This window comes from Sus scrofa, unplaced genomic scaffold (genome assembly GCF_000003025.6).
Source record: "Sus scrofa isolate TJ Tabasco breed Duroc unplaced genomic scaffold, Sscrofa11.1 Contig58, whole genome shotgun sequence".
In the NCBI taxonomy this organism is placed as follows: Eukaryota; Metazoa; Chordata; class Mammalia; order Artiodactyla; family Suidae; genus Sus; species Sus scrofa.
The window spans coordinates 56030-126808 of record NW_018085254.1 but is presented as its reverse complement, the minus strand read 5'-3'; the positions used below and the strand labels follow the sequence as shown (position 1 = coordinate 126808).

Sequence of the window (70779 nt, the reverse complement as noted above, 5' to 3'; positions counted from 1 at the left end):
AGCCCAAGCAGCCCCGGGGACTGCTGAGCCCGAGAGAGAAGGCCAGCCTGAGAGGGGCTGTTCGAGCCTATGTCCACACGAGGGCGCCAGGGCCCCTCCCGGCCCCAGGTGCAGCTCTGAGGCTCGAAGAGGTGGGAGTGGCAAGGCTCCAAAGGCGCAGGCTCCAGGTCGGGGGCGGGGGCGGATGGAGGCTTGAGCGGGACGCCCCACAGCAGGCACTCCGAGGATGTGCAGGGGTTTCCTGGGCACCAGGGACTGTCTCCTCCGAGACCCCTCCTGTCAGGCGCAGGGCGGAGGTGTGCCTTCCGGATTTGGAGGTGGGTTGGCCGCCTGGTTGGGTGGCAGTGGGTTTGGAAGGCTTGAAACAGGTCCTGGGCTTTGGCGTGCTTGGGGTTCCTTCGAGGCAGGTGCCCAGTCACACACAGCCTCAGGATTGGGCCGCCAGCTGGCCCTGGTCAAGCCCTCCGCATCAGGGCTTCAGGTAGGTGAGAAGGAGTGTGGTGCTGAGGAATCCATGGGGGGCTTCGGGGGCAAGAGTGTTGGTAGCTGGGCTCATCCGCCTCTTTCCCTCCTCTCTCTTCTCTCTCTCTCTCTCTCTCTCTCTCTCTCTCTCTCACACACACACACACACACACACACACACACACACTGAGGAGGCTGAGGGAAATGTCCTTGTGTCGTTTTGAGAAGAGCCTCTCTTGGCAGCAGGGTGCCAGGCTATGGAGGCCTGATTGAAACCAGGTCTGATGCGTTAAGGACTCTTGATTGGTCTCCTCCAGCAAGCTCTCAGGGGAGTTCCCACGTGGCTGCCAAGCTTCAGAGGCTCTCCTGGTCCCTGCTGTGGCTGGCTGGGGCAAGAGCTGCACTGGGCGATCCCCCTCTGGCTAGACCACATCTCCGTGTGGCACGGGGCACCCAAATCCATGGACAAGGAATAAGAGGCATTGAAATGAATGAGCTGAATGGATCCAGAAAGGAGTGAAGGTCCATCTCTCGTTCTCTCCCTCGTTCTCTCATTCTCCTCCTCTCTCTCTCTCTCTCTCTCTCTCTCTCTCTCTCTCTCTCTCCCAAACACACCCACACGCATACGCATGCAGATAGAGTAGGAAACAATAGCTAGGACGGGGATTGACAAATCCATCCTACGTCTCTCGTGAGCCAATAGCTTGGGTGGGAGTGGGTTGGAAGTGCCAGCCTGGGGATGGCCAGCCTGGGAGTGGATGCTTTTGCCGAGCAGAGTGGATCTGCATGCCGCACACGGGTGCAGGAGAACACCTGGGCAAGTCAATCCACTCCAGACGAAGCATGTCTTTATCCTCATCACTTCCTCCTCGCCAGGGAATTCGGTTGGGTCCGATGGGCTAGGCTCGGCAATCTGGACGGGATGCACGGAGTCCTTCGGCCCGTCTCTTTTCCCGAGGGGCAGCACTCCCGAGCGGGACACCTTCTGTGGGGAGCGCTGAGACGCTCCTGTGTTGGGGTGGAATGGTCAGGACTCCTTTTGGCTGGTCGCTGAGCGAAGTGGATCCATTGCAGTTTCCCAACAAAGGGATCCCATCGGCCATGGCTATCCATCCTGTTTGGCTCCCCTTCGCCTCCCTTGGGTTCCAAGAAGAGGGACTAGACCTCGTAGCATCTGCTCCATGGAAGGAGGGCTGTGGCACCCCCGTCCAGGGCAAGGGTTTGGATCTCGGACCTCCCCAATGCCAGGCATTCCCACAGCCTCACCCTCCCATTTGGCAAGCACCATCTGGATGGCAGTCCAGGGCTTGCTTTCCTGGAAGACCGTTCCTGGGTGTCCCTGGTGAGATGGGAGAGGGCAGGGGCTTCCCATGGGCTGTGTGTCTCCCTCCCAGACCTCTTTCATTTCGTGTGAGCATTTCTCTCCGCAACACTGTGGCTGCCCATGGCACCGTTTTCTGCGCCGTTTTCTTGCTCAGCCAAGCATCTGTCCATGGACATCGAATGTCTTTCCATGTGTTGCTCTCGGGAAGAGGGCTGCCTGAACGGAGTGGGCGTTTCGCGCTGGAAGACCCTTTGTCTGGTCTATGCCGTGAGTACGCTGGTCGGGTGGTTCCAGGGTTCTTTTGGGGAGGCCCTGGATCCTGTGGTCCATCGCGGTTGAACCAACGGACGTCCACGCCCAGCCGGTGGGAGGGCCCCTTCTTTTGCACAGCCTGCCCAGGGGTTGTCATGGAAAGGCGTCCTCAGGATGGCCATGGGGACAGGGCTGAGGAGGCCTGTCGAGCTGGTTGGGGTTTGGACTTCTCTAGGCATGCGTGATGGTGTTCCTTTGTCTGGTGCTGGCTGCCGGCTGGCTATGTGGATTTGGCAGTGTTTCTTCAGGCCCCCTCCCCACCTGTGGCCTGGGCGGGTGGGTTTCTGTTCTCGTGCCTGGGTTCCGTGCTGGAGCTGATCCGTGTGGAAGCCCAGGGTGAGCTGGGTTTTGGGATGCGCATCCAGGGGCTGTGAGGCTTCCCCGGGTGGTGCCCAAAGGGAGAGCGAATTGGGAGAGCAGCGGTGCCAGGTGCTGGGCCTTGTGTCTCAAGAGGGCTCAGGAACCTCCCTTCGTCTTTCCCAGGGAGGCTCGGCTCTTCTTTCTACGCACCTGGTGAGATGATGGGAGCTCGAGCCAGGCCGGGCCTATGCAGGCCGCTCTCTTGACGGATCCACCAAAGCTCTGCCTGAGCTTCCTTCCGGCCCCTGGGGAGAAGGGCTGATTGGGTCGGTTTTGTGTGGTTGGGAGACTCTGTGCCTTGGGAAGCACCAATGGGGATCCAGAGCAGGCACACTCCAGGTGGGGTCAAGAACGTTTGGAAACAAAGGGAGAAAGCGAGACCTGGCCAGATGAACCAAGCCAGAAGGAAAGAATCGAGGCAAGACCTCATGGCAAGGAGTGTGGAATCCCAGGGGCATGATGAAGGGGGAAAACGACTCGTTCCATCCTTCCACACCTGTCTTCCTAACTCCATATGGGCCAGGCTCTATCCACCCGGTAGCAGGCTGGCACACCCTGATGGATTGGGAGCTCAGGATTTCCAGGGCGAGGCATGGCCTAGGTGGGCATCGGCACGAAGAACGCCTTTGAGAGAGGGAGCTAGAGCCCAGGTGGAAGGGCCCTTCTTGGCGGGGGATGGAGCCCCCAGCCTCGTCTGGGCCCCAGCCCAAGCAGCCCCGGGGACTGCTGAGCCCGAGAGAGAAGGCCAGCCTGAGAGGGGCTGTTCGAGCCTATGTCCACACGAGGGCGCCAGGGCCCCTCCCGGCCCCAGGTGCAGCTCTGAGGCTCGAAGAGGTGGGAGTGGCAAGGCTCCAAAGGCGCAGGCTCCAGGTCGGGGGCGGGGGCGGATGGAGGCTTGAGCGGGACGCACCCACAGCAGGCACTCCGAGGATGTGCAGGGGTTTCCTGGGCACCAGGGACTGTCTCCTCCGAGACCCCTCCTGTCAGGCGCAGGGCGGAGGTGTGCCTTCCGGATTTGGAGGTGGGTTGGCCGCCTGGTTGGGTGGCAGTGGGTTTGGAAGGCTTGAAACAGGTCCTGGGCTTTGGCGTGCTTGGGGTTCCTTCGAGGCAGGTGCCCAGTCACACACAGCCTCAGGATTGGGCCGCCAGCTGGCCCTGGTCAAGCCCTCCGCATCAGGGCTTCAGGTAGGTGAGAAGGAGTGTGGTGCTGAGGAATCCATGGGGGGCTTCGGGGGCAAGAGTGTTGGTAGCTGGGCTCATCCGCCTGTTTCCCTCCCTCTCTCTCTCTCTCTCTCTCTCTCTCTCTCTCTCTCTCTCTCACACACACACACACACACACACACACACACACACACACTGAGGAGGCTGAGGGAAATGTCCTTGTGTCGTTTTGAGAAGAGCCTCTCTTGGCAGCAGGGTGCCAGGCTATGGAGGCCTGATTGAAACCAGGTCTGATGCGTTAAGGACTCTTGATTGGTCTCCTCCAGCAAGCTCTCAGGGGAGTTCCCACGTGGCTGCCAAGCTTCAGAGGCTCTCCTGGTCCCTGCTGTGGCTGGCTGGGGCAAGAGCTGCACTGGGCGATCCCCCTCTGGCTAGACCACATCTCCGTGTGGCACGGGGCACCCAAATCCATGGACAAGGAATAAGAGGCATTGAAATGAATGAGCTGAATGGATCCAGAAAGGAGTGAAGGTCCATCTCTCGTTCTCTCCCTCGTTCTCTCATTCTCCGTCCCTCTCTCTCTCTCTCTCTCTCTCTCTCTCTCTCTCTCTCTCTCCCAAACACACCCACACGCATACGCATGCAGATAGAGTAGGAAACAATAGCTAGGACGGGGATTGACAAATCCATCCTACGTCTCTCGTGAGCCAATAGCTTGGGTGGGAGTGGGTTGGAAGTGCCAGCCTGGGGATGGCCAGCCTGGGAGTGGATGCTTTTGCCGAGCAGAGTGGATCTGCATGCCGCACACGGGTGCAGGAGAACACCTGGGCAAGTCAATCCACTCCAGACGAAGCATGTCTTTATCCTCATCACTTCCTCCTCGCCAGGGAATTCGGTTGGGTCCGATGGGCTAGGCTCGGCAATCTGGACGGGATGCACGGAGTCCTTCGGCCCGTCTCTTTTCCCGAGGGGCAGCACTCCCGAGCGGGACACCTTCTGTGGGGAGCGCTGAGACGCTCCTGTGTTGGGGTGGAATGGTCAGGACTCCTTTTGGCTGGTCGCTGAGCGAAGTGGATCCATTGCAGTTTCCCAACAAAGGGATCCCATCGGCCATGGCTATCCATCCTGTTTGGCTCCCCTTCGCCTCCCTTGGGTTCCAAGAAGAGGGACTAGACCTCGTAGCATCTGCTCCATGGAAGGAGGGCTGTGGCACCCCCGTCCAGGGCAAGGGTTTGGATCTCGGACCTCCCCAATGCCAGGCATTCCCACAGCCTCACCCTCCCATTTGGCAAGCACCATCTGGATGGCAGTCCAGGGCTTGCTTTCCTGGAAGACCGTTCCTGGGTGTCCCTGGTGAGATGGGAGAGGGCAGGGGCTTCCCATGGGCTGTGTGTCTCCCTCCCAGACCTCTTTCATTTCGTGTGAGCATTTCTCTCCGCAACACTGTGGCTGCCCATGGCACCGTTTTCTGCGCAGGTTGATCGCTGAGTCCGCTTGTGTTGGGGCGAAGGACAGCTGCTTGCTCAGCCAAGCATCTGTCCATGGACATCGAATGTCTTTCCATGTGTTGCTCTCGGGAAGAGGGCTGCCTGAACGGAGTGGGGCGTTTCGCGCTGCGAAGAGCCCCTTTGTCTGGGTCTATGGCCGTGAGGGGTAGCGCTGGGTCTGACGGTGGTTCCAGGGTTCTTTTGGGGAGGCCCTGGATCCTGTGGTCCATCGCGGTTGAACCAACGGACGTCCACGCCCAGCCGGTGGGAGGGCCCCTTCTTTTGCACAGCCTGCCCAGGGGTTGTCATGGAAAGGCGTCCTCAGGATGGCCATGGGGACAGGGCTGAGGAGGCCTGTCGAGCTGGTTGGGGTTTGGACTTCTCTAGGCATGCGTGATGGTGTTCCTTTGTCTGGTGCTGGCTGCCGGCTGGCTATGTGGATTTGGCAGTGTTTCTTCAGGCCCCCTCCCCACCTGTGGCCTGGGCGGGTGGGTTTCTGTTCTCGTGCCTGGGTTCCGTGCTGGAGCTGATCCGTGTGGAAGCCCAGGGTGACCTGGGTTTTGGGATGCGCATCCAGGGGCTGTGAGGCTTCCCCGGGTGGTGCCCAAAGGGAGAGCGAATTGGGAGAGCAGCGGTGCCAGGTGCTGGGCCTTGTGTCTCAAGAGGGCTCAGGAACCTCCCTTTGTCTTTCCCAGGGAGGCTCGGCTCTTCTTTCTACGCACCTGGTGAGATGATGGGAGCTCGAGCCAGGCCGGGCCTATGCAGGCCGCTCTCTTGACGGATCCACCAAAGCTCTGCCTGAGCTTCCTTCCGGCCCCTGGGGAGAAGGGCTGATTGGGTCGGTTTTGTGTGGTTGGGAGACTCTGTGCCTTGGGAAGCACCAATGGGGATCCAGAGCAGGCACACTCCAGGTGGGGTCAAGAACGTTTGGAAACAAAGGGAGAAAGCGAGACCTGGCCAGATGAACCAAGCCAGAAGGAAAGAATCGAGGCAAGACCTCATGGCAAGGAGTGTGGAATCCCAGGGGCATGATGAAGGGGGAAAACGACTCGTTCCATCCTTCCACACCTGTCTTCCTAACTCCATATGGGCCAGGCTCTATCCACCCGGTAGCAGGCTGGCACACCCTGATGGATTGGGAGCTCAGGATTTCCAGGGCGAGGCATGGCCTAGGTGGGCATCGGCACGAAGAACGCCTTTGAGAGAGGGAGCTAGAGCCCAGGTGGAAGGGCCCTTCTTGGCGGGGGATGGAGCCCCCAGCCTCGTCTGGGCCCCAGCCCAAGCAGCCCCGGGGACTGCTGAGCCCGAGAGAGAAGGCCAGCCTGAGAGGGGCTGTTCGAGCCTATGTCCACACGAGGGCGCCAGGGCCCCTCCCGGCCCCAGGTGCAGCTCCGAGGCTCGAAGAGGTGGGAGTGGCAAGGCTCCAAAGGCGCAGGCTCCAGGTCGGGGGCGGGGGCGGATGGAGGCTTGAGCGGGACGCACCCACAGCAGGCACTCCGAGGATGTGCAGGGGTTTCCTGGGCACCAGGGACTGTCTCCTCCGAGACCCCTCCTGTCAGGCGCAGGGCGGAGGTGTGCCTTCCGGATTTGGAGGTGGGTTGGCCGCCTGGTTGGGTGGCAGTGGGTTTGGAAGGCTTGAAACAGGTCCTGGGCTTTGGCGTGCTTGGGGTTCCTTCGAGGCAGGTGCCCAGTCACACACAGCCTCAGGATTGGGCCGCCAGCTGGCCCTGGTCAAGCCCTCCGCATCAGGGCTTCAGGTAGGTGAGAAGGAGTGTGGTGCTGAGGAATCCATGGGGGGCTTCGGGGGCAAGAGTGTTGGTAGCTGGGCTCATCCGCCTGTTTCCCTCCCTCTCTCTCTCTCTCTCTCTCTCTCTCTCTCTCTCTCTCTCTCTCACACACACACACACACACACACACACACACACACACTGAGGAGGCTGAGGGAAATGTCCTTGTGTCGTTTTGAGAAGAGCCTCTCTTGGCAGCAGGGTGCCAGGCTATGGAGGCCTGATTGAAACCAGGTCTGATGCGTTAAGGACTCTTGATTGGTCTCCTCCAGCAAGCTCTCAGGGGAGTTCCCACGTGGCTGCCAAGCTTCAGAGGCTCTCCTGGTCCCTGCTGTGGCTGGCTGGGGCAAGAGCTGCACTGGGCGATCCCCCTCTGGCTAGACCACATCTCCGTGTGGCACGGGGCACCCAAATCCATGGACAAGGAATAAGAGGCATTGAAATGAATGAGCTGAATGGATCCAGAAATGAGTGAAGGTCCATCTCTCGTTCTCTACCTCTCTCTCTCTCTCTCTCTCTCTCTCTCTCTCTCTCTCTCTCTCTCTCTCTCCCAAACACACCCACACGCATACGCATGCAGATAGAGTAGGAAACAATAGCTAGGACGGGGATGACAAATCCATCCTACGTCTCTCGTGAGCCAATAGCTTGGGTGGGAGTGGGTTGGAAGTGCCAGCCTGGGGATGGCCAGCCTGGGAGTGGATGCTTTTGCCGAGCAGAGTGGATCTGCATGCCGCACACGGGTGCAGGAGAACACCTGGGCAAGTCAATCCACTCCAGACGAAGCATGTCTTTATCCTCATCACTTCCTCCTCGCCAGGGAATTCGGTTGGGTCCGATGGGCTAGGCTCGGCAATCTGGACGGGATGCACGGAGTCCTTCGGCCCGTCTCTTTTCCCGAGGGGCAGCACTCCCGAGCGGGACACCTTCTGTGGGGAGCGCTGAGACGCTCCTGTGTTGGGGTGGAATGGTCAGGACTCCTTTTGGCTGGTCGCTGAGCGAAGTGGATCCATTGCAGTTTCCCAACAAAGGGATCCCATCGGCCATGGCTATCCATCCTGTTTGGCTCCCCTTCGCCTCCCTTGGGTTCCAAGAAGAGGGACTAGACCTCGTAGCATCTGCTCCATGGAAGGAGGGCTGTGGCACCCCCGTCCAGGGCAAGGGTTTGGATCTCGGACCTCCCCAATGCCAGGCATTCCCACAGCCTCACCCTCCCATTTGGCAAGCACCATCTGGATGGCAGTCCAGGGCTTGCTTTCCTGGAAGACCGTTCCTGGGTGTCCCTGGTGAGATGGGAGAGGGCAGGGGCTTCCCATGGGCTGTGTGTCTCCCTCCCAGACCTCTTTCATTTCGTGTGAGCATTTCTCTCCGCAACACTGTGGCTGCCCATGGCACCGTTTTCTGCGCAGGTTGATCGCTGAGTCCGCTTGTGTTGGGGCGAAGGACAGCTGCTTGCTCAGCCAAGCATCTGTCCATGGACATCGAATGTCTTTCCATGTGTTGCTCTCGGGAAGAGGGCTGCCTGAACGGAGTGGGGCGTTTCGCGCTGCGAAGAGCCCCTTTGTCTGGGTCTATGGCCGTGAGGGGTAGCGCTGGGTCTGACGGTGGTTCCAGGGTTCTTTTGGGGAGGCCCTGGATCCTGTGGTCCATCGCGGTTGAACCAACGGACGTCCACGCCCAGCCGGTGGGAGGGCCCCTTCTTTTGCACAGCCTGCCCAGGGGTTGTCATGGAAAGGCGTCCTCAGGATGGCCATGGGGACAGGGCTGAGGAGGCCTGTCGAGCTGGTTGGGGTTTGGACTTCTCTAGGCATGCGTGATGGTGTTCCTTTGTCTGGTGCTGGCTGCCGGCTGGCTATGTGGATTTGGCAGTGTTTCTTCAGGCCCCCTCCCCACCTGTGGCCTGGGCGGGTGGGTTTCTGTTCTCGTGCCTGGGTTCCGTGCTGGAGCTGATCCGTGTGGAAGCCCAGGGTGAGCTGGGTTTTGGGATGCGCATCCAGGGGCTGTGAGGCTTCCCCGGGTGGTGCCCAAAGGGAGAGCGAATTGGGAGAGCAGCGGTGCCAGGTGCTGGGCCTTGTGTCTCAAGAGGGCTCAGGAACCTCCCTTTGTCTTTCCCAGGGAGGCTCGGCTCTTCTTTCTACGCACCTGGTGAGATGATGGGAGCTCGAGCCAGGCCGGGCCTATGCAGGCCGCTCTCTTGACGGATCCACCAAAGCTCTGCCTGAGCTTCCTTCCGGCCCCTGGGGAGAAGGGCTGATTGGGTCGGTTTGTGTGGTTGGGAGACTCTGTGCCTTGGGAAGCACCAATGGGGATCCAGAGCAGGCACACTCCAGGTGGGGTCAAGAACGTTTGGAAACAAAGGGAGAAAGCGAGACCTGGCCAGATGAACCAAGCCAGAAGGAAAGAATCGAGGCAAGACCTCATGGCAAGGAGTGTGGAATCCCAGGGGCATGATGAAGGGGGAAAACGACTCGTTCCATCCTTCCACACCTGTCTTCCTAACTCCATATGGGCCAGGCTCTATCCACCCGGTAGCAGGCTGGCACACCCTGATGGATTGGGAGCTCAGGATTTCCAGGGCGAGGCATGGCCTAGGTGGGCATCGGCACGAAGAACGCCTTTGAGAGAGGGAGCTAGAGCCCAGGTGGAAGGGCCCTTCTTGGCGGGGGATGGAGCCCCCAGCCTCGTCTGGGCCCCAGCCCAAGCAGCCCCGGGGACTGCTGAGCCCGAGAGAGAAGGCCAGCCTGAGAGGGGCTGTTCGAGCCTATGTCCACACGAGGGCGCCAGGGCCCCTCCCGGCCCCAGGTGCAGCTCCGAGGCTCGAAGAGGTGGGAGTGGCAAGGCTCCAAAGGCGCAGGCTCCAGGTCGGGGGCGGGGGCGGATGGAGGCTTGAGCGGGACGCACCCACAGCAGGCACTCCGAGGATGTGCAGGGGTTTCCTGGGCACCAGGGACTGTCTCCTCCGAGACCCCTCCTGTCAGGCGCAGGGCGGAGGTGTGCCTTCCGGATTTGGAGGTGGGTTGGCCGCCTGGTTGGGTGGCAGTGGGTTTGGAAGGCTTGAAACAGGTCCTGGGCTTTGGCGTGCTTGGGGTTCCTTCGAGGCAGGTGCCCAGTCACACACAGCCTCAGGATTGGGCCGCCAGCTGGCCCTGGTCAAGCCCTCCGCATCAGGGCTTCAGGTAGGTGAGAAGGAGTGTGGTGCTGAGGAATCCATGGGGGGCTTCGGGGGCAAGAGTGTTGGTAGCTGGGCTCATCCGCCTCTTTCCCTCCTCTCTCTCTCTCTCTCTCTCTCTCTCTCTCTCTCTCTCTCACACACACACACACACACACACACACACACACATGAGGAGGCTGAGGGAAATGTCCTTGTGTCGTTTTGAGAAGAGCCTCTCTTGGCAGCAGGGTGCCAGGCTATGGAGGCCTGATTGAAACCAGGTCTGATGCGTTAAGGACTCTTGATTGGTCTCCTCCAGCAAGCTCTCAGGGGAGTTCCCACGTGGCTGCCAAGCTTCAGAGGCTCTCCTGGTCCCTGCTGTGGCTGGCTGGGGCAAGAGCTGCACTGGGCGATCCCCCTCTGGCTAGACCACATCTCCGTGTGGCACGGGGCACCCAAATCCATGGACAAGGAATAAGAGGCATTGAAATGAATGAGCTGAATGGATCCAGAAATGAGTGAAGGTCCATCTCTCGTTCTCTCCCTCGTTCTCTCATTCTCCTCTCTCTCTCTCTCTCTCTCTCTCTCTCTCTCTCTCTCTCTCTCCAAACACACCCACACGCATACGCATGCAGATAGAGTAGGAAACAATAGCTAGGACGGGGATTGACAAATCCATCCTACGTCTCTCGTGAGCCAATAGCTTGGGTGGGAGTGGGTTGGAAGTGCCAGCCTGGGGATGGCCAGCCTGGGAGTGGATGCTTTTGCCGAGCAGAGTGGATCTGCATGCCGCACACGGGTGCAGGAGAACACCTGGGCAAGTCAATCCACTCCAGACGAAGCATGTCTTTATCCTCATCACTTCCTCCTCGCCAGGGAATTCGGTTGGGTCCGATGGGCTAGGCTCGGCAATCTGGACGGGATGCACGGAGTCCTTCGGCCCGTCTCTTTTCCCGAGGGGCAGCACTCCCGAGCGGGACACCTTCTGTGGGGAGCGCTGAGACGCTCCTGTGTTGGGGTGGAATGGTCAGGACTCCTTTTGGCTGGTCGCTGAGCGAAGTGGATCCATTGCAGTTTCCCAACAAAGGGATCCCATCGGCCATGGCTATCCATCCTGTTTGGCTCCCCTTCGCCTCCCTTGGGTTCCAAGAAGAGGGACTAGACCTCGTAGCATCTGCTCCATGGAAGGAGGGCTGTGGCACCCCCGTCCAGGGCAAGGGTTTGGATCTCGGACCTCCCCAATGCCAGGCATTCCCACAGCCTGGATGGCAGTCCAGGGCTTGCTTTCCTGGAAGACCGTTCCTGGGTGTCCCTGGTGAGATGGGAGAGGGCAGGGGCTTCCCATGGGCTGTGTGTCTCCCTCCCAGACCTCTTTCATTTCGTGTGAGCATTTCTCTCCGCAACACTGTGGCTGCCCATGGCACCGTTTTCTGCGCAGGTTGATGGCTGAGTCCGCTTGTGTTGGGGCGAAGGACAGCTGCTTGCTCAGCCAAGCATCTGTCCATGGACATCGAACGTCTTTCCATGTGTTGCTCTCGGGAAGAGGGCTGCCTGAACGGAGTGGGGCGTTTCGCGCTGAGAAGAGCCCTTTGTCTGGGTCTATGGCCGTGAGGGGTAGCGCTGGGTCTGACGGTGGTTCCAGGGTTCTTTTGGGGAGGCCCTGGATCCTGTGGTCCATCGCGGTTGAACCAACGGACGTCCACGCCCAGCCGGTGGGAGGGCCCCTTCTTTTGCACAGCCTGCCCAGGGGTTGTCATGGAAAGGCGTCCTCAGGATGGCCATGGGGACAGGGCTGAGGAGGCCTGTCGAGCTGGTTGGGGTTTGGACTTCTCTAGGCATGCGTGATGGTGTTCCTTTGTCTGGTGCTGGCTGCCGGCTGGCTATGTGGATTTGGCAGTGTTTCTTCAGGCCCCCTCCCCACCTGTGGCCTGGGCGGGTGGGTTTCTGTTCTCGTGCCTGGGTTCCGTGCTGGAGCTGATCCGTGTGGAAGCCCAGGGTGAGCTGGGTTTTGGGATGCGCATCCAGGGGCTGTGAGGCTTCCCCGGGTGGTGCCCAAAGGGAGAGCGAATTGGGAGAGCAGCGGTGCCAGGTGCTGGGCCTTGTGTCTCAAGAGGGCTCAGGAACCTCCCTTCGTCTTTCCCAGGGAGGCTCGGCTCTTCTTTCTACGCACCTGGTGAGATGATGGGAGCTCGAGCCAGGCCGGGCCTATGCAGGCCGCTCTCTTGACGGATCCACCAAAGCTCTGCCTGAGCTTCCTTCCGGCCCCTGGGGAGAAGGGCTGATTGGGTCGGTTTTGTGTGGTTGGGAGACTCTGTGCCTTGGGAAGCACCAATGGGGATCCAGAGCAGGCACACTCCAGGTGGGGTCAAGAACGTTTGGAAACAAAGGGAGAAAGCGAGACCTGGCCAGATGAACCAAGCCAGAAGGAAAGAATCGAGGCAAGACCTCATGGCAAGGAGTGTGGAATCCCAGGGGCATGATGAAGGGGGAAAACGACTCGTTCCATCCTTCCACACCTGTCTTCCTAACTCCATATGGGCCAGGCTCTATCCACCCGGTAGCAGGCTGGCACACCCTGATGGATTGGGAGCTCAGGATTTCCAGGCGAGGCATGGCCTAGGTGGGCATCGGCACGAAGAACGCCTTTGAGAGAGGGAGCTAGAGCCCAGGTGGAAGGGCCCTTCTTGGCGGGGGATGGAGCCCCCAGCCTCGTCTGGGCCCCAGCCCAAGCAGCCCCGGGGACTGCTGAGCCCGAGAGAGAAGGCCAGCCTGAGAGGGGCTGTTCGAGCCTATGTCCACACGAGGGCGCCAGGGCCCCTCCCGGCCCCAGGTGCAGCTCCGAGGCTCGAAGAGGTGGGAGTGGCAAGGCTCCAAAGGCGCAGGCTCCAGGTCGGGGGCGGGGGCGGATGGAGGCTTGAGCGGGACGCACCCACAGCAGGCACTCCGAGGATGTGCAGGGGTTTCCTGGGCACCAGGGACTGTCTCCTCCGAGACCCCTCCTGTCAGGCGCAGGGCGGAGGTGTGCCTTCCGGATTTGGAGGTGGGTTGGCCGCCTGGTTGGGTGGCAGTGGGTTTGGAAGGCTTGAAACAGGTCCTGGGCTTTGGCGTGCTTGGGGTTCCTTCGAGGCAGGTGCCCAGTCACACACAGCCTCAGGATTGGGCCGCCAGCTGGCCCTGGTCAAGCCCTCCGCATCAGGGCTTCAGGTAGGTGAGAAGGAGTGTGGTGCTGAGGAATCCATGGGGGGCTTCGGGGGCAAGAGTGTTGGTAGCTGGGCTCATCCGCCTGTTTCCCTCCTCTCTCTCTCTCTCTCTCTCTCTCTCTCTCTCTCTCTCTCTCTCACACACACACACACACACACACACACACACACACTGAGGAGGCTGAGGGAAATGTCCTTGTGTCGTTTTGAGAAGAGCCTCTCTTGGCAGCAGGGTGCCAGGCTATGGAGGCCTGATTGAAACCAGGTCTGATGCGTTAAGGACTCTTGATTGGTCTCCTCCAGCAAGCTCTCAGGGGAGTTCCCACGTGGCTGCCAAGCTTCAGAGGCTCTCCTGGTCACTGCTGTGGCTGGGGCAAGAGCTGCACTGGGCGATCCCCCTCTGGCTAGACCACATCTCCGTGTGGCACGGGGCACCCAAATCCATGGACAAGGAATAAGAGGCATTGAAATGAATGAGCTGAATGGATCCAGAAATGAGTGAAGGTCCATCTCTCGTTCTCTCCCTCGTTCTCTCATTCTCCGTCCCTCTCTCTCTCTCTCTCTCTCTCTCTCTCTCTCTCTCTCTCTCCCAAACACACCCACACGCATACGCATGCAGATAGAGTAGGAAACAATAGCTAGGACCGGGATGACAAATCCATCCTACGTCTCTCGTGAGCCAATAGCTTGGGTGGGAGTGGGTTGGAAGTGCCAGCCTGGGGATGGCCAGCCTGGGAGTGGATGCTTTTGCCGAGCAGAGTGGATCTGCATGCCGCACACGGGTGCAGGAGAACACCTGGGCAAGTCAATCCACTCCAGACGAAGCATGTCTTTATCCTCATCACTTCCTCCTCGCCAGGGAATTCGGTTGGGTCCGATGGGCTAGGCTCGGCAATCTGGACGGGATGCACGGAGTCCTTCGGCCCGTCTCTTTTCCCGAGGGGCAGCACTCCCGAGCGGGACACCTTCTGTGGGGAGCGCTGAGACGCTCCTGTGTTGGGGTGGAATGGTCAGGACTCCTTTTGGCTGGTCGCTGAGCGAAGTGGATCCATTGCAGTTTCCCAAGCAAGGGATCCCATCGGCCATGCCTATCCATCCTGTTTGGCTCCCCTTCGCCTCCCTTGGGTTCCAAGAAGAGGGACTAGACCTCGTAGCATCGCTCCATGGAAGGAGGGCTGTGGCACCCCCGTCCAGGGCAAGGGTTTGGATCTCGGACCTCCCCAATGCCAGGCATTCCCACAGCCTCCCCTCCCATTTGGCAAGCACCATCTGGATGGCAGTCCAGGGCTTGCTTTCCTGGAAGCCGTTCCTGGGTGTCCCTGGTGAGATGGGAGAGGGCAGGGGCTTCCCATGGGCTGTGTGTCTCCCTCCCAGACCTCTTTCATTTCGTGTGAGCATTTCTCTCCGCAACACTGTGGCTGCCCATGGCACCGTTTTCTGCGCAGGTTGATCGCTGAGTCCGCTTGTGTTGGGGCGAAGGACAGCTGCTTGCTCAGCCAAGCATCTGTCCATGGACATCGAAGTCTTTCCATGTGTTGCTCTCGGGAAGAGGGCTGCCTGAACGGAGTGGGGCGTTTCGCGCTGAGAAGAGCCCTTTGTCTGGGTCTATGGCCGTGAGGGGTAGCGCTGGGTCTGACGGTGGTTCCAGGGTTCTTTTGGGGAGGCCCTGGATCCTGTGGTCCATCGCGGTTGAACCAACGGACGTCCACGCCCAGCCGGTGGGAGGGCCCCTTCTTTTGCTACAGCCTGCCCAGGGGTTGTCTGGAAAGGCGTCCTCAGGGGCCATGGGGACAGGGCTGAGGAGGCCTGTCGAGCTGGTTGGGGTTTGGACTTCTCTAGGCATGCGTGATGGTGTTCCTTTGTCTGGTGCTGGCTGCCGGCTGGCTATGTGGATTTGGCAGTGTTTCTTCAGGCCCCCTCCCCACCTGTGGCCTGGGCGGGTGGGTTTCTGTTCTCGTCCTGGGTTCCGTGCTGGAGCTGATCCGTGTGGAATCCCAGGGTGGCCTGGGTTTTGGGATGCGCATCCAGGGGCTGTGAGGCTTCCCCGGGTGGTGCCCAAAGGGAGAGCGAATTGGGAGAGCAGCAGTGCCGGCGCTGGGCCTTGTCTCTCAGAGGGCTCAGGAACCTCCCTTTGTCTGTCCCAGGGAGGCTCGCTCTTCTTTCTCTGCACCTGGTGAGATGATGGGAGCTCGAGCCAGGCCGGGCCTATGCAGGCCGCTCTCTTGACGGATCCACCAAAGCTCTGCCGAGCTTCCTTCCGGCCCCTGGGGAGAAGGGCTGCTTGGGTTGGTTTTGTGTGGTTGGGAGACTCTGTGCCTTGGGAAGCACCAATGGGGCTCCAGAGAGGCACCTCCAGGTGGGGTCAAGAAGTTTGGAAACAAAGGGAGAAAGAGAGGCCTGGCAGATGAACCAAGCCAGAAGGAAAGAATCGAGGCAAGACCTCATGGCAAGGAGTATGGATCCCAGGGGATGAGAAGGGGGAAAACGACTCGTTCCATCCTTCCACACCTATCTTCCTCAGTCCATCTGGGCAAGGCTGCATCCACACGGTGCAGGCTGGCACACCCTGATGGATTTGGGAGCTAAGGATTTCCACGGCGAGGCATGGCCTAGGTGGCATGGGCACGAAGAACGCCTTTGAGAGAGGGAGCTAGAGCCCAGGTGGAAGGGCCCTTCTTGGCGGGGGATGGAGCCCCCACCCTCCTCTGGGCCCCAGCCCAAGCAGCCCCGGGGCCTGCTGAGCCAGAGTGAGAAGGCAAGCCTGAGAGGGGCTGTTCGAGCCTCTGTCCACACGAGGGCGCCAGAGCCCCTTCCCGGCCTCAGGTGCAGCTCCAGGCTCTAAGAGGTGGGAGTGGCAAGGCTCCAAAGGCACAGGCTCCAGGTCGGAGGGGCGGATGGAGGCTTGAGGGGACGCACTCACAGCAGGCACCCGAGGATATGTGGGTGTTTCCTGGGCACCAGGGACTCTCTCCTCCGAGACACCTCCTGTGAGGCGGAGGGCGGGGGTGTGCCTTCCGGATTTGGAAGGGGGGTTCGCCGCCTGGTTGGGTGGCAGTGGGTTTGGAAGGCTTGGAACAGGTCCTGGGCTTTGGCGTGCTTGGGGTCCCTAGAGGCAGGGCCCAGACACACACAGCCTCGGATTGGACCGCCAGCTGGCCCTGGTCAAGCCGTCCCCATCACGGCTTCAGGTAGGTGAGAAGGAGTGTGGTGCCGAGGAATACATGGGGGGCTTCGGGGGCTAGAGTGTTGGCAGCTGGGCTCATCCGCCTGTTCTCTCTCTCTCTCTCTCTCTCTCTCACACACACAGACACACCAGAGGAGGCTGAGGGAAATGTCCTTGTGTCCTTTGGAGAAGAGCCTCTCTTGGCAGCAGGGCGCCAGGCAATGGAGGCCTGATTGAAAGCAGGTGTGATGCGTTCAGGACGCTGGATTGGTCTCCTCCAGCAAGCTCTCAGGGGAGTTCCCACGCGGCTGCCAAGCTTCAGAGGCTCTCCTGGTCCCTGCTGTGGCTGGGGCAAGAGCTGCACTGGGCGATCCCCCTCTGGCGAGACCACATCTCCGTGTGGCAGGGGTCCCCAAATCCATGGACAAGGACTAAGAGGCATTGAACTGAATGAGCTGAATGGATCCAGAAAGGAGTGAAGGCCTCCTCTCTCCTTCTCTCCCTCGTTCTCTCCCTCTTTCTCTCATTCTGCCTCCCTCCCTCTCTCTCTCCAAACACACCCACACGCATACGCATGCAGATAGAGTAGGAAACAATAGCTAGGACCTGGATAGACAAATCCATCCCAAGTCTCTCCTGAGCCCATATCTTGGGTGGGAGTGGGTTGGAAGCGCCCGCCTGGGGATGCCCAGCCTGGGAGTGGATGCTTTTGCCGAGCAGAGTGGATCTGCATACCACACACGGGTGCAGGAGAATACCTGGGGAAGTCAATCCACTCCAAACGAAGCATGTCTTTGTCCTCATCACTTCGTCCTCACCAGGGAATTCGGTCGAGTCCGATGGGCTAGGCTAGGCCATCTGGACGGAATCCACGGAGTCCTTCGGCCCGTCTCTTTTCCCCAGGGGCAGCCCTCTCGAGCGTGACACCTTGTCTGGGGAGCGCTGAGACACTCATGTGTTGCGGTTGAATGTTCAGGACTCCTTTTCGCGGGGCGCTGCTCGAAGTGGACCCATTGCACTTTCCCAACACAGGGATCCCATCGGCCATGTCTATCCATCCTGTTTGGCTCCCCTTCTCCTCCCTTGGGTTCCCAGAAGAGGGACTAGACATCGTAGCTTGCGCTCCATGGAACGAGGGCTCTGGCCCTCCGCCCCAGCCCCCGCAAGGGCAAGGGTTTGGATCTCGGACCTCCCCAATGCCAGGCATTCCCACAGCCTCGCCCTCCCATTTGGCAAGCAGCATCTGGATGGCAGTGCAGGGGTTTCCTTCCTGGAAGCCAGTTCCTGGGTGTCCCTGGTGAGATGGGAGAGGGAAGGGGTTTCCCATGGGCTGTGTGTCTCCCTCCCAGACCTCTTTCCTTTCGTGTGAGCGTTTCTCTTCGCAACACTGGGGCTGCCCATGGCACCCATTTCTGCGCCGCTGGATTGCTGAGTCCGCTTCTGTTGGGGAGAAGGAGAGCTGCTTGCTCAGCCAAGCATCTGTCCATGGACCACGAATGTCTTTCCTTGTGCCGCTCTTGGGAAGAGGGCTGCCTGAAGCGAGTGGGACGTTTCACGCTGAGAAGAGACCCTTTGTCGGGGTCTATGGCCATGAGGGGTAGTGCTGGGTCCGACGGTGGTTCCAGTGTTCTTTTGGGCATGCCCTGGATCCTGTGGTCCATCGTGGTTGGACAAATGGACATACACGCCCACCCGGTGTGAAGGCACCTTCTTTTCTACAGCCTGCCCAGGGGTGGTCCTTGAGAGGCGTCCTCAGGGGACAGGCCTGAGTAGGAGCCTCGAGCTGGTTGTGGTATGGACTTCTCTAGGCATGCGTGATGGTGTTCCTTTGTCTGGTGCTGGACGGCGGCTGGCTATCTGGATTTGGCAGTGTTTCTTCAGGCCCCCTCCCCACGTGCCGGCTGGGTGGGTGGGTTTCTGTTCTCGTTCCTGGGTTCCGTGCTGGAGCTGATGAGTGTGGAATCCCAGCGTGGCCTGGGTTTTGGGATGCGCATGCAGGGGCTGTGAGGGGTGCCCGGGTGGTGCCCAAAGGGAGAGCGAATTGGGAGAGCAGCAGTGCCCGGCGCTGGGCCTTGTCTCTCCAGAGGGCTCAGGAACCTCCCTTGGTCTGTCCGAGGGAGGCTCTCCTCTGCTTTCTCTGCACCTGCTGAGATGATGGGAGCTCGAGCCAGGCCGGGCATCTGCAGGCCGCTCTCTTGACGGATCCACAAGAGCTCTGGCCGAGCTTCCTTCTGGCCCCCTGGGGAGAAGGGCTGCTTGGGTTGGTTTTGTGTGGTTGGGAAACTCTGTGCCTTGGGAAGCACCAATGGGGCTCCAGATGAGGCACCCTCCAGGTGGGGTCAAGAGAGTTTGAAAACCAAGGGAGAAAGAGAGACCTGGCAAGATGAACCAAGCCAGAAGGAAAGAATCGAGGCAAGACTGAATGGCAAGGAGTATGGGATCGCAGGGGGATGAGGAAGGGGGAAAACGACTGGTTCCCTCCTTACGCGCCTATCTTCCTCAGTCCATCTGGGCAAGGCTGCATCCACACGGGTGCAGGCTGGCACACCCTGATGGATTTGGAGCTAAGGATTTCCACGGCGAGGCATGGCCTAGGTTGGCATGGGCACGAAGAACGCCTTTGAGAGAGGGAGCTAGAGCCCAGGTAGAAGGGCCCTTCTTGGCCGGGCAGCCGGCAGTGGAAGGAGCCCCCACCCTCCTCTGGGCCCAGCCGAATCAGCCCCAGGAACTGCTGAGCCAGAGACAGAAGGAAAACCTGAGAGGGGCTCTTCAATCCTATGTCCCCACAATGGCGCCAAAGCCCCTTCTGACCCCAGTTGCAGCACCGATGCTCTTAATTTGGGTGCTGCAAGGCTCCATTCGCGCAGTCTCGGCATCTCTGTTGGATGGATATTTGAGTTTGACCCACCCAGACCCTGATCCCAGCGTATGTGCTGGTGTTTCCTGGGCAGCAGTGTCTCTCTCCTCCGAGACACCTCCTGTCAGGTGGAGGGCGGATGTGTCCCTTCCATATTTGTGTGTGAATTGGCCGCCTGGTTGTGTGGCCATGGGTTTGGAAGGCTTGAAGCAGGTCCTGGGTTTTGGCATGCTTTGTGTTACTTTGAAGCATGCCCTCATAATCACACAGCCTCCTGGTTTTACCCTAAACCAGCCCTGGTTAAGATCCACAACATCAATGGTTCAGGAAGGTGAGAGGTAATGTGGTGCTGAGGAATATATTGAGTGGTGGGCTTCACTTTCAAATGATCCCTCAGCTCTTCTAATCCGTGTGTTTTGTTCACTTACGAGGCTGTGGAACATGTTCTTCCTGCCTTTGGAGAGGATCCTCCCTCTTCATTAGGGCACCTTTATCTGGGTCTGATGTGTTAAGACAGTTGATTTGTCTCCTCAAGCAAGCTCTCAGGGAATTCCCATGCGGCTGCCATATTTAAGAGTCTCTCCTGGTCACTGCTGCAGCTGGGACAATAGTTGCTTTGAGTGATCCACCTCTGGCTAGACCACATCTCCGTGTGGAAGGAGGTACCCAAATCAATTTATAAATAATTAGAGTTATTGAAATGAATGACCTGAATTTATAGAGAAATGAGTCATTGTGAATCTCTCTCATTCCTTCTTTCTCTCTCTCTCTCTATATATATATATATACATATATATATATATAATTATACATGCGCACGCACACACACAGACACATACCTATATATTATGAAAGTATAGTTCTGGAAATGGATATATAAATCCATCCTAATGTCTCTCCTGACCCAATATCTTTGTTGTGATGGGTTGGAATTGACAGCCTGGAATGTCCATCCTGGCAATGGATTCTTTGGCAGAGCAGAGTGGATCTGCATGCCACACATATATGCAGGATTATAACTCGTTATGTAAATTGATGAAAACATACTCAAGTCTTTACACTCATCAGTTCACACATGCCAGTTAATTAGGTCGGGTCCGATGTGGCTTGGCTAGGAAATCTTGACAGAATCCATGGAGTCTTTGGCCTTTCACTTTTCCCAAGGTGAAGCAGTCTCTACTGTGACACCTTCTCAGGTGAACTCTGAGTCGCTAATATTTCGGGTGTATTTTTTTTCTCATGACTTTTTGATTGTCACTGATATATGTTGATCAATTGCATTTTCAAAACAAAGTGATCCCACTTGGCATGTCTATCCATCCTGTTTTTCTCACATGATCTCCCATTTAGCACCAAAAATAGTGAGTAGATACCATTCCTTCTGCTACACAGCAGGATATCTCTCCAACCCACTGCAAGGGCAAGTGTTTGGATCTATGACCTCCCATATCCCCGGAATTCCCACAACCTCCCCCTCCCATCTGGCCAGCACCCTCTCAATGGCAATCCAATTGTTTCTTTCCTGTAAGAAGTACCATGGTTGTCATTTGTAAGATTCGAGAGAGAAGGAGTTTCCCATGGGATGTGGATCTCTCACAGACCTATTCTGTTTCGTGTGAGAATGTTTCTTTCCAACACTATGGCTGCCAATGGTCCTTTTTGGGCACACTCTTATGGCTGAGTCTGCTTCCATTGTATATATGGATATCTGCTTCCTAATCCCATCGTCTGTCCCTGGACATAGACTGTGTTTCCATATCTTGCTCTTGTGAAGAGGGCTGCCTGAACAGAGTGGGGTATTTACCTTTTGGAAGAGACCATTTTTGGTATATATGGCCAATAATGGGAGGGATGGGTCCAAGAGTCATTTCAGGTTTCATTTTCAGATGCCCTGGATCCTGTGGTGCATGGTGATTGAAGAAGTGGACATACACACCCACCCTGTGGGAGGGCATCTTCTTGCCCACACCGTGTGTAGGGTTTGTCATTCAAAGGTGTCCTAAGGATGGCCATGGGGCCAGGGCTGAGGAGGACACTCGACCTCCTTGGGATTTGGAATTCTCTAGGAATGAGGGAGGGTGTTCCTTGTTCCATTGTTGGATGCCCTCTGGCTATCTGGATTTGGGCAAAGTTGATTCAGACCTCCTCCCCATTTGTCACCTGGGTTGTTGGGTTTGTGTTCTCTTTCTTGGTTTCCATGGTGGAGTTGTTCAGTTTGGAAGCCCACCATGACCTTGGTTTTGGATGTGCACAAAGTGCCTGCGAGGTGTGCAAAGGACGTGCCAAAACGTAGATATTTGAGAGAGCTTCGCTGCCAAGCACTGGGCATTGTCTCTCAAAAGGGCTCATGAAACTCCTATTTTCTTTCCATGGGAGGCCCTTCTCTTCTTTCTATGCACCTGGTGAGATGATGGGAGCTAGAGCCAGGCTGGGCATATGCAGGCCGCTCTATTGACTTATCCAAAGAAAGCTCACCCTGAGATCCCTTCTGGCCCACTGGGGAAACTTGCTGAGTTTGTTGGTGTGTTGGGTTTGGATAACTGCGCCTTGGCCAGCCTTGATGGGGATACCAATCATGCATGTTCCAGGTGAGGTCAATATATTTTGAAAGCAAGAGGGAAAGCAGGAACCAGGAAAAAAAAAAAGAAGAAGGAAAGAATCAAGGTCAGACTTAATGGTTCGAAGGAAAGAATCACAGGGGGGAAATGAAGAAAAAACATAATCATTCCACCCTTACACACCTATCTTCATATATACATGTGTGGAAAGCTCTATCAAAATGGAAGCAGGGTGGCACGACCTGATAGATTTGGCGAGAATGGTTTACACAGTGAGGCATGGCATAGCTTGGTGTCAACCCTCTGAAAGCCTTGGAGAGAGAGAGCGCCCATGTGGAATGGCACTTCTTGGTATTCTATGACAGCGGGGGAAGGAGCCCCCACCCTCCTATGGGCCCCAGACAATGCAGGCCTGGGGACTGCTGAGACAGAGAGAGGAGGCAAGCCTGAGAGGGGCTGTTCTGGTGATGTCCACACGGGGATGCCAGAGCCCCTTCTGGCCCCAGGTGCATCCCCGAGGCTCGAACAGGTGAGAGCTGCAAGGCTCCAAACTTGCAAGCTTAGCGTTGGGTCTGATGGTGTCTTTGTCAGAATGCACAGCAATTACCCATATGATTTTTGTTGTTTCCTGGGCCCCAGGGACTCTCTCCTCCAAGACACCTCAAGTCAGGCGGAGGCACACGTGTCCCTCCCAGACGTGGAGGTGGATTTTCATCCTGTTTCAGTCACAGCGTGTTTTGGATGCTTGAAACATTCCCTGGGTTTCTGCGTCCCTTGGGTGCCTCTAGAGGCAGGCCCAGAGACACACACAGCATCGGGGTTGGATCGTGAGCCGGCCCTGGTCAAGCCCCTGGTCGTCAGGGGTTCAGGTAGGTGAGAAAGGGTGTGGTGCTTAAGATCAATGGGGGACTTCAGTGGCTTGAGGGCCTGCAGCTGGTCTAATCCCTGTGCTTTGTTCGCTTAACAGCCTGAGGGACATGTCTTTCTTGCCTTTCCAGATGAGCCTCTGTTGTCAGCAGGGCACCAGGGGATGGAGACCTGAGCGAATCCAGGTCTGGAGAATTAAGCCGGGTAGACTGGTGTCATCAAGCAAGCTCTCTGGGAGTTCCCATGTGTCTGCCAGGCTTAAGTACTCTCCTGGTCACTGCTGTGGCTCTGGCAATAGCTGCGTTGAGAGATCAGCCTCTGGACAGACCACACCTCCTTGTGGCAGTGGGCACCCACATTAATTGATAAATAAAACAGAGTTTGAAAATAATGAGCCAAATTAATGTAGAAATGAGTTGATATCTATCGCTTTTTCCCTTTCTCTGTCTCTCTCTAAATAAATATATTTGTATTTGCATACACTAACACACACACACACACACTTAGTATGACAGGACAGCTAAGGAAATGGATAGATAAATAAATCCTAAACCATCTCCTGACCCAGTATCTCAGGTGGCAGTCAGTTTGAAGTGTGAGGCTGAGGTTATTCAGTGTACTAGTGGATGTTTTTGCAGGGCTGGGTGTATTGACATGCCACACATGTGTGCAGGAAATTATCTCAGTATGTAAATAAATTCGAGAATAAACATGTATTGATACTCATAAATTTATAAAAGCCAGGTAATTAGGTCTGGTCCGATGTGCCTAGGCTAGGAAATCTGGACAGCGTCCAACGAGTCCTTTTGCATGTCTCTTTTCCAGAGGGGCAGTGGTCTCGACCATGACCCCTTTCCCTGGTGAACGCTGAGAAGCTAAATTTTCTGGGTTTTTTTTTATCCTTACATATTTAAATTGTCACTTACATTTGTGACAATTTCTCTTCAACAACAAATTGATCCCATCTTACAGATCTGTCCATATTGTGTTTCCCCCGTTACCCTCCTTTTGGTTCCAAGAAGAGTGACAAGATACTGTTGCCTGTGCTAAACTGCAGGATGTCTCTGCTCACCCACTCCAAGGGCAAGTGTTTGCATCTATTACCTTCCAAATCCCAGGCATCCCCACAGCTTTCCCATTCAATCTGGTGACCAAAATCTGTATTGCATTCCAAGGGTTTCTTTCCTGTGGAAGGTACCTTGGTGTCATTTGGAAGATTTGAGGGGGAACGGGTTTCCCATTTTATTTGTGATTCTCTCACAGACATATTTCATTTTGTATGAGAATTTTTCTTTCCAACTTGTGGCTGCCAATGGCATGTTTTTTGCACATTTTTATGGCTGAGTCCACTTTCATTGTGTCTCTGGATGTCTGCTTCCTAATCCATTCAGCTGTCCATGGACATAGAATGTGGTTCTGTATCTTGCTGTTGTGGAGAGTGTGACTGAACTTAGTGGACAGGTTAAATTTTGGAAAATAACATTTTCTGGATATATGGCCAAGAGTGGGAATACTGGGTCCTACGGTCATTCTAGGTTTCTTTTTCAGATACCTTGGATCCTGTGGTCCATAGTGGTTGTACAAATAGACGCACACATCCATAGTGTAGGAGGGCATCTTCTTTTCCACACCCTGTCCAGGGTTTGTCATTCAAAGGCATCCTAAGATTGGCCACGGGGAGAGGCCTGAGGAGGTCCCTAGGCCTTGTTGTGATTTGCAATTCTCCATGAATGAGTGATGGTGTTCTTTTTTCAGGGTCTTGATGCCCTCAGTGTATCTGGATTTGGGAAATATTTATTCAGGCTTCCTCCCCATATGTCAACTGGGTTGTTGCATTTGTGTAACCTTTTCTTTATTTCAGTAGTTGAGCTGTTCATTTTGGATGCCTAGCGTGACCTGCTTTGGGGATGCCCATCAATGCCCTGCGAGTTGTGCATGGGAGGTCAAAAAAAGAAGATGATCATAGAAATAAATGTGTACATGCTAGGTAATTTGGTCTGGTCTGATGTCAGTAGGTTAGGGATTCTTGCCAGGTTCAACGGAGCCAGTGTGCCTCTCTCTTTCTGAGAGTCTGGAGAATCGACCCTGACACCTTCTTGGATGAAACCTGAGGCTCTAATGTTGGGGGTTTTTAATCATTTATTATTTGTGATTCTTGCTGATTTCTGGGGGTCCGTTCCGCTGCAATGATAATGCAGTCCAGTCGTACCTGGATACACAGGCACCTTTTCTTGCTTTATCCTCCTTTTGCTTGAAAAGGAGTGATGAGATATAGGTTCCTGTGCTAAATAGCAGGATTTTTATGCTTCCCCTCTCCGCAGGCTATAGTTTGGATGTATGCTCCTCCACATCCCAGTCCTCCCTGCTGCCTCCCCCTCCAGTCTGGCAACCCCGAATCTGTTTTCCAGTCCATGTGTTTCTTTCCTGTAGACAGCTTCATGGGTGTCATTTGTCAGAGTCCAGAGGGAAGGGGTTTCCCATAGTATTTGTCTTCCTGTTTTTGCACATACTTCATTTAGTTTGAGAGTTTTTCTTACCGTCTGTGTGGCTGCCAGTGGGATTTTGGTCAGCCTTTTTTTGGATGAGTGCTGATCCAATGGGTATATGGACATCCTCTTCCTAATCCAATGATCTCTCCATGGACAGAGAATGTGTTTGTATGTGTTGCTATTGAATAGTGCTGCATGAACATAGCAGGGCATTTAATTTTTGCAAAGAACATTTTCAGGATACATGCCCAAGAGTGGGATTGCTGGGTCATTCTGTCTTACTAGGTTGATATTTCAGATGACCCAGTTCCTGTGCTCCTTAGTCATTGTACAAATCTACTTACACACCCTCATTTTAGGGGGGGGACATCTTCATTTCCACATCCAGTCTAGGATTGTTTATTCAAGAGGTCCTAATAATGGCCATTCAGAGAGGGTGAGGGGTTCATTTTGATTTGCAACTTCTTCTTAATGAGCGATGGTGTTCATTTTCCTGGTGCTTGTTGCTCTCTGTGTCTGGTATATATAAAATTGTCTTCAGGTCTTTCCTGCATTTTTAAATGGGGTGATGGTTTCATTCTGCTGTGGGTCTTATCAGTGGTTGTGTTGTTTATTTTGGAAGCCTAGCCTGACTTGGATATTGGGATCCAGAGATAGTGCCTGCAGGTTGAGCCTGGCAGGGGCATGAATGGTGATACTTTGAGAGCAGCAGTGCCAATTGCTGGGCATTTTCTCTAAAGAGGACTCATGAAACTCCATCCTTTTCTATCCATGTGAACCTCTTCTCCTCTTTCTATGCACCTTATATGGAGATATGACCTAAAGCCAGGTTGGGCATTTAAGGCAGTTAGATTAATATAAAGAGAGCTCTCCCTGAGATCCATCCAGTTACCATGGGTGAAAGAACTGCTTTTTTATTGGGGTGGCTTGTGTAACCACTGTGGCCTGAAAAACATTGATGGGCAACCCACACATATACACTCCAGGTGGGGTCAATAATTTTAGAAACAATGAGGGAAAGAGAGAAAGAGAAGCATTTTTAAGAGAGAGAGAGAAATGAGGCCAGACTTATCAAAGGAGGGAATTCCAGGTGGACAATTCAGAAAAAAATTGATTTTTCCATACCTACACACCTATCTTCATAAATACATAAGTGCAGGGTTATACAGACAAGGAAGAAGACTGGTATACTATGATGGGTAAGGAGCTGAGGGTTTAAAGAATGAGGCATGGCATGTGTTGGCCTCAGGGCTCTGAAAGGCTTAGAGAGTGAAATAGCCCACTTCAAAAGGCACTTCTTTGTATTTCATGAAAGCAGGGTTAGGAGGCCTAAGAGGCATCTCCCCTGCCACCTTCCCCCTGGCAGTGAAACCCCTGGGACTGCTGAGCCAGAGAGAGGAGGAAAGCCTGAGAGTGGCTTTTAGAGCAGAGGTCCACATAAGGGGGCTAGAGGACCTTCCGGCCCCAGGTGCAGCTCTGAGGCTCTAAAAATGCAGGCTCAGCTTTGGGCTGATGGTGTCTTGAGTTCATCCAAAAACAGGCACCCAGGGGATTCTTGGTTGTTTTCTGGACCTCAGGGATTCTCTTGTCCAAGAAGGCTCATGGCAGAAGTGTCCCTTGAGCATTTGGAGGGTCATGGGTATCCTGGTTGGGCGGCAGTGTGCTTTGAATGCTTGAACCCTTCCCTGGGTTTTGGAATGCCTTGGGTTCCTCGGAGGCAGGAGCCAAGAAACACACAGCATCAATGTGGAATCATGAGCTGGCCATTTCCAAGTGCCTGACCATCTGGCCTTTAGGTAGGTGGCAAAAGAGTGGTGCTGATGACTAAATGGGGGCGCTTTGGTGGCATGAGTGTGAGCAGTTGGCTAATCCCTGGGCTTTGTTCAGTCAAGAGGCTTAGGGATATTCCTTTCTTGCCTTTCGAGATGAGCCTCACTTTTCAGGATGGTGTCAGGGTATGGAGGCCTGACCAAAACCAGGATTGATGAATTAAGCTTGGTTGATTGGTATCATCCAGCAAGCTGTCAGGGAGTTCCCTTGTGGCTGCCTGGCTTAAGAGTCTCTCCATGTGACTGTTGTGCCTGTGGCAAGAGCTGCATTGGCAAATCAAACTTTGGCCAGCTATCATTGCAAAGTTGAAGGGGCACCCAATTCATTCATAAATACAACCACATCTTTAAAACAAAGATCTGAGTTGATAAAGAAGTCAGTGAATACATACATTCCTCCATAAATATATTTATTTATATATACACATGTATATTTATTCCTACAGAAAGCTAAGGGAATGGAAAGGAAAGCAGTCATAACTGCTCCCTGGATCCAATATCTCCAGTGGCAGAGGTTGGATAGGCAAGCCTGGGGAGGTCCATCATAGGAGTGGATTCATTTCCTGGGCAGAGTGTATCTGCATGCCACACATGGGTGCAAGAAAATAACTTGGTCATATAAAAAATAAAAAGATACAAATATTTTCACAGAAATAAATTCATACCAGCTAGGGAATCTGGTCTGGTCTCTTATCGCTATGTTAGGAAGTCTTGCCAGGTTCAGTGGAGTCAGTGTGCCTCTTTCTTTTCCTGAGAGTCAGGGGAATCGACCCTGACATCTTCTCAGATGAACCCTGAGCCTCTAATATTGTTGAGTTTTGTTAATCATTTATGACTTGTGAATCTCATGATTCCTGGGGCTCCATTTCACTGTAACGATAAAGCCATCCAATCGTACCTGGATACACAGGCACTTGTCTTGGTTTTGGCATGCTTTGTGTCCCCATGGAGAACAGAGCCAGGGCACACAGAGCATCGGTGTTGTATTGTGTGGTGGCCATTTCCAATCACCTGACTTTCTGGTGTTTAGGTAGGTGGAGAAAGAGGGTGGTGCTGCTGACTAAATGGGATGGCTTTGGTGGCATTAGTGCAGGAAGTTGGCTAAGCCCTGTGCTTTTTTCTCTCTAGTGGCTTAGGGATATTTCTTGCCTCTCAAGATGAGCTTCTGTTTTCAGAATGGAGCCAGGGTACAGAGTCCTGATGGAAACCAAGATTAACAAATTAACCTAGGTTGATTGATACCATCCAGCAAGATGTCAGGGAGTTCCCTCATGGCTGCCTGGCTTAAGACTCTCTGTTTCACTGCTGTGGCTGTGGCAAAAGCTGAGTTGGCAAATCAGCTTTGGCCAGACCTCCTCCTAATGTCACAAGGGGTACACAATAAATTGATAAATGCAAAGATATTTAAAACAAGGAGGTGAATTCATAAAGAAGTATATGAATACATACACGCATTTGTAAATATAAGTATTTCTTCATATATATACACAGATATGCACATAAGTATTTATTCCTACAGAAAGCCAAGGGAGTGGATAGGTAAAGCAATTGTAAAGGCTCTCCTGTCTCAATATCTTGGGTCACAGAGGATTTTATGTGTGACCCTAGGAGGTCCAGCATAGGAGTGGATTTATTTCCCAGGCAGAGTGTATCTCCATACCACACATGGGTACAGGAAAATAACTGGGGAAGTAAAAAAATAAAAAGATAAAAATGTTTTTACAGAAATAAATTCATACACTCTAGGTAATTTGGTCTGGTCTGATGTTGCCAAGCTAGGAAATCTTGCCAGTTTCAATGGAGTCAGTGTGACTGTCTCTTCCTGAGAGGAAGCTGTCTCGACCCTGACACCTTTTCTGATGAATGCTGAGATGCTTATGAAGTTGTTTTTTTTAAAAAATCATTTATTATTTGCCATTATCCCTGATTCTCAGGGCTCAATTTCATTTTAATGACAAACCGATCCAATTGTACATGGATATACATACACCTTTTCTCCCATTATCCTCCTTTTGCTTGAAAAAGAGTGACTAGATATAGCTCCCTGTGCTAAACAGAAGGATCTCTACACTTACCATCTCCACGGGCAAGAGTTTGGATGTATGACCTTACAAATCCCAGTCCTCCCCACACCCACCCCTCCATTCTGCCACCCCCACATCTCTTTTTCAGTCCATGTGTTTCTTTCCTGTAGAAAGGTTGATGGGTGTCATTTGTCAGAATCCAGAGGGAAGGGGTTTCCTATGGTACTTTTCTGTCACATTTGGACATATTTCATTTACTATGAGAGTTTTTCTTTTCTATGTGGCTTCCAGTGGCATTTTCTTCACCTTTTTGTTTTTGATTATTGTCCCTTTGGGGAAATGGACATCCACTTCCAAATCCATTCATCTGTCCATGGACATAGAATGTGCTTCCATGTGCTGCTCTGGTGACTACTGCTGCCTGACCATAGTGCAGCATTTAACTTTGAGAAAAGAACACTTTCAGGATATATGCCCAAGAGTGGAATTGTGGGGTCATTTGGTTGTACTTGGTGGATGTTTCAGATGACCTAGATCCTGTGCTCCTTAGTTGTTGTACAAATTTACCTACACACCCTCAGTGTAGGAGGGCACCTTCAATGCCTAATCCCATCCAGGATTGTTTAATTGAAGATGTCCTAATGATGGCCTTTCAAGGGGGGCGAGTGGGTACCTCAGCTTCATTTTTATTTGCAATTCACTCTTAATGAGTGATGGTGTTCATGTTCCTGGTGCTTGTTCCCCTTGGTATATCTGAATTAAGGAAAGGTATCTTCAGGTCTTTTCTGCATTTTTCAGTTGGGTTGTAGGTATCGTTTTGCTCTTGGGTGGAATCTATCATTGAGCTGTTTTTGTTGGAACGCTAGTCTGACTTGGGTGTTGGGATCTGGATACAGTGCCTGCATTTTGTGTGTGGCAAGTGCGTAAACATTGATAATTTGGACAGCAGCTGTGCCAATCGCTGGGCATTGCTTCTCATGAGGTTTCATGAAACTCCATCCTTTTCTTTGCATGTGAGCCTCTTCTTTTATTTCTTTGCATCTGATATGCAGACATGACCTAAATCCAGTTTGGGAATCTAAGGCTGGTTGATTGATTGATATAAAGAAAGCTCTCCCTGAGATCCATCCAGGCACCTTGGGTAAAAGATCTGCCTTTGCTCTTGGTTTGGTTTGCTACCTACAGTAGCTTGAAAAACATAGATGGGTAAAGCACTCATGCATGCTCCAGGAGGGGTCAACATATTTAGAATGAATGACGGAAAGAGAGAAATATAAGGAGAGAAAAAACTCAAGAAAGAAATGAGGGCAGACACAACAAAGGAAGGAATCCATGTGGAAAATTAAGAAAAAATCAATCTTTCCATATTTACACACATATCTTCCTAAACATGTAAGCACATGATTATATAAAAAAGGAAGGAATCTAGAATGACATGATGGGTAGGGAGCTGAGGGCTTAAACAGCGAGGTCTAGCATAGGTTGGCATCAGGACTCTGGGAGATTTTGAGAGTGAAATAGACCACATCTAATGGCACTTCTTGATATTTCAAAAAAGCGGGGGAAGGAGACCTAACACACATCTGCTGCCCCCCCTTCCAGTGCAGCTCCAGGGTCTGCTGAGCCAGAGAGAGGAGGAAAACCCGAAAGTAGCTTTTAGAGTAGAAGTCCATGTGAGGGGGCCAGAGGACCTTCTGGCCTGAGATGCAGCTCTGAGGCTCTAACAGGTGAGAGCTCCAAGGCTCTAAAAGTGCAGGCTCAGCATTGGGGCTGATGGTGTCTTGAGCAGATCCCACCACAAGCACCCAGCTGATTATCAGTTGTTTCCTGGATGCCAGGGACTCTCTGTTAAAAGAAGGATCATGTCAGAGAGTGGGAAGAGGTGTGCTTGAGCATTTGGAGGGGGATGGGTAGCCTGGTTGGGTGGAAGTGTGCTGTGAGTGCTTTCAGCCTTCATGGTGTCTCAGTAAGCCTTGGGTTCCTCAGGGGAAGGAGCTGAGACCCAAACAGCATTGGTGTGGTATCATGAGCTGGCCATTTCCATGCCCCTGGCATCTTAGCATTTAGGTAGGTGGAGAAGGAGGGGGGTGCTGATGAATAAATAGGGTGACTTCCATGGCATGACTGTGGGCAGTTGGCTTATCCCTATGCTTTTTGGCTCAAGGGGCTTAGGGTAATTTCTTTCTTGCCTTTGGAGATCAGCCTCACTGTTCAGTACAGCATCAGGGTATGGAGGCCTGACAAAAACCATTACTGATGAATTAACCTAGGATGATTGGTATCATCCAGCAATCTGGCATGGAGTTCCCTGCTGGCAGCTTGGCTTAAGAATCTCTCTGTGTCACTGCTGTTGCTGTGGCAAGAGCTGCATTGGCAGATCAAACTTTAGCCAGACATCATCCCAATGTCGCAAGGGTCACCCAATACATTCATATAAGCAGATATTGAGAACAATGAACTGAATTGATAATGTAGTCAATGAATTCATATATACATATATAAATATAAATCTGTCTTCATATATATATATACACTAACAGACATATATATATCTCTACAGAAAGCTAAGGGAATGGATAGGTAAAGCAGTCATAAAGGCTCTTCTGACCCAATATCTCAGGTGGCAGAAGGTTTTATGTCAAGCCTGGGGAGGTCCAGTGTAGGAGTGGATTCATTTCCTGGCCAGAGTGTATCTGCATGTCACACATGGGTACAGAAAAATAACTGGGGAAGTAAAAAAATAAAAATAGTGTTTTTACAGAAATTTCATACAAGCTAGGTACACCTTCTCTGAGGAACCCTGAGCTGCTAATATTGTTGGTTTTGTATATCATTTATTTTCAATTATCACTGATTCATGTGATCATAAAACAATCCCATCATACATGTATGAACATATACCTTTTCTTACATTATCCTCCTTTTGATTCCAAAAAGAGTGACTAGTTATACGTCCTTGTGATAAGCAGCAGGAACTCTATGTATTGCAGTATTAGACATATTTTGTTGAGTATGAGAGTTTGTCTTATCATCTATGTGGCTGTCAATGGCATTTTCTTGCCCCCCCCTTTTTTGGCTGAGTAGTCTTCCATTGGGTATTCTCTTCTCTATGAATGAGCGATGGTGTTCCTTGTCCCAGTGCTGGATGCCCTGTGTATATCTGGTTGAGGGAAAGTTCTATTCAGGTCTTTCCCTCTTTTTTTAATTTGGGTTGTTGGTTGTGTGTTTCTTTTGTTTGGTATCAGTTGGTGAACTGTTAATTCTGGAATCCCATCCTGGGCTGGGTTTTGGGATGTGTATAAAGTACCTGTGCCGTGTACATGGTCAGATGCAAAAACTGTGATATTTTGGAGAACAATTGAGAGAATTGTCTCTCAAGAGGTCTCATGAAACTCCATCCTTTTATTTCCGTGGGAACCTCTTCCCTTCCTCCTATGCATCTGGTATGAAGATGTGACCTAAAGCCAGATTGGGCATATTAAGGATGGTATATGGACTGTTATAAAGAAAGCTCTCCTAGAGATCCCTTCTGGTCCCCTCAGTAGAAGTTCTGTTTTTAGCACTGTGGTTGGTTTGGTAAACACTGTGGCTTTAAAACACCGATGGGGAGATATTTCATGCACCCTCCAGCTGGGGTCAATACATTTCGAAATACAGAGGGAAAGAGCAAAACAAAAAAAAAAATTTAGGAAATAAGGACAGATTTTACTCTGTGAATGAATGAATCACAGTTTGGAAGTTATGAAAAAAATCAAATGTTACATAAATACACACCTATATTCATAAATACATAAATGCAGGGCTATATAAAAATGGAAGAAGGCTGGAATCACATCACTGGTTGGGAGAAGAGGGTTGACACAGCCAGGCATTGCCTCCAGGCTCTGAAAGCCTTTGAGAGAGAAGGAGCTCACATGGAATGGCACTTCTTTGTCTTTCCTGAAAGCAGGGGATGGAGACCCAACCTGTATATGGGCCACAGAATTGAAGCCCTGGGGAGTGCTGAGTCAGAGAGAGGAAGAAATCCCAAGAGCGGCTGTTAGAGCCAATGTCCACACGAGGGCGCCAGAGTCCCTTCTGGCCGCAGGTGCAGCTCTGAGGCTCTAACAGGTTAGAGCTCCAAGGCTCAAAATGTGCAGGCTCAGAGATGGAGCTGATGATGTCTTGACTGGAACCCACAGCAAGCAAGCAGATTTTTGGGTGTTTCCTGGGCACCAGGGTCTCTCCTCCCCAAGATGCCTCATGTCAGGCAGAGGGCACAGGAGTCCCTTCAGGATTTGGAGGTGGATTGGCAGCCTGGTTGGATGCCAGTGGCCTTGAATGCTTGAAGCATTCCCCGGGTTTTGGCATGCCTTGTGTGCCTCTAGAAGCAGGCCCCAAGACACACACACAGCATTGATTTTTTATTGAGAGCTGGCCATTTTCAAGCTACTGACCATCAGGGATTTATGTAGTGGAGAAAGAGGGTGGTGCTGAAGAATCAATGGGGGACTTTGGTGGCATTAGGGTGGTCAGCTGGGCTAATCCCTGTGCTCTTTTCCATCAGGAGCCTGGGGGAAATTTCCTTCTTGCCTTTCTACCTGAGCATGGGGGTATGAACAGAGAGGCATGGCTGATCCAGAAGTACCTGGCTTGAGACTCTTTTCCACAATTGGCAAGGAGTGAAGCTGGACTTCAGGAACACTTGGCTTCTGGTTGTGCAAGGTAGAAGTGTTTAAAAACTGTGTTTTTTTGGGGGATGGTCTGTGATCTTCCCTGGGCCTTTTCTCTCCAGAAATCTCCTCCTCCACAAGCCCATTATTCCCTGCCACCTGAGCCTCTTCCTCCTCTGTCAATCCCAGTGACAAATAATGCAGCTAAATCCAGGTAATGTGTAGAAATGCTGGATGATCCTTGGTTTCAAGCTGGTTCCAGGCCTGAAGGGTGCTGCCTGATTCAAATCCTATATGCATGACTTCCAAAGGTGTGTATTTTGTCTGAGTTTAAAGAGTGGGTGTGGGTCAGTGTGGGGATAATTGCCCTGCTGTATTTGAGATAGTCATAACCACACCTATAATGTATTTCAGGAGGCAGAGAGGGAGAGAAGGAAATTTCACTGGAAGGAGCAGCAGGCCAGAGCAGAGAAGGGTTCTGCTGAGGGAGGCAGAGGAAGGGCTGGGAGCTGCTGTTAGAGCCCATGTCTCAACAGATGGCACCAGAGCATCAGCAGATCCCCACCTGCAACCTCCCTGGCTGGACATTCAGATTCAAATATAAAGTTGGAGATGGACTGGGGAAGCCACAAGGGGGCCCAGAGCTGGTTCTGGGTTACAGGGCACCTCCAAATCTCTGGGAAATTTTTCTCATATCAAAAAAAAGGGCCATAGCTCTGCAATACATGTCAGGTTCAATTCCTCAATGGTCAGATGGCCCAATGGCTAGGGAATTGGACAGGCTGACTTGGGTCTGAGTCTCCTTTGTTTCTTTGTTTTTTGCTTTTTAGGGCAGCACTCACAGCACTTGTAAGTGCCCAGGCTAGAGGTCAAATTGGAGCTACAGCTGCTGGCCTATACCACAGCCACATCAACATGGGATCCAAAATATGTCTGTGACCTACACCATGGCTTGCAGAAATGCCAGATCCTTAACCCACTGAGTGAGGCCAAGGAAAGAATCTGCAACCTCATGGTTACAAGTCGGATTCATTTCCACTGCTCCACAATGGGAACTCCTCCTGGAACAACTCTGGACCCAGAGACACCTGGCTTGCTTTTTGCCCATATAGTTTGCTAGGATCAGGCTGGTCCTTGTGAAATTGAGCTTTCAGGTATATGTATTTATTTTGAGTGTACTGTGTCATCCCAGTTGTTTTGGGGGTCAAGATGTGCTCATGCTCTTCCTCTCTAGAGATTTCCTCATACTTTTTCTTCCCTCCAACCTGAGACTCTTCATCCTCTGCCAGACACTGGTAACAAGAAAGCTATCTGCAACAAGATAATGTGAATAAAGTGCAGGTGGTTCTTAGTTTCATGCTGGTTCCTAGGGCTTAAGAGGGCTGATTTTTTCAGAGCCTGCTCACATGTCTTATTAAGTGGGGTCATTGATTTCAGTTTGTGTGGAGATGTCATGGGGGGTGAGTGTCTTTCCCAAATGTGAGATAGTCATACCCCAGCCCATAGTGTGTTTCATTGCTCCAAAAGGGAGAACAGTAAGGACATCCTGCTGGCAAGTGCCCCGGCTTCTGCTGAGGGAGGCAGAGGAAGGTCTGAGAGATGCTGTTTGAGCATATGTCCGCCAGAGGATGCCAGAGCAGAGCGGAGCACTATGTACTTGCTTGTTTGTTTCTCCAGTCTCAGAAGGAATTGGAGTTTCACTCATGGATCTTCAAGGGTGATTCCTGGATCCTGGCATTTGTGTTCCTGGTACCGCTCACCCTGAGCTCAATTGGCCTCAACTCATTGAGGGGACAGAGTTCTGCCACCACAAGTCTAATTGAATTCTGGTCTGTTGGGGTGACCACAAGATGAGAGAAATGGACAGGTTTCCTGGGGTCTGAGTGTCCTTTGCTTGTTTGGAGGCAGTTCTGGACGCAGAAACTCCTGGCTTCAATGTTAGACTTGCATATCGTTCAAACAATCCTGGTGGGGAGTTTGGCTTCTGGAAAGCTGGGATTCTGGTCATGAATGCAGTGTCCACCTGTGGTGGTGTTTCGGGCATGGGCTGTACACATGGCTGGGTTTTTCTCTCCATATTTCTGCACAACTTTCATCTTCCCTCTGCACTTGCCTGAGTTGCTGCAGCCTCTATAAGACACATATTTGAAGGAAGTTCTCTCAATCCATGTAAGGTGAATCACAGCTGGGTTTTTTTTTTTTTTTTTGTCTTTTGTCTTTTTTTTTTTTTTTTTTTTTTGGTTGTTGTTGTTGTTACTGTTGCTATTTCTTGGGCCGCTCCCACGGCATATGGAGGTTCCCAGGCTAGGGGTTGAATTGGAGCTGTAGCCACCGGCCTACGCCAGAGCCACAGCAATGCGGGATCTGAGCCGTGTCTGCAACCTACACCACAGCTCACGGCAATGCCGGATCATTAACCCACTGAGCAAGGGCAGGGACCGAACCCGCAACCTCATGGTTCCTAGTCGGATTCGTTAACCACTGCGCCACGACAGGAACTCCAGGGTTTTTGAGGACTCCAAGCAGACTGCCAGGGAGGAAGGCTGCCAATTGGAAGCCTGCTTCCCTGACATAAATAGCAGGGTTGTTTATTTCAGGGAGTGAGCTAAAGTAATGTGGGTTGACTGGCTTGGCAAACTGTGCGAGTGTCATGCCCTGTATATGGTGCATTTGAGTGTGCTGAGTGGGAGTGGAGGAAATAAATCTCACTTGTGAGGAGTTCCTGTTGTGCCTCAGTGGTTAACAAATCTGAATAGGAACCACAAGCTTATGGTTTTGATCCCTTAGTGAGGAGCTCAGTGGGTTAAGGATCTGGCATTGGCATGAGCTGTGGTGAAGGTCGCAGATGCTTCTCAAATCCCCTGTTGCTGTGGCTCTGGCATAGGCCAGAAGCAACAGCTCCAATTAGACATCTAGCCTAAGAACCTCCATATGTCACCAGCGTAGTCCCTAGAATAGACAGAATGACAGCTGCGGGGAGCTGAGGCAATGCTAGGACTCAAAAAAAGGACCTTGCCTGATGGCAAAAAAAACCTGAAGGCAGGTTCCTAACCAGGGAAGGGAGCTCACCTGAATGGTACATGCCAAAGGTGGGCCTCTGGACAGGATAAAAGCCTGCCTGTGTGGTACAAGCTGAGGCCAGGCCTCAGGTTACACAGCTCTCATTTTGATATTGATGAAAAAGAACTGGGGCTTTCTTTGGAAAACAATTTCCATGTTTGCACTGGAGAACATGGATTGTTTCTCAGGTGACCTACTTTTTCCTGTTGTTTTATTTGTTATTCAGGTTTCCTCCGGCTATCCTGATTATTTACTTATTATTCTTATTTTCCATTCTTATTTTCCTGTGGTGATTTGTGATTTAACAAAATTACAATAATAATTTCATTCTATGGGACTTTCCCCTATTTAAATCCAACTTAATTAAACATAGTGTTTATCTACTAACCAGTTATACAGTAAACTTTAGAGTTAGGATTTTAATGAGGTTCATAGAAGTGAGACATATATTATTCTTGATCAAAAGAAACCCAGCTCTGAGTTTTGTCCTTGTCTTTAGAAACCTTTAGTAGCAGCTGGCTAAGTTGATTTGTATTTTCTCACACTGTCTCCCTGCCAAGGACACTAAGAAGATAGACACTATTCTAAATACAGGATTTTTTTGTGTTTATAACTTCTTCAGCTTGTGGGAACTAGGTGGCCATGAGATAGTTTGTACTGGGTCTCCTCTTTCCCACATAATACGCTGTGTCTGTTTGTCCTTGAATTGTTCTCACTAAATTTAGTTAGATTAAAGATTTTAAAACATGACATATTGCTGCTGTACCATGTGATCAAAAAAAAGGCCTAATAGTTAACCAATATACTTTTAACACTATGAAGTAATTTGTAGTGAAATACTGTCTATATAATTAACCACTTATGCCAATAAAATTTGAGCAGTCCAGCGCCCTAAAAGAAGGGACAAAGACTATGCTGTCCATCTCCGATTGGGATGTATACTCCCTGGCTGCCGGAGCTGGAAGACAGCAAGAAAGGGAAGGAAGAGGAGAGAAAGGTAGAAAGGTAGGAAGGAAGGAAGGAAGAAAAGAAAGAAACAAGGAAAGAAAGAGAAAGAGAAGAAAGGAAGAAAGAAAGGAAGAAAGGATGGAAGGAAGAAAGGATGGAAGGAAGAAAGGAAGAGAGAAAGAGAGAGAGAAAGAAAGAAAAATAGAGAAAGAAAGAGAAAGGGAGAAAGAGCGAGAGAGAGAGAGAGAGAGAGAGAGAGAGAGAAAGAAAGAAAGAAAGAAAGAAAGAAAGAAAGAAAGAAAGAAAGAAAAGAAAGAAAAGAAAGAAAAGAAAGAAAAGAAAGAAAAGAAAGAAAAGAAAAGAAAGAAAAGAAAGAAAATAAATAAATCTCACTTGCAAGTGCTCCAGGCGAGTGTAGAGCAGGGTTCTTCTGTGGGAGTTGGAGGAAGCACCAAGATTTGGTGTTAGGGCCCCTGCCCAGCAGATGGTGCCAGAGTGAGAGCACAGTTCCTGCCCCACCCAACCATGTCCTCTCCACAGCTCCATGGCTGCATCGACAGGCTCAGATTCAGAGTGGAAAGTGATTGGTGGAGGCCCAATACGTTCAGATATTTTCCTTTGGGTACATGGTTCAGTGGACACCGTGGCCCAGTGTGCCTCAACTCAGAGAAGGACTAAGTTTCTTTCACCCCATCTCGGGTTCAATCTCTGGACAATCATGTGGCCCAATGTCTAGAGAGTTTGTCAGGCTCCCTGGGGCCTGAGTGCCCATTGCTTGTTTGAAGTACAACACTGGACCCAGAAATCCCAGAAATTCCAAAACATGAAGTGTTTTGGAATCAGGATGCTGTGAAATTTGGTTTCTAGAAACTGAGGCCTTTTGTTATGAATGCAGCATATCAATGCATTTGTATACTAGGGGCAGGTCTTAGCCTGTCCCTATGCCCTTTCACTCTAGGGATCTCTACATCCTCCTCTTTCCCACTCCACCTGAGCCACCTACGCCTCTTTGGGGGACCCTTGTGCCAAGAAACCTACCTTAATCCAGATCAAGTGAATGAAGCCTGGGATTCTGGATCTCAAGGTGGGTGCAGGGCTGAGGGGTGCTGATTTAGGCCAGCCAGCTCTGTTGATTTACCAAGTAGGGTGTCTGATTTAGGGAGTGGGATGGTCTCAGTTGGGGTGAGTACTCTGGCCAACTTTGAGATAGTCCTATGCCTGCACATCATGCATTTCAGTGCATTGCAAGGGAGAGAAATCAGGAAATCAGGTTGGAATCTACTCAGGCAAGTGCAGACCTGGATTCTGCTGGGGAAGGCCTGGGAGTTGCTGTTAGAGCAGATTATCACCAGATGGGGGCAGGGCACCAGCAGAGCCCCTCCCCCTGAGCTTATAGACCTCACCTCAGTCTCAGGGGCAAGGTTGGAGATGTGCCCCTGGCACCACAAGGAGGTGCCCCAGAGCCTTCTATTTTGGTACATTTTGCCCCTGAAACTCTGGCCCATTTGTCCTCTTCTGAGAGTGGGGAAATAATTCTGCCATCATATCTATGGTAATTCCTTCCTGGTCAGTTGGACCAAAGGCTAGAGACTTTGGTAGACTGGCCTGGGTTCTGAGTGCCCTCTGACTGTCTGGAGGCAGATCTCTGGATCCACAGGTACCTGGTTTGAGGCTTGGGTGTGCAGTTTTCTAGAATCACGATGGAGTGCAGCTTGACTTCTGGAAAAGTGGACTTCAGGTTATGAATATGACCAGCTGATCCAAATGGCAGTTATCTTGGGATATACAGTGCTGGTGTCTGTGCCTTTTCTCTCCAGAGATCTCCACAACCCCCTCCTTCCCTCCCATGTTAGCCTCTACTGAATCCAGTGACAAGGAACCCACCCAAATCCAGGTAATGTGAAAAAGGTTGGGTGATCTTGATTTCAAGTTGGGTCCAAAGTTGACAGTTACTGACTGAGTCAAAAACTGCTCACTTGATTTCAATTGGGGGGGCTGATTTCAAGGAGTGGGGTTGTGTCACACCTGTGGGTAATTGCCCTGATGCCCTTGAGACAGTCATAACCCACTTGTCATGTGTTTCAGTAGGCAGAGAGTGAGAGGAATAAAAAGTCTTGCTGGAAGGTGTGCCAGGCCAGAGCAGAGCAGGGTTCTGCTGAGGAGGCAGAAGGGCTGGGAATTGTGATTAGAGCACATGTCCACCAGATGGTGACAGAGCACCAGTGTAAACTCCCTCTCCCCTCACCTGAGTCTCCACAGCTCCCTGGCTGCCCCTTAAGACTCAAATATATGTTGGAGATAGGTTGATGGAAGCCCAATGTGGTGCCCGGAGCTGAGGCCTGGTTATAGGGCATTTCCAAGTCTCTGGGAAATGTCCCTCCTCTCAGAAGAGGGGATGGAGTAATGCCATCACATCTCAGGTAAATTCCCTCACCATCTGGTAGCCCAATGCCTAGAGAGTTTGACAGGCTTTCTCAAATTTGAGTCCCCTTTGATTGTTTGAAGGCCAAACGCTGGACCCAGAATTACCTGGCATGAATTTTGGCTATCAAGTTTGCTCATGTCAGGCTGGTCCACATAGAGTTGAGCTTCTACAAAGCTGGCCTTCTGGTTGTGAGTGTACTGTGTCAACCCAGTGCTTTTAGGGGGCAGGCTGCACTCATACCCATGCTCTTTCTCTCTCCAGGTCTCCTCAAACTTCTTCCCTCACATCCGAGTCTCTTCCTCCCCTAGGAGTCTCCTGGTGCATGGAACTGACCTGAAACTGGGTAATGTATATAAATCTGGGTCATCCCTGGCTTCACACTGGATCAAAGGGCTAAAGGGTGCTGGTCAATGTGGAGCCTGTTCTCATGACTTACAAAATGGAGTAGATTTCAGGGTGTGGGTTGGTGGTGTGTTGGGTGAGGGTCTTGGCTGACTGTGACATTGCACCTGACAGGGAGAGGAGGAAGAATATCATGCTGGCAATTGCCCCGGGCCAGGGCACACAGAGACATTTGCTGTGGGACACAGAGGAAAGTCTGAGAGTTGCTGTTAGAGAACATGTCCTCCAGAGGGCGACAGAGCACCAGCAGAGCCCGCTGCATCTCTCTGCATCTGGAGGCTCAGATTGGATTGGAAAGGGACCCATGGAATCCCAAGGAGGTGCCCAGAGCCTGGGGTTTGTTTTCATGGTGCTCTGACACTGCGGCCCAATGGGACTCCATTCAGTGAGGGAATGGAATTTTGCGATCACGTATCTAATTCAATTCCTGTCAGTTAGGCAGCCAGAGTATGAGTGAATTTGACTGGCTCTCCGGGGTCTAAGGGTCCTTTTCTTTTTTGGAGGCTGGACCCAGAGAAACTTGGCTTGAATCCTGGACATGCAGTTTTCAAATCAGCCTGGCAGGGTGTTTGATGTCTAGAAACCTGAGTTTCAGGGTGTTAAGGTCATATGTCTACACTTTCAGGGTGTGATCTGTGCTTATGTTTTGATTCTTTCTCTCCAGGGTTCCCCCAAAGCCTCTGTCTTCCTTCTGTAGCTGAGCTGCTTCAGCCTCTGTGGGACACCCATTTGAAGGAACCTGTCTAAATCCATGTAAGGTGAGTCATGGCTGGGGAGGAAGGCTGCTGATGAAAGGCTTACTGTCCTAACTTAAATAGGAGGGTTGCTTCTTTCAGGGAGTTGGATAAAGTTGCGTTTGGTGACTAGCCTGGCTGACTGTGAGATTGTCACTCCATCATATGTAGTGCATCTGAGGGGGTCTAGAGGGATGCGGGCATGAAAATCACATTAGCAAGAGCCCCAGGGCAGAGCAGGGTTCCTCTGTGGTATGGAGAGGAAGAGCTGCCAGCCCACCAGGTGGCACCCGAGCACTAGCAGAATCCCTTCTGCATCTCCAGGACTGCACTTTCAAACTCAAATATATGGTTGGAGATGGGTTAGTGGAAGACAAAGAAGGGCCCAGATCTGGAGCTGGGTTTCTGGGCACCTTCAAGTCTCTGGACAATGGGCCTCAGCTCAGGAGATTGGTCTTAGTTCTGTCATCTCATCTCCAATTCAATTCCTACATGGTCTGGTGCCCCAATGGCTAGGACATATAACAAGCTGTCTGGGGTCTGAGTCCCCTGCTTGGTTGGATGCATAAATCTGGACCCAGAATAACCTGGCTAGAATTACAGCTGTACAGTTTGCCAGAACCTGGCTGGCACACATGGAGTTGGGCTTCTAGAAAAGTGGCATTCTGGTCATGAATGTACTTTGTCATCCTGGTGCTTTTGGGGAGGCAGGCTGTGCTCTTTCTCTCTAGAGATCTATTTTTTCCCTCCCACCTGAGACTCTTCCTCCTCTGCCAGACACCTGTTCCAAGGAAGCTCCTGCAACAAGGTAAGATGAATCAAGCCTGGGTGGCCCTTGGCTTCTATCTGGATCCCAGGGCTTAAGGGTGCTGATTGATTCAGAGCTGGCTGAAGTGATTACAGAGCTGGGTCTTTGATTTCAGGGTGTGGGCTTGTGTCGTGAAGGTTGAGTATCCAGGGTGACAGTGAAGAATCCTACTCCCACCGCAAGAGTGGATTTCAGTGTGCCTGAGAGGAAGAGGAGTAAGACATCTTGTTGGCCTGTGCCACAGGTCAGTGCAGACCAGAGTTTTGCTGTGGGAGGCAGAGGAAAGGCTGAGAGTCGCTGTTAGAGCACATGTCCACCAGAGGGCACCAGAGCCCCTCATAGCCTCTTTGCAGCTCCCTGTTTGTATCTCCAGGCTCAGAAGGGGATGGAAGAGGGATGCATGGAACCTCAAGGAGGGGCCCAGAGCCTGGTGTTGGTTTGCATGGTGCCTCTGACATTGTGGCCCCATTTGCCTCAATTCAGGGAGGGGACACATTTCTGCCATTAAATATCTAATCAATTCCTATTTGGTTGGGTGGCCCCAACTTTAGGGAGTTTGATATGCTCTCTGGTCTGTGTGTCCTTTTCTTGTTTGCAAGCAGAACTCTGGACCCAGAAACACCTGGCTTCAATGGTGGATGTTCAGTTTTCTAGAATCAGCCTGGTGGGGAGTTTGTCTTCTGAAACGCTGGGCTTCAGTGATGAATGGGGTGTGTCTGTGCTGTTGTATTTTGGGGGTGGGTGGGCTATGCTCATGGCTGGGCTCTTTTTCTCCAGAGATGCCCACAACCTTCATATTTACACTGCCCCTGAGCCACTTCCACCTCTGCATGACACCCATTTGAAGGAAGCTCTCTCCATCCATGTAAGGTGAATCACGGCTGGGTTGTTTAGTGTTCCAAGGTGAGTCCTGGATAAGTAGGCTGCTCATTCAAAGTGCACTGGCCTGACTTAAATAGGAGGGTTGCTGATTTTAGGGAGTGAATAAATGTGGGTGGGGTGAGGGGCCTGGCTGACAATGAGACAGTCTCTCCCCACCCATCATGCATTTGAGTGTGCTGAGAGGGAAAGCAGTAAGAAAGTCACCTGACAGCTGCCCCAGGCCCGGGCAGAGCAGGGTTCCTCTGTGGGAGGCAGACGAAGGGCTGAGACTTGCTGTTAGACATTTGTACTTGGGTACTTGGTGCCTCCTATGCTGCAACACAATGTACCTCAGCTCAGAGGAGGATTAAGGTTTGGCCACCATATTTCAAGTTCAATCTGTGCATGATCAGGTGGCCCAATGGTGGGAGAGTTTGACAGGTGGCCTCGGGCCTGAGTGCCCTTTGCTAGTTTGAAGCATATCACTGGACCCAGAAACCCCTGCCTTAAATCTTGGGCATGCAGAGTTGTTAATCAGCGTGGCATGATATTTGGCTTCTGGAAAGCTGGGCTTTTGTCAGGAATGCAGCGCATTAATGTGGTGGTGCTGTGGGGGCAGGTCTCACCTCCTCCCTGTGCCTTTCTCTCTAGAGAGATCCACCTCCTTCTTCCTCCTGAGCCTCTTCCTCCTCTGTGGGAGACTCTGTCAAGGAACCTACCTCAATTCAGGGAATGTGAATGATGCCTGGGAGGTCCTGGATCTCAAGCCAGGTGCAGGGCTTCAGGGTGCTGATGGAGGCCACCTGGTTCCATTAATTTACCAAGGTGTCTGATTTCAGGGAGTGGGGTGGTCTCAGTTGGGGTGAGGGCCCTGGCTGCCTCTGAGATAGTCCACCCCATCATGCCTTTCAATGCACTGTGAGCAAGAGGACTTAGGAAATCAGGCTGGCAAGGGGCCCAGGCTTCTGCTGTGAGAGGCAGAGGGAGGCCTGAGATTGTTAGAGTGATGGCCACCAGATGCACCATAGCACCAGAGTGCCCACCCCCTGCATCACCTTGACTTCACCTTCAGGCCCCCAGGCAAGATTGGAGATGGGTCCTTGGTCCAGTGGCCCAATGGCTAGAGAATTTGACAGGCTAACTCGGGTCTGAGTCCGCTTGGAGGTTTGGAGGCACAACTCCGGACCCAGAAATACCTGGCTTGGATTTTGGCCCTACAACTTGCTAGAATCAGGCTGGTCCCTGTGGAATTGTACTTCCAGAAAGGTGGCCTTCTGGTTGTGAAGGCGCCATGTCAGTACAGTGGTTTCAGGTGCAGACTGTGCTCATACCTGTGCTCTTTCTCTCCAGAGATCTCCTCAAGCTTTTCCTTCCCTCCCACCTGATCCTCTCCCTCCTTGGCCAGACACCTGCTGCAGGGAGGTTACCTAAAACCAGGTAACTTTTACAAAGGCTGGATGGTCCTTGGTTTCATGCTGGGTCCCAGGGTTGAAGGGTACTGACTGATCAGGGGCTGCTCACATGACTTACAAATGGTGTCATTGATTTCAGGGTGTGGGGTGAGTTCTGGCTCTGAGATTGTCATACCCCAGCCCATAGTGTACATCTGTGCACTGAAAGGGAGAAGAGGAAGGAAATCACACTGGCAGTGCCCCCGGACACTGCAGAGAAGACTTCTGCTGTTGGAGGCTGTCAGGGTTCAGAGTTGCTATTAGAGCAGCACATTCTGGTCAAAGGGCTCTAGAGAACCCTGGAGACCCTCCTCTCCTTCAGGCTGAAATACATGGTTGCCCATTGTATGATGAGACCCCATGGAAGTGCTTGAGGCTGAGATGGGGTTACAGGGCGCCTCTTATCATCTGGCCAATTACTTTCACCTCAGGATATTGGCATAATTCTGCTCTCACATCTTTGGTTCAAATTCAGTGTGTTTCTCTGATAAATGACCAGAAATTTGACAGACTCTCTGAGGGGACAAGCAAATACCTGGTTTGAATCTCGAATGTTCAGGCTTCTGAAACCAGGCTGACATCACACCCTCTCCTCTTGTGTGTTCAGTTTGCTGAGAGGAAGAGGAAGAGGACAGTCACACCAGTCTGTGCCCAAGACCAGTGCTTAAAATGTCAATGTCCAATCTTTAACACTGTTGTTTCTGGATGCAAAGGTCTGCCTCTGGAGAAACAGGGCCAGCTGACCCAGGGAGCGTGTCACACTCTAGCCCTGGGGCCCCGATCTTGCTGACATGCCCACCAGATGCTGAGGGCACAGTTGTGTCCTTTCCCTGAGGTGAGTCCATTTGGCCAGAGCTGTCGAGGCTCCCTGTTTCCAGCCCCAAACCTATGAGCATGTTCTGAGTGTCCCACAGTCCTTCAACTGCAGCTCTGAGCCTGGAGTCTCAGGCAGGCATCTGCACAGGGGCTCTGCCTGAGCTGGGGTTCAGCTTGGTGACCTTCAGTCTAACACCATCTCTCAGCCCTTCCACCTGTTTCTCAGCCACCCTAGAAGCTACCTGGGCCTTGGGCCTGGGCAGCTTGATTTCACACTGACCTTGGGCCTGGGCTGCTCGATTTCATTTCTCCTCAGCTGTTGAGCCACACGAATATCTAGATACTGGAGCATTTCCCTCTCACAGCCTCCCTGAGTGCTCACCCCAACTTACCCCACCCCAACACATAAACCTCTGTATCCCCACCATTGGGTACCAAGAGCCTTCTTTAAATAAGTCCCAGCTGCCTTCACTCTCAAGATCTTCTCTTAGTTGTGCTCCTTGAAACAACGATTGCAGACAGGATATAGAGATTCAGATGGAAGGGGAAGAAAGAATTCAGGGAGAACTCCTGTACAATAAAGCACAGGGATTCCTGTCTGCCCCTCAAAATAGCACCACTTTCACAAGCTCCATTCATGACCACCAGCCCCTTTGGACACGTGATGCCTTTACAGAGGCTGCAGGCTTGGTAATTGCAAGGACAAGATTCAAACAGATATTGTGGGTCCAGTGTCCTTGCCCCTGGAGAAACAGAAACAAACCAACCCCAGAGAACACGTCCACCTCTCTGGCGCCTGGGCAGCCAGAGCCGGATGGACCTACCCATCAGATGCAGAAAACACACATCTTTCTTCAACCTGATGTGAGTCTATTTGTGCCAAAGAGTCAGTGTTGCCCTGTGAGCCATCTTAACACATCCTGGGGCTCCCACTAACCCCTCTTGGCACCACCTCATCGCCTGGAGGTGAAGCCAGGGGGCTTCAGATGGGCTTTGTCTGTGCTCTGGCCCCTTCTGGAGCCTGTCTCCTCTACCACTGACTCTCAGCCTTTCCTCCTGTTTCCCTCAGCAGCCCCCCAGGGCTCTCCTGGCCTTGGGCAGCTGCCAGCCTGATTGAATTCCTCCTCACCTTCTAAGCCAAGTGAAGTGCCCAGAGAGAGGGGCAATTCTCTCAAAGACTCCCAGCACACACACCCCCACCCCACCTTAATGCATTAAGATCCTTTTAATTACCCTACTTTAATTCCCGAGAACCACCTTTAAGTCTGCTCCCTGAAACAGGGCTTGGGGACAGGAAAACGAGGCCCCAAAGGAAAGAGAGAGGGAATTTGGGGGAGGGTCTTGAAGCACAAAGCCTAGCGATTTGCACAGTTGCCCAGAGGAGCCAGCACCACTGTTAGGCGCTCCATTCCTGACCATCAGCCCCTTTGCCGCATGACAGTGACCTGGGTGGGGGGCGGGGCTTGGCAGTTGCGAGGCCAAGATTCAAGAGAATTTCCTGTCCAGGGTCCTGCCTCTGAGAAACCAAAAGCAATCCATCCCCAGAGAACCTGTCAAACTCTCTGGCCCCTGGGCCACCCAGGCAGGCTGGAAATGCCCATCAGATGCTGAAGACACAGCCATGACCCCTCCCTGAGGTGAGGCCATTTGGGACAGAGAATTAGAGGCACCCCAGCCACCCCCAAATCGATGAGCCTGTGCTGAGTGCACCCACATTCCTTCTTCCACTTGGGCTCTGAGCCTGAATGTGCTGCCAGGCAGCGGCAGAGAGTCTCCGCCAGGGCTCTGTGCGGCCTGGTGACCATCTGCTCTGACCCCATCTCTCAGCCCTTCCTCCTGGTTCCCTCAGCAGCCCCTGCAGCTACCCTCTCCTTGGGCCCTGGCCGCTTGATTTCACTGCTCCTCAGCCACCCAGCACAGTGAAGTACCACAGACACTGTGTCCTTCTCAGTCTCCCACATGCAGCCTACCCGATCCCCGGACATTCAAAACCCTCTGCCTCCCCACCCACTGCTTCTTGAGTCTTTAAATAAATCTGCTTTCATTCGAAAGACCTGCCTTCAAGTCGGCTCCTTGCGATACAGAGGTAGAGGCCAGGAAAAAAAAAAAAAAGGCTCAGATGGAAAGTGAGGTTTGGGGAGACGTCTTGAGGAAGAGACCCAGGGCTTCTCCAGCCGCCCCCAGAATTAGTGCCGCAGCTCTGAGCTCTGTTCATGAGCATCCGCCCCTTTCACACTAGACGACGGACCGCGTGGAGGCCGGCGGCCCGGAACCTGTACGAGTCCAGAGTCCTGCCTCTGAGAAAACAAAGGCTGCGTTTCCTCCCACCAACAGCCGTTCCCACGGCGGCTCAGCAGGATGTGCTGGCCTCGGACCCCTGCCAGCTGGATGTCCTCCCCCCTCCCCTTTAGCACAAGGACTGCCCAGCAGCCGGGGCCTTCCCTTCTCACAGGCGCCCAGAGCACTCACCTCGGCCGCCACTTCCCCAAGCGTGAGACTCCTCACCTCCCCGCCTCTTGGTTCCTGAGCGCCTTGTTTGGTTTGTTTTTTAGGGCCACACCTGCAGCATATGGAAGTTCCCAACCCTAACCCTAAATGGAGTGATGGCTGCTGGCCTACACCACAGCTCAGAGCAATGCCGAATCCTTTAACCCACTGAGTGGGGCCAGGGATGGAACCTGCATCCTCATGGACACTAGTCGGATTCGTTTCTGCCTTGCCACAGTGGGAACTCCCAACAGACCCCTTTTCCAAATGACAACCTCCACAAGTCAGAGGTTAGCTAATTGTAAGCCCAAGGTTCAAGACAGGTGTTTCTAGGTCCAGAGCCCTGCCCATAAAAACAAAGGACAGTCTGACCCCAGGGAATGTGTCAAACCCTCTGGCACTTGGGCCACCCAAGGAGACTAGAAAGGCCCATCAGATTTGAAGGCATGGATGTGTCCTGTGCCTGAGGTGAGGCAGTTGGTGGGGGGTTGGGGGAGTCAGTCTCTTGTCTTCACAACTCTGGGCAGATCCAGGCAGTTCCATCTTCAACCTGGTATCAGAGCCTGGAGGTGTGTCCATGGAGGGGCAGGTGGGATCTGCACCTCCTTACATGATGAAGTGAACAAGCAAAGCTCTTTGAGAGGTGGGTGTTTCTCTCTCCAAGTAAAACAATGACACACACTCCTCCCTATATCCCACACCAGACACAGTAAAAGAGGTGAACCCAAGCCAAACAGGTGACCAGACTTAAATGAAACAGCATCCTGCTCTTCATTTCTGTGTCTTGGCTTGAGGTAAGAATTTTCATCAGGGGTGAAAGAGAGGAGGGGAGAGGCTCAGATGGAAGGAAAAGAACATTTTCAGAGAACCTTCAAGAGACAAGGCACTGGGATGGATGCAAACTGCTACCAAGGAACCGCTGCCTTTGCACTCCCTATTCATGACAACCGCCAAGCTGCCCAGATGCCAGAAGCAGTGCAGACCAGATCTGGGAACTCTGCAGGGCCAGTATTCAGTCCAATGCTTTTTGGGCTCCGATGTCTGCCTCTGCAGAATCTGAAGGCAATCAGAATTTTTTTATGGAAGTTCCCCAGCTTAGGGGTCCAATTGGAGCTGTAGCCACTGGCCTACACCAGAGCAACAATAGTGCGGGATCCAAGCCATGTCTGCAACGTACACTACAGCTCATGGCAAAGCTGGATCCTTAAACCACTGAGGGAGGCCAGGGATTGAACCCAAAACCTCATGGTTTCTAGTCAGATTCATTTCCATTGCTCCATGACGGGAACTCCCAGTCAGAATTCTTGACAGTATGTCCAGTCATCTGGACCTCAGGCTCCCTGAGCTGTCTGAAAGTGACCCAGAGATGATAAGGTCCTTCCTATCAGGTGAATTAATTTATACCCGAGAGTGAGAGGTGACCTGTAACCTTGCCCCCCTCACAAGGCAGACCCCAGAGGGACCCAAACCACCGGCTTGAACCGCACCTCTGTGCTGGGACATGCCCATGCCAAGCTGCTGGGTGTGTCAGGCTCCTCGTCCTCTAGTGGCCATCATGACTCCCGGCCAGTCTCGTCCCACACCTCTGTCTCCTGACACCACCTGGTTCCACGGGCACTGCCCTTAAGCACCTGGGAGCCTGGTGCGGTCCTCCCGTCTCTCTCAGACTCTGAGGTCTGTGGAGGACAGTGTTTCCCCAAGTCCTCCACATGCCTCCCCGCTCCCTGTGTGTCAGCCCTCCTTTGAGTCCATCAGGGGAACACACTTCGAGTCAGGCATCCTGATTCATCCACCCTGCCCCGCCTCACCAGCCTTTACTCTGCGTCACCTGGATTCAGGTAAGGTGTGCCCTCAGGGGTGCTCGAAAGGCAGGAGAGGCACAGATGGAGGAAGATCTAAGGAACAATGCAGCGCACCCCCAAGAGAGAGGGCTCCTGCATAAGGACAGCCCGCCCGCCACAAGGGTCAGCTCTCACGCACACTCTTCATTGACGACCAGCAGCCCAGCTCTCCAGAGGCCAAGCCCTGGACTCTGGGAAACGGCAGGCCCCAAACCCCAGCCAGCCACCTGCGTGCTAGCACTCCTACTTCTGGAGAACCCCAAGGCCCTGTGGACCCCAGTGGCACATACAACGATGTGGGCTTTGGGTTAGCTGAGTCGACTGAACCTGACCATGACGTTTGGAGGGCAGAACACGTTCCCTTTTACCGGGTGTGCCAATTCAGACTGGAGAGTCACCTGAGGCCTGTACGCAACCTCCTTTTGAAGGACATCTCCTGGGGGATCCACCCATCCCCAACTTGAAACCCATCTTTGAACCCGGAGGTGATACTACCAAGCCTCGGCTGGGCTTGAAACGTGTTTTGGCGCCCTCTGGTGGCCATTCTGTCTAATGACAACGCACAGCCCTGCCTCCAGCTTCCTGAACAGGAAAAAATGCCCTTGGCTTGTGCTCCAATAGTTGAGTTAATCCCTCCTCTCACTCTAAGAACAATCAAGCTCATTCTAGGCGCATTATTATTCTCTCAAAGTCCGCTATGGCACTCACTCCTCCCAATCCTTCCCCACTCGTCTAAGTCCTTGAGTCAAACCCATCCAAATATGGTGACAGAATTTCAATGAATCCTGTTCCCCACTCTCCATTTCTGGGTTTTGGCCAGAGGTTTGTTTTTCCCCTCCAGAGGGAATTAGAGGAGGGGAGAGGCTCTGAACAAAGGAAAAGAAACTTTTCAGAGAATCCTCAAGAGACCCATCTCTGGGATGAATGCAGCCTGTGGGCTGATCAAGGAAGCTTTAGTGCATTCAATTCAAGAGCTCCCACCCAACTGTCCTGAGGGCAAACCCTGCAGAAGCCTGATTGGGAGCACTGAAAGCATAGTCCTCAGTCTCCTGCCTTTCGGCTGAGATGTCAGCCTCTGCAGAAGCCAAAGGCCATCAGAATTTTAGACGGCCTGTCCAGTCATCTGGAATTTAGGCTTCACTAGCTGTCTGAAAGTGACCCACAGATGATAAGAGCAGGACAAGTCCTTCCTATCAGGTGAGTTAATTTAGACCTGTAACCTAGCCCTCCTGCCAAGGCATGTCCCATGGGGATCCACTTCACCCAATTCCAACCTCACCTCTGGGCTGGGATTCGCCAATGCCAAGCAGCTGCTGGGCCCTGTCAGTGCTCTGTCGCCCTCTGGTGGCCAACCCCTCAAATAACAACTCAGAGCCCTTCCTCCTGCCTCCTGACCAAAGCCGTGGATGCACTGCACTCTCCTCCTTCAGCTGAAGGCCGAACTCCCTCCTACTCTCATCCTAAGTTCCACCTTGTGCCTTACAGAGGCCAGAAATCTCTCTCAAAGTCTCCTGGGACTCTCCATCATCCGGCCTATCCAACCCACTACCCTACATTATTGGCTGATCCCACTTCAAGTCAGCTCAACAGCTGGAAATCCATAAGCCTGCATTAATACATGTGACCTAGTACACACTCTGGTTAGTTCCTCAGGAATAAGTTGCAGGAAGCAGGGGGGCAGGTAGACAAAAAAAAAGAAACTCTAGGGAATAATTTGAGACTTTAATCCCAGGAAGGAGCACATCCCGGCCAGCCCAAGATGCCACTTCTACACACTCCATTCAGGTCCTCAAGCGCTGCTTTCCAGATGCCACCTCTGACCAAGCCCCATTTTGGTAAAGGGACATATGCAAGACTCAAACCAAGTACCTGTGAATTCTGGGTTTTAATGCTGCAGAACCCAGAGGCTGTAAGACCCCCCCCCATAGCCTGTCAAATCATCAGTACTTAGGGCTCCGTGATCCCTATGGAAATGATCCCTAGTCGTGAAGCAGGAACTACGCACCCACTCCCAGGACATGTGTTTGGGACTCGAGAGTCATAAACAACATGTAACTCAACTGACCTCACTGGGCACGTCCTCTGGGTGCCACCAGCACCCACTCCAACCACATTTCCTATGCTCGAGATGCCAACACGTAACAGCATCTCAGTATGTTTGGGCTCCTCTTCCTCTAGTGGCCATTACTACTCTTGTCCCACACTCTGCCTCCTGACCACACCTGGTTCTGTTGGCACAGTTTTTGTGTACCTATAAGCCAGCGTTGGTCCTCCTGTCTGGTTCACTCTCTCAGAATCATCTAAGGCCTTATGGAGGTGGTAATTCTGAGTCCTCCATATGCCTCCCGGCTCCCTGTGTGTCATCACACCTATGAGTCCATCAAGGAAACACACTTGGAGTCAGGTAACTGCCTTTACATTATTCCCCACAACACCTCACATCTCCAGCCTTTGTTTTGTGTCACCTGGCTTTGGGTAAGATGGAGAAAAAGTAAGGCGCATTGCAGAACACCCTTGGGAGAGGGCTCCTGCATAAAGACAGCCTGCCCGCCACAAGACATCAGCTGTACACTCACTCTTCAGTGATGACCAGCAGCCCAGCTCTCCAGACCCCTGGACTCTGGGAATCTGCATGTCCAGTAATCCAGCCACATGCCTGCCTGCTCAGAGTTCTACTTCTGAGGAACCCCAAGGCCATAGGAGCCCTGATGGCCTGTCCTCCAACGTGGGCTTTGGGCTGGCTGGGTCGACTGAAGGTGACCCTGATATTTGGAAGGCAGAACACTTTCCCTTTTACGGGATGTTCTAATTCAGACTCGAGGGTCAGCTGTGGCCTGTATGTGACCACCTTTTAATGGACACTTCCTGGGGGATCATCTGGCTACAGAGCTGTCTGAAAGGTGGAAAGGGCAGCACAGGTCCTTTCTATCAGGTGAGTCAATTTAGATGTGAGTCAGCAGCAAACTGTAACCTGGCCCTCCTTGCAATACGTGTCTCAGAGGGATCCACCTCTGCCAACTCAAACCCCACCTCTAGGCTGGGATTCGCCAATGCCAAGCAGCTGCTGGGCTCTGCCAGTGCTCCTTTGCCCTGTGGTGATGAATCATCAAAAATTCAGAGCCCTTCATCCTGTATCCTGACCAAGCCACACTAGCACCACGCTCGCCTTGTTCACCTGAAGGCGCATCTCCCTCCTACCCTCCTTCTAAGTATAACTGTGTGCTTTACAGGGGCCAGAGGTCTCTCTCAAAGTCTCCTGTGACTCTCCCTCCTCCTCCCTGCCCATCACCACTACCCCATGTCATCCAGCTGATCCCACTTCAGTTCAGCTCACCACCTGTAAATACATCTGGCTGCCTGAATACATGCAACCTATTCCTTGCCATTGTTCATTTTCGTGGATGACTTTTAGCAAGCCATGGCTCAGTTAGAAAAAAAATAGGAACCATAGGGAGGAATTTGAGACTTAGGAAAGAGCACATCCTGCACAGCCAAAAATGCCACTTCTACACCTCTCCATTCATGTCCTCAAGCACTGCTTTCCAGGTGCCACCCCAACCAAAGCCCCATTCTCCAAATCAGACATGCCCAAGGCTCAACCCAAGTACCTGTGGATTCAGGGTTATACTGCTGGAGAAACCAAAGGCTATTGGCCCAACCACACCTGCTCCCCAGATAGACGGTCAAATCATCAGCACTTAGGGCTCCGTGACCCCTATGGAAATGACCACCTGGTCATGATGGAAGAACTACCCACCCACCCCCAGGGGATGTGTTTGGGACCTGAGAGTCTGAAGCAGCTGTAACTCAACTTTCCTCACTGGGAGGTCCCTGGGGTGCCACCAGCACCACCTACAACCCAATCTCTAACCCTGGAAGGGCCAACACTAAGCAGCATCTAATTATGTTGGAGCTCCTTGACCTCTAGTGGTTATTCCAACTCCCAGCTATTCTCATCCCAAACTTCTGCCTCCTGACCAGACCCAGTTCCATTGGCACTGCTCTTGAGCACCTGGGAGCTTGGTCCTCCTGTTGCTTCACTCTCTCAGAATCATCTACAGCCTTATGGAGGGTGGTATTTCACTAAGTCTTCCATGTGCCTCTCTGCTCCCAGTCTGTCAGCACTCCCTTTAAGCCATCGGGGGAACACATTTCAAGTCAGGCAATGGCTTTACATTACTTCCCAGAACACCCTGCTTCACCAGTCATTCTACTGTGTCACCTGCTTCAGGTGAGACGTTCCCTCAGTGGTGCTTGAAAGGCAGGAGAGGCTCAGATGGTGAAAAAACTAAGGAACATGGCAGAACACCCTTAAGAGAGAGGGCTCCTGCATGAAGACAGCCTCCCTCCAAAAGATGTAGGCTTTTACACTCACTTTTCATTGACCAGCAGCCCAGCTCTCCAGAGGCCAACCCCCAGGACTCTGGAAAACTACACGCCCAATACTCCAAGCAGCTGCCTGCTTGCTCAGAATTCTACATCTGGAGAACCTAAAGTATGTCTGAACCCCGATGGCCCATCCAATAATGTGGGCTTTAGGCTAGCTGAGTCGACTGAAAGTTATCCCTTTTTTTTTTTCTTTTTAGGGCCACACTTGTGGCATATGGAGGTTCCCAGGCTAGGGGTCAAATCAGAGCTGTAGTTGCTGACCTATACTCCATCTACAGCAACACAGGATCTGAACCACATATTTGAACTACCCCCCACCTCATGGCATCGCCAGATCCCTAACCCACTGAGCAAGGCCAGGGACTGAACCTGCATCCTCATGGATGCTAGTCAGATTCGTTAACCACTGAGCCATGATGGGAACTCAGTACCCTGATATTTCTAAGACACAACACTTTCCCTTTTACTGGGTGATCCAGTTCAGACTGGAGAGTCAGCTGTGGCCTGTACGTAGCCACTTTCTGATGGACACCTCCTGCAGGATCCACCCATCCCCATCTCAAACCCCATCTCTGAACCTGGAGGTGCCACTACCAAGCAGCTCTTGGGCTTGGACTTCCCTTCACCGCCCTCTGGTGGCCTGTCTCTGTAACGACAACTCACAGCCCTGCCTCCTTCCTTCTGAACAGAGCCCCGAGTTGGACTGCATTTGGCTTGTGCAACCAATAGTAGATTTAATCCCCCCTCTTACTCTTAGAACAACCAAGCACACTCCAGGGGGGGAGTTATTCTCTCAGAGTCAGCCATGGCACTCCCTCCTCCTAATCCTTTCCTCTTCTCAAATTCCTTGAGTCGAACACCCTTCAAATCATGTGACCAGATTTCAATGAATCAGCTTCACAATCTTCTTTTCTGGGACTTGGCCAGATGTAAGATTTTCCACTCAGGGAGAAAGAGAAGATGGGAGAGGCTCAGAAAGAAAAAAAAAATCTTTTCCGAGAACCCTTAAGAGACCAGTCTCTGGGGCCCAAGCAAGGAACCACTGCTTTTGCACCCTTCATTCAGAATCCAAAGGCAGTCAGAACTCTAGACAGCCTGTCCAATCATCTGGATTTTAGGCTGCCCGAGCTGTCTGAATGCGACCCACAGATGGAAAGGGGAGGTCTTTCATTCAGGTGAGTTAATTTAGACCCGAGAGTCAGAGGTAACCTGTAACCCAGTCCTCCTCAGAAGGCATGTCTCATGAGGATCCACCACCCCCAACCTCCTGTTCAGATTCTCCCATGACAAATAGCTGCTGGGCTCTGCTGGTGATCCATCGCCCTCTGGCGGCCAATATCTCTAATAACAACTCAGAGTTTGTTCCTTCAGAGCAAACCATGGATGCACCACACTCGCCTTGTTCACCTGAAGGCCGAACTCCCTCCTACTCTCACTCTAAGAAACCCCCCCATGTGCCTTACAGATGCCTAGAAGTCTCTCTGAAAGTCTCCCCTTCTTCTCCCTATCCAACACCGCTACCCTATGTCCACCGGCCAATCCCACTTCAAGTCAGCTCACCAGCTTTGCAGTCATCCTCCTGTCTTAATACCTGCGACTTAGTTCTCATTATGTTTCATTCCTCATGGGTAACTTACAGGATGCTGAGGCTCAGGGGGAAAAGGAAAAAAGGAGCTCTAGGGAGGAATTTGAAACTTAGACCTGGGAAGGAGCACAACCTTGCCAGCCAGAAATGCTGCTTCTACACACTCCACTCAGGTCCACAAGCACTGCTTTCCAGATGCCACCCCGACAAAAGCCCCATTCTCCTAAACGGACATGCCCAAGGCTCAAACCTGTGGATTCAGGGTTATTCTGCTGGAGAACCCAAAGTTTTTCTGACCACCTGTGCCTCCTGGTCCAGATAGGCTGTCAAATCATCTGTAGGTCGAGCTCCATGATCCCCAAGGAAAAGACCATGTAGTCCTGTAGGAAGAACTATGCACCCACTCACAGGAGAAGTTTTGGGGACCTGAGGGTCAGAAGCAACCTGTAACTTGACGTTCCTCGCTGGGCACATCCTTGGTCTGCCACCAGCGCCACCTCCAAACCCCTCCCTGAGCCTGCCAGTGTCAACACAAAACAGAAGCAGGGCATGTCATAGCTCCTTGTCCTCTAGTGGCCAGAACCACTCTCAGCCACTCACATGTCAAACTTCTCCTTCCTGAGCACACCCAGTTCTGTTGGCACTGCTCTTGAGCACCTGGGAGCCCGATTTGGTGCCTGCCCCCCGCCCCCAGACAATCTAAGTCTTGATGGAGGGTGGTATTTTTCTCTCTAAATCTTTGACCTTCCACCCTGTTCCCTGTCTGTCAGCACTTTGAGTCCATCAGCAGAACATACTTCGAATCAGGAGACCAGTTTTACATTGTTCAGCATCACGCCAGGCTTGGCCAGCCCGTATTTTGTGTCACCTGGTTTCAGGTAATGCGTTCCCTCAGTGGTGCTCGAAAGGAGGGAGAGGTTCAGATGGAGGAAAAGCTAAGGAATTTTGCAGATACACCTGAGAGAGAGAGGACTCCTGCATAAAGACCGCCCGCCTACCACAAGCTGTCAGCTTTTACACTCACCCTTCATTGATGACAAGCAGCCCAGCTCGCCACAGATCAAAACCTTGGACTCTGGAAAACTGCATGCCCAACACTCCAGCCAGATGCCTGTGTGTTCACAGGTCTACTTCTGGAGAACCACAAGGCCATATGAACCCTGAGGCCGTGTACAATAAAGTGGGCTTTGGGGTAACTGAGTCGACTGAAGGTGACCCTGATATTTGGAAGGCAGAACACATTCCCTTTTACCAGGTGAGCCAAATTGGACTGGAGAGTGTTCTGGCCCTTTCAGTAAGCCTTTTCGATGGACCCCTCCTGGGGGATCCACCCATTCCCATCTCAAACCCCATCTCTGAGCCTGGAGGCACCACTACCAAGCAGCTCCTAGGCTTGGGCCATGCTTTGGCCTTCTTGGTGGCTATTCTCTGAAGGACAACTCACAGCCCTGCCTCCTGCCCCATGAACAGACCCCCTGGATGGGTTGCCCTGGGCTAGTGCATTCGATAGTCCATTTAATCCCTCTTCTGACTTGAAGACAAGCCAGCACCATACAGGGGGGTGATTTTTCCCTCAAAGTCAGCCATGGCACTCACTCCTCCCAATCCTTCCCCACTGCTCTAAATTCTTGAGGTGAACCCATCCAAATCTGGTGACCAGATGTCAATGAATCTGTGTCCCACTCATCATTTCTGGGACTTGGACAGAGGCAAGATGTTCCCCTCAGGGGGAATGAGAGGAGGGGAGAGGCTCAGATGGACAAAAAAGAAGCAAATTTTAAGAGAACCCTCAAGAGACCTGTCTCTGGGGACACAACCTGCTGACCAGAGCAGCGCTGCTTTTCAGGATTCCATTCATGAACACCTTCCAGCCGTCCAGGGGCAAACACCATGCACACCTGATCTGGGAGTCCTGCAAGCCCAGTATTCAATCCCACACATTTTGGGATCAGGTCTTAGCTTCTGCAGAATCTGAAGTCAGTCAGAACTCTTAGCAGCCTCACCAATCATTTGGATGTTTGTCTACCAGAGCTGTTGGAAAATGACCCACAGATGTGAAGGAATTAAAGGCAGGACATGCCTCCTCTCCATGCATATCCAAGGGGGATCCACCATCCCCAACTCAAACCCCACCTCTGGCCTGGGATGCCCCAATACCAAGCAGCTGTCGAGCTCTGTCGCCCTCTGGCGGCCATTCTCTTGAATAGCATCTCAGAGCCCTTAACTCCTGCTTCCTGACTAGGGCCATGGGTGCACCCTGCTTATTTTGTTCAGCTGATGGCAGAAGTCCCTACTACTCTCACTCTAAATACCACCTGTGATTTACAGAAGGCCATATGCCTTTCTCAAAGCCTGCTGGGACTCTCCATCTTCCCTATGCCGCAAAACTACCCCACATCCAGCAGTGGATCCCATTTCACGTCAGCTCACAGGCTGGACATTCACCTGCCTGCATTAATACACACAACATAGTTCTCTCTATGGATCATCCTTGGGGGTCACTTACAGGAGGCCATGGCTCAGGTAGAAGAAGAAGAAAAAGGAGTTCCCATCGTGGCTCAGTGGCTAAATCCGACTAGGAACCATGAGGTTGTGGGTTTGACCCCTGGCCTTGCTCAGTGGATTAAGAATCCGGCATTGCCGTGAGCTGTGGTGTAGGTTGCAGATGCGGCTCAGATCCTGCATTGCTGTGGCTCTGGTGTAGGCTGGCCGCTACAGCTCCGATTTGACCCCTAGCCTGGGAACCTACATATGCTGTGGGAGTGGCCCAAGAAATGGCACAAAGACAAAAAAAAAAAAAGGAAAAAAAAAAAGAAGAAAAGGAACTCTAGGGAGGAATTTGGGACTTAGATCCCAGGAAGTACCATATACTGGCCAACCAAAATGTTGCTTCTACACATTCCACTCAGGTCCACAAGCACTGCTTTCCGGATGTTACCCAGGACCAAAGCACCACTATCTTAAATGAACATGCCCAAGGCTCAAACAAAATACCTGTGGATTCAGGGTTATACCAATGGAGAACCCAAAGGCTTTCAGACCCCCCCGCCCCAAACCTGCCCCAGCCTGGATAGCCTGTCAAATCATCTGGTCTTAGGGCTCGGTGACCCCTGTGCAGATGACCCCTAGTCATGAAGGAAGAAATACACACCCTCTCCCAGGAGATGTGTTTGGGGGCTGAGAGCCAGAAAGAACCCATACCTCGAATTTCCTCACTGGGCACATCCTCAGACTGCCATCAGCACCACATATAACCACCTCTCTGAGCCTGGTAGTGCCAACACCAAACAGCAGCTGGGCATGTCATAGCTCCTCATCCTCTAGAGGCCATTACTACTTCCAGCCAGTCTCGGCCCAAACTGCTGCCTCCTGACCCCACCTTGTTCCACTGGCAATGCTCTTGAGCATCTGTGAGCCAGATCTGGTCTTTCTCTGTCTCTCAGAAAAATAAAAGAGCATGTGGAGGGTAGTATTTCTCCCTCTAAGTCTTTCATGGGCTTGCCTGCTCCCATCTCTCAGAAATCCTTGAGTCCATCAGGGGAAAAAACTCTGTCTCAGGCAACGGGCTTTATGCTAGTTCCCCACCCCACCCCTACCCCGCTTCACCAGCCCTTAGTCTGTGTCACCTGGCTGCAGGTAACATGTTCCCTCAGTGGTTCTTGAAAGGAAGTAGAGGCTCATATGGAGGAAAATTTGAGCAACTTTGACGAAAGCCCTCAAGAGGGACATCTTGGCATAAAGACTGCCTGCCAGGTAAGACATCAGTTTTATACTCACCCTTCATTGATGACCAGCAGCAGCCCAGCTCTCCAGAGGCCAAACCACCGACTCTGAAAAACTGCGTGCCCAATACTCCAGCCAGCTGCCTGCGTGCTGAGAGTTCTTTCTCAGCCATCTGGACTCTGCAGACCCGTCTAACAATGTGGGCTTTGGGCTAGCTGAGCCAACTGAAGGTGACCCTGATATTTGGAAGGCAGAATCCTTTACTGTGTGTACCAGTTCAGACTGGCATGTCAGCTGCAGCCTGTAAGTAACCCCATTTCAATGGGCACCTCCTGGGGATCCACCCACCCCCATCTCAAACCCCAACTCTAAGCCTGGAGGTACCACTGTGAAGCTGTTCCTGGGCTTGGACCATGTTTCAGCATCCTCTGGTGGACATTCTTTCTTTTTTTCTTCCTTTTTTTTTTTTTGCTTTTTAGGGCCACACCTGCAGCATATGGAGGTTCCCAGGCTAGGGGTCCAATTAAAGCTACAGCTGCTGGCCTACGCCACAGCCATGTGATATCAGAGCCATGTCTGCAAACTACACCACAGCTCTCAGCAACGCTGGATCCTTAACCCACTGAGTGAGGCCAGGGATCAAACCTGCAACCTCACAGTTCCTAGCTGGATTCATCTTCACTGCACCACAACAGGAGCTTCTGGCAGACATTCTTTCCAATGACAACTCACAGCCCTGCCTCCTGCCTTCTGAACGGACCCCCTGGATGGACTGCCCTTGGCTCCTGCACCCCTTGGTGGATTTAATCACTCATTCCCCTCTAAGAACAAGCAAGCACCTTCTGGGGGGTTATTTTTCTCTTACAGTCAGCCATGGCACTCACACCCTCCCCACGCCTCTCAGTCCTTGAGCCAAACCCACTCCAAATCAGGTGACAGGACTTCAGTGAAGACTCCTCCCCTCATCATCTCTTTGACTTGGCAAGAGGTAAGATTTTCACACTTGGGGGGAATGGGAGGAGGGGAGGATGGAAGAAAAGAAGAAATTTTCAGATAACCCTCAAGAGATGAATCTCTGGGATGGATTCAACCTGCCAACCAAAGAACCACTGCATTTGCACTCTCCATTCACCACCATCTGCCCAGCTCTCCAGAGGCCAAACACCATGCAAGTCTGATCTGCAAAAATACTGCAAGCCCAGTATTCAATCCCATGCCTTTGGGCTGAGATGTAAGCTTCTGCAGAATCCAAAGGCAGTCAGAACTCTTCAGAGCCTGTCCAATCATTGGGACTTTAGTCTACCTAAGCTGTTGGAAAGTGACCCTCAGATGGGAAGGGCAAGACAAGGTCCTTCCTATCAAGTGAGTTAATTTAGACCCAAGAGGTAGAGTCAACCTGTAAAGTAGACCCTCACGCAGGGCATGTCCTGTGGGACCCACCACCCCCAAGTGGAACGCCAACTCTTGCCTGGGATATGCCAATGCCAAGCAGCTCCTGGGCTCTGCCTGTTTTCTCTCACCCTCTGCCAGCCAACCTCTCAAATAACAACTCACAGCCATTCCTCTGGCCTCTGGACCAAAGCTGTGATGCACCACACTCACCTTGTTCACCTGGTGGCTGAGCTCCCTCCTCCTGTCACTCTAAGTACCACCCTGTGCCTAACAGGAGGCCAGATGTGTCCTCTCAAAGTCTCCCAGGACTCTCCCTCCTCCCCCCTGTCCAACACCACTATGCTATGTCTACCAGCCTGCCCCACTTCAAGTCAGCTCACTGGCTGAAAATTCATCTGCTTGCCTTAATACATGCGATGCAGTTCTAGCTATGGTTCATTCCTCCTGGGTAACTCACAGGAAGCGGTGGCTCAGGTAGATAAAGAAGAAAAGGAATTCCAGGAAGGAATTTGAGACATAGCTCTCAGGAAGAGCATTTCCTGGGCAGCCAAAAATCCTGCTTCTACACACTCAATTCAGGTCCACAGGCACTGCTTTCCAGATGCCACCCCCAACAAAAACCAGTTCTCTTAAATGGACATGCCCAAGGCTTGAAACATGTGGGTTCAGGCTTGTACCTCTGGAGAAACCAAAGGCTTTCAGATCATCCCCAACCCCAGATAGTCTGTCAAATCATCTGGTCTTAGGGCACCATTACCCCTGTGCAGATAACCCCCTGGTCATGAAGGTAGAACTACACACCCACTCATTGGGACTTTAGTCTACCTGAGCTGTTGGAAAGTGACAGGGGAGGTGTTTGGGGTTGCAGGGTCAGAAGCGACCCATAACTCTAATTTCCTCACTGGGCACATCCTCAGGCTGCCACCAGTGCCACCTGCAACCCCATTTCTGAGCCTGGTAGTGCCAACACCAAACAGCAGCTGGGCATGTCATAGCTCCTCATCTTCTAGAGGCCATTACCACCCCAGCCAGTCTCATCCCAAACGTCTGCCTCCTGACCCAGACCGGTTCTCTTGGCACTGCTCTTGAGCACCTGGGAGCCTGATTTGGTCTCTCTCTCTCAGTCTCTCTCAGAAAAACCACAGGCCTTGTGGAGTTTGTCATTTCTCCCTCCAAGTCCTCCATATGCCTCCCTGCTCCCTATCTGTCAGGATTCCTTTGAGTCCATCAGGGGAGCACACTTGGTGTCAGGCAACTGGCTCTACATTACTTACCCACCTCACCCCGCTTTGCCAGCCCTTATTCTGGCTCACCTTGCTTCAGGTAAGATGTTCCCTCAGTGGTGCTTGAAAGAAAGGAGAGGCTCAGATGGAGAAACAACTAAGGAACTTTGCAGAACACCCTCAAGAGAGAGGGCTCTGGCATAAAGACAGTCTGCCCTCTAAAAGACATCGGCTTTTACACTCACGCTTTATTTATGACCAGCAACGCAGCTCTCCATATGCAAAACACCTGGACTCTAGAAAACTGCATGTCCAGTACTCCAGCCAGTTGCCTGGGTGCTCTGAGTTCTATTTCTGGAGAGCCTCATGGCCAACTGAGCCCAGAAGTCCCACCCAATAGTATGGGCTTTGGGCTAGCTGAGCTGACTGAAGTTGAGCCAGATATCTGGAAGGCAGAACTCTTTCTATTTACTTATACCAGATGAGTCAGTTTGGACTGGATAGTCAGCTGCAGTGGTTCAGTAACCAATTTTTGCTGGACCCCTCCTGGAGGATTCAATCATACACATTTCAAACCCCATCTCTGAGCCTGGAGGTGTCAGTACCAAGCAGCTACCGTGCTTGGCCAGCGCTTTGGCGCCCTCTGGCGGCCATAATGCCTAATGACAACTCAGAGGCCTGCCTCCTGCCTCCTGAACAGACCCCTGGATGGACTGCACTGGGCTTGTGCACTGGGTAGTTGATTTAATCCCTCCTCTCATTCGAAAAAAACCATTTCCCTCTCATAGTAAGCAATGGTGCTCACTCCTCCCAATCCTTCCCCTCTAAGTCGTTGAGCTGGACCCACTCCCAATCGCGTGACCAGATTTCAATCAATCAGCCTCCCCATCTTCATTTCTGTCACTTGGGTCGAGGTAAGATTTTCACCATCAGGGGTGAATGAGAGGAGGGGAGAAGCTCAGATGGAAGGAAAAGAAGGAAACTTACAGAAAACCTTCAAGAGGTGAGTCTCTGGGATGGATGAACCTGCTGACCAGAGAAATGCTGCTTTTGCACCCTCCATTCACAGCCACCCACCCAGCTGCCCAGAGGCCACACACTGCGCAAGCCTGTTCTGGGAGCGCTGCAAGCCCAGTATTCCATCCCACACCCTTTTGTCTCAGATGCAGCCTCTGCAGAATCCAAAGCAGTCAGAACGCTTCACAGACTGTCCAATCATCTGGACTTCAGGCTACCTGAGCTGTCTGAAAGTGACCCGCAGATGGGAAGAGCAGGACAAGGTCCTTCCTATCAGGTGAGCTAATTTAGACCCAAGAGTCAAAGGAGACCTGTAACCCGGCCCTCTTCACAAGGCATGACCATGGCTGATCTACCACCCCCAAGTCAAACTCCACCTCTGGGCTGGGATAGGCCAATACCAAGCATCTGCTGGGCTCTGTTGCCCTCTGGTGGCCAATCTCTTGAATTACAACTCAAAGCCCTTCCTCCTGCCTCTGAAACAAATCCATGGTTTGCCCTGGGCTTGTACACCTCAGAGCCAATGTAAATCATCCTCTCCCTCTAGGAACACTGGTTTCAGCTCTCCTAGGCAAACACCATGCAATCCTGGCTCTGGGAACTGCATGCCAAATATTCTGACCAGCTGCTTGTGGGTTTAGGGTTCTCCTTCAGGAGAAACCAAAAGTCAGCCAGACCCCTGATTGCCAGTCCAAGGGTGTGGACTTTGGTCTACCTGAGCTGACTGCAAGTGACCCAGATGCGTTGAAGGTGGAACCATTTCCCTTTTACCGGGTGAGCCAATTTTGATTGGAGAGTCAAGGGCAGCCTGTAAACTTCCCCTCCTCACCAGACACCTCCTGAGGGAATCCACCTCTCCCCATCTCTGAGCCTGGAAGTGCCAACACCAAGCAGTTGCTGGGCTTGCCCAGTGCTTCAGGGCCCTCTGGTGGCCATTTCCTCCAATAACAACCCAGAGCCCTCCCACTCCTGCCTCCTGAACAAACCCATGGACTGCACTGGGCTTGTGCACCTCAGAGCTGATGTAATTCCTCCTTTCCTTCTAGGAACAACCAAGTGCCTTCCAGGAGGCAGGTATTTCCCTCTCACCATCATCCATGACACTCACTCCTCCCTATCCCTTAGCATTCCTCTTAGTCTATGAGCTGAACCCACTCCAAATCAAGTAACTGGATTTACATTAAATCAACCTCTTCTCTTAATTTATGTGACCTGTTTTGAGCTAAGATTTTTTCCTTAGGAGTGAATGAAAGGTGGGAGAGGCTCAGATGGAAGAAATAGAAGGAAATCTCAAGAGACAAGAGACAAGTTTCGGGAAATATGCAACCTTCCCACCAAGGAACCTCTGCTTTTCCACTCTCCATTCATGACCACCCACCCAGCTTTCCAGATGCTGAACATGGTGCAGGCATGATCCTGGAACACTGCGTGCCCAGTAGCCAAGCCAACTACATCTGTGTTCAATTTCCTGCCTCCGCAGAATCCAAAGGCAGTCACCACTCTTGCCAGCCTGCCCAAGTGTCTGGACTTGAGGCCACCTGAGCTGTCTGAGAGTGCCCCACAGATGGGGAGGCAGAACAGTGTCCTTTCTCTCAGGTGAGGTAATTATCCTGGCGAGTCAGTGGTGCTCTGTATCCTACCCCTGCTCCCTAGGCATGTCCTGGGGGAACCACCAGCCCCGTCTTCAACTCTGGCTCTGTGCTGGCACAAGTCAATCCCAAGCAGCCTCTGGGCTTTGCCGGTGCTCTGGCAACCGTTCTCTCTAATAACCACTCTGAGGACTTCCTTCTGCCTTCTGACCAAACCCAGGGGTGGACTGCACTAGGGTTGTGCACTTGACAGCTGATTTCCAACGTACTCTCCCTCTAACAACAACCACATCCCGCCTGACAGAGGGCAATCTCTCTCTCTCTCAAAGTCTCCTGTGGCACTGCTTCCTCCTTTCCCAGCACCACTGCTCTACGTCCCTCAGCTGATCCATCCCACTTCACGTCAGGTCACCAGCTGGAAAGTCATCGGCTCACCGTAAAACATGTGATTGCCTCTTAGCAAATGCCCTTTCCCTGGAGATGAATAAGAGGAAGCACTGGTTCAGAAAGAAATATGAAAAGGCACTCGGGGGAGAAATTTTGGAGATAGATCCCAGTGAGGAACACAGCCTGACCAGACAAAACACTGGTGCTGTTTCACACTCCATTCTGATCCTCAAGCACTGGTTTCCTGTGCATGTAACAGAAGGCTGATTTGGGACAACTGCATGCTCAGGAATCAAGCCAGATATTTTGTATTCTGGGTTATGATGCTGGAGAATCCAAAGGCAGTGAGACTCCAGGCAGCCTACCAAACCGTTTAGTCTTAGTGCTCCACCAGCAGCACAGAAATGACCCTTAGTTGTAAAGGAAGACCTGTGTACCCACTATCAGGAGAGGAATTTTAGACCTGAGAGTCAGAAGCAACCTGTAACTCACCTTTCCTTGCTGGGCACATCCTCAGGGTTCCACCAGCACCATTTCCAACCCTGTCTCTAAGTCTGGGAGTGCCAAGCTGCAGCTGGGCAATGTCAGGGCTCCTTGTCCTCTAGCGACCATTACCTCTACTGACAATTCAGATCCCATCCTCTGCCTCCCGACGGCAAGCGGTTCTGTCTGCACTGCTCGTGCCTATCTGCGAGCCTAATCTTGTCCTCCTTTCTTTCTCAGAAAACTCAAGGGCCTTACAGAGGGTGGTGTTTCTCTCTCAAGGTCTCCCATATCCTTCCCTGCTCCCTATCAGCAGCCCTTGAAGTCAATCAGCCGGATGCACTACGAGTCAGACAATTGGCTTTAAATTATTTCCCCTCTATCCTCCTTTTAGCCACCCTTTATCTTATGTGACCTGGCTTTAGGTAAGATTTCCCCTCAGGGGTGCATGAAAGGAGAGAGAGGCTCAGATCAAATAAAAATGTGGAATGTTCAGAGAACACTCAAGAGACAGGTTTCTGGGATGGACATAGCCTGCCCTCCAAAGGACCCCTGTTTTATACTCTCCACGGATGACCACCAGCCCATGCCAAACGCCATGGTAGCCTGATTCTGGAAAACCAAATTCCCAATACTCAAACCAACTGCCTGTGTTTCGGAGTTCTACCTCTGGAGAATCAAAAGGCAGTCTTAACCTTGAAGAGCTGTACTTTAACGTGGGCTTTGGGCTAGCTGTGCCACTTGAAAATGACCCAGATGTGTGAAGGTGGATCAAGTTTCCTTTCCCCAGGTAAGCCAATTTGGCCTGGAGTGTCAGTTGCGACCTGTAAGCAACCCCTCCTGGCAGGACATTTCCTGTGGTACCCAGCACCCCCATCTGCATCCCCATCTCTGAGCCTAGCAGTGCCAACACCAATGGCCACCCTCTGGCGGCCATTCTCTCCAATGACAACTCAGAGCACTTCCTCCTGCCTCCTGAACAAACCCATGGACTGCCCTAGGGTAGCTGATTCAGTTCCTCTTCTAAGAACAACCAAGAGCTGTCCAGAGGGAGTACTTTCCCCCTCCAATTCAGCTGTGGCTCTCACTCCTCCCCATCCTTCACCATTCCTCTTAGTCAGTGAGCCACGGCCACTCTGAATCAGGTAAACTTTTAAAAATTAATCATCCTCCCTCCTAATTTATGTGACTTTTCTTGAGTCAGATTTTTCCTCAGGGGTGAACCAGAGGAGGGAGAGGCTCGAATGGAAGAAAAAGAAGAAATTTTCAGAGAACCAAGAGACAGGTCTGTAGGATCGTTGCAGCCTGCCCACCAAGGAAACTCTGCTTTTCCTCTCTTCATTCATGACCACTGGCCCAGCTTTCCAGGCCCCGCGCCGTGTGCAAGTCTGATCCTGGAGCAGTGCTTGCCCAATATTCAAGCCAACTCCTCTTGGGCTGATTTCCCTCCTCCTCTCACTCTAAGAACCACCACAGGCCTCATATGAGTCCGAGAGCTATCTCTCTCAAAATCTCCCAGCACAGTCCTTTCTCCCTGTCCAACACTACTAGGCTGGTTGGAGCTTGCCCTTCCTCCAGGACAGGCACCAAACTCACCCTCCCCAAGGTCACTGGAGTGACCCCTATCTGGTATCGAGGCACATGTTCAGGTCAAGACTGGCAAACTGATTGTACAGTAATGCTCTGGGCACAAGGAAGTTTCAGATGTTTGCGGGTTTTGACTGACACCTTCTCAGACTGGATGGAGTCATTTCCAACCTGAACTGAGACTGCCTTGGAGGTTTCTAAGACCTTTCTCAAGGAAAGAATTCCCTGCTTGGGCCCCCTAAGTCCATCAAGAGGGACAAGGGGCCTGCCTTTGTTCCCCAAATTACGAAGGGAGTCTCTAGAGCTGTAGGAATTACATGGGGTTTACCCTCCACTTGGAAACCACAATCCTCAGGAAAGTAGAACAAATCAAACCCTCAAAAGGAACTCCTGGATTTCCCACTGTGGCTCAGAAGGAGAAGGTAGTTCTGGATCGTCGCGTAGTGTAAAGCTGTGATTATTTCCCCCTCTCTGAAAGGCATATTTCTATGGGTCCATATCCCCCAGGGTGGTCTCAGAGCCAGTTCCTTCAGGAATGTGCCTCCCATACATGGTCTCATATGGACTCAACATGATTTTTCCTTTAGGGACTATTCCCATTCTCACAAGTGCTGTGGGAAGAGGGAGATCAAGCGTTGATGAATGTCTTGACAGAATTTGAGTAAGTTTCCTTTTATTATTTATTGAATTTTACTGGAGTATAGTTGACTTAAAATGTATTAATTTCAAGTGTACAGCAAAGTGAATCCGTGTGTGTGTGTGTATATATATATAGAGAGAGAAATCCATTTTTTCCCATATAAGTTATTACAGAATATTGAGTATATTTCCCTGTGCTCTACAACAGATTCTTGCTCATTATCTATTCTGTACATAGTAGTGTGTATATGCTAATGCTATTGTCCCAATTTGTTCCCCCTCCCCATGGTTTCCCCCTTGGTAACCATAAGTTTGATTTCAGGAACTGTGTTTGTTTCCATTTTATAAGGAAGTTTTGTATAATTTTGCTAGATTCCACATAGAAGGGATCTCATAAGCTATTTCTCTGATTTACTTGGTGTGTTAAACTCTAGGTCCACCCATGTTGCTGCAAATGGTGTTATTTCATTCTTTTACAGCCAAGTAACATTCCATTATATATACCACATCTTTAGCCATTCCTCTGTCAAGGACATTTAAGTTGCTTCTATGTCTTGGATAGTGTCAGCAGTTCCACAATGAATATTGGGGTACATATAACTTTTCCAATTATGGTTTTCTCCAGATATATGTCCAGAAGTTTCTTTTCTTTTTCTTTTTTTTTCTTTTTAGGGCTGCATCTGAGGCATATGGAAGTCCCCAGGGTAGGAGTCAAATAGGAGCTGCAGCTGTTGTCCTATACCACAGCCACAGCAATGCCAGATCCTAGCTGCATCTGCAACCTATGCTGCATCTTGCAGCAATGCCAGATCCTTGCTTAAATGATGCCCAATTTGTGAACAATGCACACTAGGCTGGCTAAGTTCTAGGAACCTAGGTATAACCATTCATAATATGAATGCTCAGCGGGTTAAGGATCCGGCATTGCCGTGAGCTGTGGTGTAGGTCGCAGATGCGGCTCAGATTCTGTGTTGCTGTGGCTCTGGTGTAGGCTGGCAGCTGTAGCTCCGATTGGACCCCAAGCCTGAGGCCAGAATATAAAATGGGAAAAAGTCTTTTCAGCAAACGGTGCTGGGAAAACTGGGCAGCCTCATGTAAATCAATCAAACTGGAACACACCCTTACACCATGCACAAAAATACCCTCAAAATGGCTTAAAGACTTAAATGTAAGACAAGACACCATAAAACTCCTAGAAGAGAACGTAGGCAAAGCATTCTCTGACATCAACCTTACGAATGTTTTCTCAGGTCAGTCTCCCAAAGCAGAAATAAAAGCAAAAATAAGCTTTTGCACACCAAAGGGAACCATTAAAAACAAAAAACAAAAAACAAAAAAAGACAACTTACAGAATGGGAGAAAAGAGTTTCAAATGATGCAACGCACAAGGGCTTAATCTCTAAAATATACAAACAACTTGTACAACTCAACAGCAAAGAAGCCAACAACCCAATTGAAAAATGGGCAAAAGACCTGAAGAGACATTTCTCCAAGGAAGATATACAGATGGCCAACAGCACATGAAAAAAAACGCTCAACATAACTGATTATCAGAGAAATGCAAATCAAAACTGCTATGAGATACCACCTCACACCAGTCAGAATGGCCATCATTAATAAGTCCACAAATAACAAATGCTGGAGAGGGTGTGGAGAAAAGGGAACCCTCCTGCACTGTTGGTGGGAATGTAAATTTGTACAACCACTATGGAAAACAGTATAGAAGTACCTTAGAAAACTAGATATAGAACTACCACATGACCCAGCAATCCCACTCTTGGGCATATATCCGGAGAAAACTTCCCCTTTCCTTGAAAAAGACACATGCTCCCATATGTTCATTGTAGCACTATTCACAACAGCTGAGACATGGAAACAACCTACATGTCCATCGAGAGATGAATGGATTAGGAAGGTGTGGTATATATACACAATGGAATACTACTCAGCCATAAAAAGAACAAAATAATGCCATTTTCAGCAACATGGATGGAACTAGAGATTCTCATACTAAGTGAAGAAAGTAAGAAAGAGAAAAAGGAGTTCCCATTGTGGCTCAGTGGTTAACAAATCCGACTAGGAACCAAGAGGTTGTGGGTTTGCTTCCTGGCCTCGCTCAGTGGGTTAAGGAACTAGCGTTGCCATGAGCTGTGGTATACATTGCAGATGCGGCTTGGATTCCAGCATTGCTGTGGCTCTGGCAAAGGCCGGTGGCTACAGCTCTGATTAGACTCCCAGCCTGGGAACCTCCATATGCTGTGGGTGCAGCCCTAAAAAGACAATAAACAAACAAACAAATGTAAAAAAGAAAGAAAAATACCGTATGGTGTCACTTATATCTGGAACCTAATATACAGCACAAGTGAACATTTCCACAGAAAAGAAACTCATGGACGTGGAGAGCAGACTTGGCAAGGGGGAGGGAGCGGGATGGACTGGGAATTTGGGTTAATAGATGAAAACTATTGCTTTTGGAATGGATAAGCAATGAGATCCTGATGTGCAGCACTGGGAACTGCATCTAGCCACTTATAATGGACCATAATAATGTGAGAAAAAGGGATGTTTATGTGTATGTATGACCGGGTCACCTTGTGGAACATTGGAAAATTGACAGAGCACCGTAAACCAGCTGTAATGGAAAAAATAAAAATCATTAAAAATAAAATAAAAAAATCCAAAGCCGCAGCTTGCCCAAGGCCAGTGCAGCTCCCAGGAGACCTGAGGCAGACAGGAGGAAGGCAGGCCTGAGAGCTGCTGTTAGAGCAGATGTCCACAAGACAGCACCAGGATGCCTTCTGGAACCATGTGCAGCTCCAAGCCTGCATATCCAGACTCACTGATGTGGTTGATGGTGTGTTTGGGGTGAGTGTGGTGGAACACCCAGCAAGCACCCTGAGGTTTGGCATGGTTTTCTGAGCACCAGTGACTCTGTTCCAAGATACCTCATGTCAGGCAGAAGACACAGGTGTCCCCTCAGCACTGGATATGGATTTGCAGCCTGGTCAGGTGGCAGAGAGGTTAGAATGCTTGAGGGTTTCTCTGGGTTCCATATTGGCTCGTGTCCCTCCAGAGACAGTAACCAGGACCCACACAACATCTGTTTTGAATCCCGAGCTGGCCATTTTCAAACCCCTGACTGTCAAAGGTTTAGGTATCTGGATAGAGGCTGGTCCTGATGTATGGAGGGTGGAATTTGGTGACATTTTAGTGGGCAGCTGTGCCAATCCTGGTGATTTTTCCGATCAA

The 70779-nt window shown here is 51.7% G+C and overlaps 1 long non-coding RNA gene across 4 annotated transcripts; it reads left to right on the top strand.

The window, feature by feature from the left end:
- The first annotated feature begins 38018 nt into the window (after nucleotides 1-38018).
- Nucleotides 38019-47216, top strand: LOC110258928. Of its 4 annotated transcripts, XR_002341287.1 has the most exons (8): nucleotides 38019-38775; nucleotides 39509-39585; nucleotides 40378-40459; nucleotides 41183-41276; nucleotides 41984-42304; nucleotides 42838-42963; nucleotides 44272-44358; nucleotides 44473-47216. It is a non-coding gene; the product is annotated as an uncharacterized LOC110258928 (long non-coding RNA). The 4 variants fall into 4 exon arrangements; XR_002341289.1 differs by lacking the exons at nucleotides 38019-38775; nucleotides 39509-39585; nucleotides 40378-40459 and having other exon boundaries at nucleotides 40956-41276; nucleotides 41984-42060; nucleotides 42176-42304; XR_002341288.1 differs by lacking the exons at nucleotides 38019-38775; nucleotides 39509-39585; nucleotides 40378-40459 and having other exon boundaries at nucleotides 40956-41276; nucleotides 45086-47216.
- Nucleotides 47217-70779: the final 23563 nt, after the last annotated feature.